At 43.5% G+C, this 72089-nt stretch overlaps 3 protein-coding genes and 1 long non-coding RNA gene across 4 annotated transcripts; 2 read left to right on the forward strand and 2 right to left on the reverse strand.

Annotated features, from left to right (window-relative positions):
- Window positions 1-22726: 22726 nt before the first annotated feature.
- Window positions 22727-24735, forward strand: LOC127294469 (uncharacterized). Its single transcript, XR_007846660.1, has 2 exons — window positions 22727-22783; window positions 23938-24735. It is a non-coding gene; the product is annotated as an uncharacterized lncRNA (long non-coding RNA).
- Window positions 24736-26375: 1640 nt separating this feature from the next.
- Window positions 26376-30824, forward strand: LOC127294470 (ATP-dependent DNA helicase Q-like 1). The gene is made up of 10 exons (XM_051324288.1): window positions 26376-26581; window positions 27888-28273; window positions 28512-28772; window positions 28862-29025; window positions 29165-29261; window positions 29357-29400; window positions 29485-29599; window positions 29682-30035; window positions 30120-30344; window positions 30434-30824. The coding sequence occupies exons 1-10, from the start codon at window positions 26473-26475 to the stop codon at window positions 30542-30544; spliced, it is 1866 nt and encodes a 621-aa protein (XP_051180248.1). The 5' UTR covers window positions 26376-26472; the 3' UTR covers window positions 30545-30824.
- A 1705-nt stretch (window positions 30825-32529) lies between these two features.
- Window positions 32530-33867, reverse strand: LOC127347363 (F-box protein CPR1-like). The gene has a single exon (XM_051373555.1). It carries the CDS (start codon window positions 33865-33867, stop codon window positions 32530-32532), a length of 1338 nt encoding a protein of 445 aa, XP_051229515.1.
- Window positions 33868-35129: 1262 nt separating this feature from the next.
- LOC127294471 (uncharacterized) lies at window positions 35130-43551 on the reverse strand. Its single transcript, XM_051324289.1, has 11 exons — window positions 43325-43551; window positions 43053-43232; window positions 42704-42838; window positions 42055-42194; window positions 40725-40814; window positions 40451-40573; window positions 38713-38862; window positions 37497-37583; window positions 35843-36013; window positions 35640-35719; window positions 35130-35487 (listed from the first exon to the last, which is right to left on the reverse strand). Exons 1-11 carry the CDS (start codon window positions 43473-43475, stop codon window positions 35406-35408), a joined length of 1389 nt encoding a protein of 462 aa, XP_051180249.1. The 5' UTR covers window positions 43476-43551; the 3' UTR covers window positions 35130-35405.
- Between the last annotated feature and the right edge of the window lie 28538 nt (window positions 43552-72089).

Consider the following 72089-nt stretch of genomic DNA (forward strand, 5'->3'; position numbering starts at 1 on the left):
TTCCACTATATCTAGTGTGATCACCATGGAGTTGAAGGATGGTGATCTGTTCAAGACATTTCAACAAATCCGAAACATGAGAGCGTTCGAACTTCGGGACGAAGTTCAGTTTAAGGGGGAGAGGCTGTAATATCCCAGGTTTAGAGGCTATAAAATAAGAGAACACCAAAGTGTGCATTGCATTCATGCATAGAAAATCCAGGGAATTTTCGCGCTTCAAATAAAACTTACCACAGTAACTGAAGTTTCACTTGACTTGCTGGAATTGAAGTAGATCATCAAGTCAAGCGCTATAAACTTCACTGTGATCTTTGCTAAAACCTTATTTTGGGTAGAGATGATTTGATCTATGGATTAGATCAAATGGAATTAGAATTACAACAACACATTCTTTAAGAATCAAACTCTAACTTATTAACACTTAAAAGTTAGCAACTACCTTTGTGTGTAAATTAATTCACTTATAAATAAGGTAAACCACATGGTCTAAAGTGCATAAAAGCCACACATTCTTATTTAAATCATAACTTATTAAATACATGGAATATCATAAAACTAAATCCATTTACATTACAAATTATAGCTCAAACTATTGGAATAAAACTAACTATGAGTATTTTTGAAACTCATATGATCATGCCTTGGTGAAATCAAACACCAACTATCCAAATTTAAGGAATAACCTTAAACCTTGATCTTTTTATCAATATTATAATGTAAATACAATCAAAGATGGTATGATGACTCATCCACAATAATAAAACCATCCACAAGATATTAGTAGCAAATGCCACTTGGCTATCCAAAAATAAATCATGTGAGAGGATAATGATCATGCCACATGGGATGAAAATATCTACATGACTTGCTTTCCAAGCTATGCCACCTCATGCTCAAAGGATTGCTATGGATGAGGGCATGACAACCAAGCACCTTACTCATCAAACCAACCCAAGAGTCACCACTTATGTGTCATGATACTAGAGCTTGCCCAAGCCTATAAATAGAGCCACACCCTTCATCCATTTGATCACCTTGTAGTATGATACAAGGAAGAAAACACATAGAGCCACTCCATGTGAATTAGCTAGGATCAAGATGAAGAAGCTAGGAGGTGGAGGCATACCACAAGATGCAGGTTTATCAGATTTCCTGAAGAACAAGCTACAGAAGATACCAAGGTAGAATTCCTAGGAAAACCATATATTTAGAGGATCATATCATCACCTCTTAAGTAGGATCTTAGGATATTCCATGGTATTGAGAAGTGAGAGAAGTTATAATATTAACCATAGCCATGCATGTCCATACAAGAATACTAGAGTAGTACTAATCTTAGTTGTTCAAGACAACATTTGATCTTGGAGGTGAGAACCCTATTCCAATAGCAATACCTTAGGAAACCAATTCCATAAGCATCACAACTTGGTATTCATTATAAACCCTAAGAATCTAGGATGAGTGTGATGAGAGGAATATTAAAGAGGGATTAGTGAGGAATAAGTGGATCCTGTCTAATGCATGATTATACCTTGTAGATATAGATGATAAGTTAAACCCATATGATTAATAGATCTCATCCAACACATGAAATAATAAGTAAATCACTAGTAGTTAACCAAACCAATCCTCATGCCTTGTGTAGAGTAGTAATGCTATTGTATTTAAACCCTGCTTATCCAAACACTTGAAACAACTCTAGCATTGCCTTGATACAAGACTTATACCTAACTGAGGAGAAGTAATCCTAGTCAATTGAACATAACCTAACTATTGCTCGCATCCTAAACCTAGTGGTGTATTATATTGGTGATCACTACTAAAACCCTAGACACATTGAAATTCCAATCCATGGATTACTTTGGATCATAAGTAGACCCTGCCATGCCTCATGCCTACTTATATTGCAATTTAATGAAGAGTATGCAAAACCCTAAACACTTTCACATAGGATCCACTTCACATAAAATGATATGCTCTAATTTGTGTATCATGGATCACAAGTATAATTCAAGCTAGAAGTTGCTAAGAAAGATTATTAAACAAATAGAGTTTAGCCAACCATATGATAAGTCTTAGAAATAATCCTTCACATAAAATGATGAATTCATCTCATCCTCATTACCATCCATTTTAAACTTTAGCCATAATGAAAATATGTTTGAACAATCCAAATGATAAGTACTATCAAAATATAATCATGTGTTCATTATGCACTTGTTATATAATTAAAAATATTAAAACAGATTTGGTTATTAACTTATAAAGGTAATTGAGATAAACCCTAAATTCATATCTATTTTGAATTTTGAATTGTGCCTCACAAGAACAAAAATTTAATCAATTATTAAATGTTGTTGAAACAACAAAACTATGCAGTGAGCATTATTGTCAAATTATACTGATATTCAAATAATTTAGAACCTGGAAAATAAGATAGAAATCAGTTTGAAATTCAAATAACAAATTCAAACCAGGAAATAAAAATAGAAAAGAAAATAATAAATAGAGGAAGAGAGGGAGATTACCTGGTGGACCTCAGCAATCCATGAAGCAGCCCAAGTAGCAGCCCGCGTCGAAGCCCAAAACCAGCCCAGTCCAACATTGAAACGATCCACGCCACCATACCGCTTCGTTGAGGAAGAAAAGAAGCCTCGTCTTCTTCCTCAACGACGACAGCGCAGAGGAGCTCCCCGGCCACCTCACCGTTGGCGATAAGAAGGAGTCCGGACGTTGCAGAAGTATTCAGAGCCGCGCCAAATCTTCTCCGCGTCCGAGCCTATCCAAAATCGTTAAGATTCACGCCCAGAACAGCGACGACATCGTCGTCCTATCCCGACCATTGCCGCCGGTGAACTTACCAAACAGACCTCGCCTTGAGCTATAAATAGGAGATAAAGAACCATCGTGATCTCCTTGTTCTTCGCCGCCCTTCCATTCTCTCTCTATCCCTCTCAATCTTCCACAATCATCCGCAACACTTCGCCGGAGTTCATCATGTTGCCGTCAATGGAGGCCACCCCAAGGTCTAGGAGGTAGCCGAGCAAAGACCGCCGTGTCTCTGTGAGCTTCCTGGCAGAAGTAATCGAAGGGGGACGACTCCAGACGCGGACAATCGTCCGTTCCCTTTCACCCGGGTTCGCCGGAAAACATCCGATTGCCGTCATCTCCGACCATCTCCGGCATCGGCGTGTGGATCCTCAACCTCACGGTGAGCTTGCGCATCTCAAGGACCATCTAGTTCGTTTTATCCTCAACCGTAGCCCGATTTGGTAGTTGGCCGCCGTGCGCCGCCGCAGATGATGCTCGCCGGAGCAACTCCGGTGACCATTTGGTGGAGGCATCACCACCATTCGATTCAGCATTTAGTGCTGCGTCGATTGGGCATAGTCGCGCGTCCACGGGAACCCCCTAGCGCCGCCGTCGTCGAGAGTCAACTCGCCGGAGTTGAGCCCCTGGCCAGTCCAACATTTTGACTCGGTCGTGCCCTCGTGGCATCTGACCTGGCCATAGGACCCACTAGTCAGTGGCTAGGGTTAGCTCTGTACCGGGTAGGTTTAGTAATTATTAGTTATTTCAAATTCCAGAATATTATTGAAACTTTGCAAAATTATATAAATTTCATTTCAACTCAGAAAAATATGAATAATATATCAAAATGCTCACAAAAATAAACTCTATTCAAATAAAATATAAAATAAAAATGTTTGTCAAAATGAAAATTCAATTATTTTAAACCTAATTAATTATGCTTTGCCATTTATTCAAAACACAATATGAATCCAATAATTGGTTAAGTTTAAAAATTTACTTTGCTATACTGTAACTAAGTAAAATGTTATAATTAATATTATTTATCATGTTTTCATTCACTTAAATATTAGTGGTAATTCATAAACCCTAATTTGAAAATTGTTATTTTCTATTTTCTTAAATAATTACAAATCCTGGTGAGAACTAATAAAACATCAAACCATTATTGATTTTGTTCCAAAGTAATTAGTAACCACACCTATATTGCCAATTATCATTTTAAGAGTTGTATCATAATTTAGAAACCCTAGTTCTAATATAAGTAAGACCTTGAACCTATTATTTTATGAGTTCATCATAAATTGTTTCAATTCTAAAAACCCTAGGGGTTTAACCCCTGTAATTATATCCACTTCAACTTTACATGTAAAACCTTAATAAATAACCAATGAGTGCATACTCATGATCCACTAAACTAAAACTAGGTACAATTCACATGAGACCATCATTTCATGTCCTTATTTTTGGTTAACACCTATATGATCCACTAGTGCCACCTAGATGTAAACCCTAGCTTGTTAATTAGAGTAGAGCCATTGATCACCAATCCATGATACCACACCATTAGGATTAACCTTAACCATCAAACCCTAGTAGAACTATTATGATAAACCCTAGCACCAACCTTGTGTAGCAATTCACATCACATGCTCCTATTCAACTAAACCCTACTTAGGAAATGATAAGTCACATAGCTTAGAAACTATTAGTGATTATTTAGTGAAGCAAATGAGAAACCATAATAAACCCTAGTAGCTAATTTATAGAACCATCTGGAGAACCATCCTTTGATATGATATCATAATCAACCATAGTAATAAACCTGCCCATACTTGTTGTATATAGAACCAATTCAACTTAAGCACCCAACTAGTTCCTATTAGTGGAACTAAATGAATTCAATAGTAAACCCTAGAAAGCCATAGCTCCTATGCATAGTAGTTCATATTCTTATTTAACCTGTTCTTCAAAAGTTATTCTTTTGAAGTACAAATGTCAATCAAACCTTAGAAGCCCTAACCTTCTTTGAAATACTAAATGTTTCTTAAACAACATGTTCTTCAAAAGTTATTCTTTTGAAGTATAATATAAATAATCATCAACCATGTTCTGTAGAACTTAAAATTGACAACTGTGCTTTACATATTATTCCATCACTATTCTTATGTGTATGATTGTTATGATGCATTACACCACTTGGTTATGATGCTAATATAACCAAACCCTAATAAGAACCTTGTTTGAGAACCATTCTAAAAATGCAACCAACCCTAAAGAAATCTTTACAACTCATACATCCTAAATCATTGAGGTTAGGATACGCTCGGGACGATTGCATCTCATACTATGCATTATAGCATCTTTGCTAGTTCTTTAAACATTGTCCTTACCGGACGATGATGATATTTCAGCATTTGGAGTTCTCACGTATTGAAGCTTTTGCCTGCATAATCTTGCAGTCAAGAAAGGCAAGTTCATCGCTTGCTCATGTCATTTGATTATTTTTATCAAACTATATGCAAAGTACTATACTTATCACTCATGCATTGAAAAGCAAAGTATTATTTTACAATTATGAATATGACTATGTGGTGGGCAATGGAACCATGGTATGTGTTGATATGGTGGAGGTTCCATTGCATGGGTTTATATCACCCTAGGATTAATTACCAATGCCGTCCAGTGATTCTAGCGCCGTACAAATCGCGTTGACCATAAGATCTATAATGGCTCTGGGGAAGCCAGCCGTATCTTTTCCCTTCTGCACGCCAACGGATTGGTAGAGCCGGCGGGGTGTTGGAGGCACTGCCGTAGGTTGGGATAGCCTTTTAAATCCCCATCCATTAGTGATGATGGCTCTACGATCTATGAAGGATTGTCCAAAGTACACCATGAGTAAAGCCGTATTATCGGGGGAAAGTCTACTGGAGGTGTACGGGTGGACAAAAGGGTGGGTTTGCAGTCGCGGAGAAGGCGGTGTGGGCTTGGATCTTACACCTGGCCTCACACCAAAGGAAGTGTGGACGGGAAAGATATCGCCTGGTTGGCAACAAGGATAAGGTCTCTTATGGGAAAAGTAACGCACCTCTGCAGAGTGTATCAAATTGTGGCTGTCACTCCCTGTTCCGGGAAGGGAACTGCGAACGCGGCAGGAAAGGAACTCCATGAAGTTCTGGTCAACTTTGTGAAGACTGACGGGCATAGTTTTCAGAATAAAATAAACCTTTTGAAGAAATGTTTATGAAAACTTGCATTGGCCTATGACTTTCTGGTCTATGGCTGTAGCTAGTGCATGATACACCTATTTCCTAATATGAACTTGCTGAGTACGCTCGTACTCATTCTATCTCGTTTGAACCCCCTTCTTAGATCAAGGCACCGAAGGAGAAACTACCGTGGAACTCGAAGACAAAGAAGTCAACTGCAACAAGATGAAGAATCCAATCAAAGAAGTCAATAGAGTCAACTTCTGCATCAGCTATACTGGAAACCTAGACTAGTGATAGAAGGGAACATTTCCCTAATCCTAGTACCTAAGTAGCTAGAGTTCTATAGCAAGCCAAGTAGCTCTTAAACTTGAGTTAGCAATAGGATAGACTACGAGTTGTTCTTCTGGAGCTTTATTTGAAGTTTTACCTCACTGTAAAGTAGGAGGCTGTGTGGATCTTCTGTAAACAGTTCATGTGTACTTCTATAGACATACCTTGGACTCGCATATGTTTCTGTTGTACCACTCTGAGAGATGTAATATGAGTGGAACAGTGTTTCACTTGTGTTATGTCAACGACTTGTGTACTACACCATGCAGTGGTACGCTGGGTCATCGCAGCTGGTATCAGAGCAAATGCTTTGACCCTAGGGATAAAAACCTTTAAAGGAGACCTATAGGTTTGGTAGTGTCTATAGGAAGTTGTCTCATCCAAACCAACTATTCTTTTGACTTGAGATGGGTATTCACTTGAGAATAATCCTGACACACTTGAGTCAATCTTTCTTATCTATCTTTCTTAAGTAAAGTTAGTTAGTTATATGGCTTCATTCCAAATAATTAGAACAACATTGGAGCTTAAGATAATTGGTGGTAGTAGACCACAGATGGTATACAATACATGGTAGTCCAAAGAGAGGATACAATCATAAGGAAGATATCCTATTGGAAGAAGTATACCAATGTAAGTTATAGTTTAGTAAGAGTCATTAAAAATGTCAACTGACTGATGTTAAGTAAGGGAGATAAGTTATATAAGGTAGTATATGTCTATGATGAGTCAATCATAGGAGGTAAGGAAGAGTGATAGGAGTTATACAACTCTACTTTTCATGGTAAAGTTGGTAATAATATATGATTCACTTGAGAATCATAATGTGGGGGAGTAGAACATCATAAGTACGATAACAAAAGGATGATAAAGAGTAGGATTTAGGGAATAGTTCGAAAGCTTAGGCCTTAAAATCCTAATAACTGTACCAAGTATGTTAGAACCATAGTCCTTAATTTAAAGAAGACTTATTTAGAGCTTATCACATCGAGAAATCCTAGAGTTATAGGTGGTATATTCTAAACAATCATGTGTTTAGAGTAGACATGTTAGAACTAATTGTATTATAGGAAGTAGTCCTCCATAGCACATATATATGGTATACTATTTTGTTAGTACTTCCAAAGAAAACTAGGTTAACTCCAATTATCCCAAGCCATTTTGTTTCAAGTTTGTCTCATTGCAAATGTGCAATTAAGATAAATGTTGAGACCACTAGTAGAAATTCACGTATTGTGCTAAGTATCACAACCTAAACCTATCTTATGTGGTGTTATATACTACACATCTGATCCTGATGTTTAGGGATGTCTTACCCAACTACTATATTCAGGCATATAAAGATGTGTATTGTATGCACAAAGCTGGATTTCCTTGGATTCTCTTGAATCTTCATTGATTGACTAGATCCATACATGAAGTTTGAATTTGATATGCAAATGCATGTTGCAATATCAAGCTCTTACTTGATGTTATAGGTCTAGAGGGTAAAGGTATTCGTGTGAGGAAGTGACGAATTATGAAGATTTGAAGACAAGATGAAGGTTCACTTGAAGAAGGAAGTAAAATTGTGGGAAGCAACCACAACAATCTGAAGGAAGGACCAATCAAAACTTACTTTTATCCTTAATTAAGGAGTACTTCAACATGGAAGTATCATGAAAGTGAGAAAAATAGTGAATATGGAGCAATAGAAGTAGAGCTGTATTCATTATGGAAGAAGGGAATGCAAGTGAAGTCACTTAAAATACTATTTTCATAGTATCCACAAGTGGCTATCTTGCAAAACAAACCCTGGAAGAAGGAAAATAGACAAGTGAAGTCGTAGCTGGTATAATGAGACCGCAGCTGATATAGGATAATCATGAAGAGAAAGAATGTAAAGTGAGGAATATCTTAACTAAAACTATGTAAGTAGCCACAATCGGCAGGTAGATGTTGACTAAAACCATAACATAGCCACAGCTGGTATCCAATAAGCCACATCCGGTACTAAGTAGTCTGCAGTACTGGTACAGATAGCCCACACTGAACATTTCTTTACCCTAAAAGAAAGGGGGATTCATGACTAGTATTTCATAGCTGGTATCTCGTGGTTGGTAAATATTTAGTCGGAGGATTCATAATGGATACCCACAACTGTGTGGATACACCACAAAGAATTCTTCATGAGACTTTAGAAAGGTACAAAATATAAACCAGACTTAAACCAACTAACTAACCTTGGAGTTTAATGATTAGAAGAAAGGAAGTTTGAAGATCATTAGTAAACTCCAAGGGGGAGAGGAAGGCTGAAGGAGAAGTATTAAACTATGATATTCGGAGTATGATGGACCAAGAAGAAGGTCTGAACTGAGAGGAAGTCCGATCTTATTTTTATAAGGTTGTTGGGAACTACCCATATAATAGTACTCTCAGGAGGATGTCAGACCAGAAGCCGAGGTTCATATCTCGAGGAAGTAAGGGTTAGACCTTAACTTGAGTGGGTAATTGTAATCACTCAAAATCAAGAGACTTAAGTAAGTTAAAGATAATTAAGTTGGATGAAGAAGCTGTCGGAGGACAATCCAAGCTTAAGAAGATACTATACGAAGAAGTTTGACCATACTAAAACATAAGCCTATTAGAAAGATTCCTTTCATGGAACCTAAAGGAACCAAAAGGAAGATAACTAGTACAAACTAGAAGCCATGATGGGATGGACTAAATGAGTCTAATCCATTCATAGGACTAAACGACCAGGACCATGCCTATTGTAAATACCATACCAAGAACCATTACTTTCGTTATGGTAGTAAGGGAAAACAATACCCTACCTTAAATGAATCTTTTAGAATTAAGGTTTGGACACCGCAGCTGGTACACCATAGTGCCATATTACATCGCAGCTGGATTACCGCAGCTGGTAGAACCAAGCTTTGAGTACCCAAATAGGAAGATGTCACCACAACCATTAGTAAAGGCCATTAACACAATAAGATGTCCTAATCCAAGAATCTTTGGAGAGTAAGCCTATAAGCTTAGAGTGTTGGAAGAAATCATAGAATAGAAGAAAGTATCAGTGCCAGACATCAGAAGACTCCAGGAAGGATCTGGACAAGGGATATATTCCACTATATCTAGTGTGATCACCATGGAGTTGAAGGATGGTGATCTGTTCAAGACATTTCAACAAATCCGAAACATGAGAGCGTTCGAACTTCGGGACGAAGTTCAGTTTAAGGGGGAGAGGCTGTAATATCCCAGGTTTAGAGGCTATAAAATAAGAGAACACCAAAGTGTGCATTGCATTCATGCATAGAAAATCCAGGGAATTTTCGCGCTTCAAATAAAACTTACCACGATGGCGAAGTTTCACTTGACTTGCTGGAATTGAAGTAGATCATCAAGTCAAGCGCTATAAACTTCACTGTGATCTTTGCTAAAACCTTATTTTGGGTAGAGATGATTTGATCTATGGATTAGATCAAATGGAATTAGAATTACAACAACACATTCTTTAAGAATCAAACTCTAACTTATTAACACTTAAAAGTTAGCAACTACCTTTGTGTGTAAATTAATTCACTTATAAATAAGGTAAACCACATGGTCTAAAGTGCATAAAAGCCACACATTCTTATTTAAATCATAACTTATTAAATACATGGAATATCATAAAACTAAATCCATTTACATTACAAATTATAGCTCAAACTATTGGAATAAAACTAACTATGAGTATTTTTGAAACTCATATGATCATGCCTTGGTGAAATCAAACACCAACTATCCAAATTTAAGGAATAACCTTAAACCTTGATCTTTTTATCAATATTATAATGTAAATACAATCAAAGATGGTATGATGACTCATCCACAATAATAAAACCATCCACAAGATATTAGTAGCAAATGCCACTTGGCTATCCAAAAATAAATCATGTGAGAGGATAATGATCATGCCACATGGGATGAAAATATCTACATGACTTGCTTTCCAAGCTATGCCACCTCATGCTCAAAGGATTGCTATGGATGAGGGCATGACAACCAAGCACCTTACTCATCAAACCAACCCAAGAGTCACCACTTATGTGTCATGATACTAGAGCTTGCCCAAGCCTATAAATAGAGCCACACCCTTCATCCATTTGATCACCTTGTAGTATGATACAAGGAAGAAAACACATAGAGCCACTCCATGTGAATTAGCTAGGATCAAGATGAAGAAGCTAGGAGGTGGAGGCATACCACAAGATGCAGGTTTATCAGATTTCCTGAAGAACAAGCTACAGAAGATACCAAGGTAGAATTCCTAGGAAAACCATATATTTAGAGGATCATATCATCACCTCTTAAGTAGGATCTTAGGATATTCCATGGTATTGAGAAGTGAGAGAAGTTATAATATTAACCATAGCCATGCATGTCCATACAAGAATACTAGAGTAGTACTAATCTTAGTTGTTCAAGACAACATTTGATCTTGGAGGTGAGAACCCTATTCCAATAGCAATACCTTAGGAAACCAATTCCATAAGCATCACAACTTGGTATTCATTATAAACCCTAAGAATCTAGGATGAGTGTGATGAGAGGAATATTAAAGAGGGATTAGTGAGGAATAAGTGGATCCTGTCTAATGCATGATTATACCTTGTAGATATAGATGATAAGTTAAACCCATATGATTAATAGATCTCATCCAACACATGAAATAATAAGTAAATCACTAGTAGTTAACCAAACCAATCCTCATGCCTTGTGTAGAGTAGTAATGCTATTGTATTTAAACCCTGCTTATCCAAACACTTGAAACAACTCTAGCATTGCCTTGATACAAGACTTATACCTAACTGAGGAGAAGTAATCCTAGTCAATTGAACATAACCTAACTATTGCTCACATCCTAAACCTAGTGGTGTATTATATTGGTGATCACTACTAAAACCCTAGACACATTGAAATTCCAATCCATGGATTACTTTGGATCATAAGTAGACCCTGCCATGCCTCATGCCTACTTATATTGCAATTTAATGAAGAGTATGCAAAACCCTAAACACTTTCACATAGGATCCACTTCACATAAAATGATATGCTCTAATTTGTGTATCATGGATCACAAGTATAATTCAAGCTAGAAGTTGCTAAGAAAGATTATTAAACAAATAGAGTTTAGCCAACCATATGATAAGTCTTAGAAATAATCCTTCACATAAAATGATGAATTCATCTCATCCTCATTACCATCCATTTTAAACTTTAGCCATAATGAAAATATGTTTGAACAATCCAAATGATAAGTACTATCAAAATATAATCATGTGTTCATTATGCACTTGTTATATAATTAAAAATATTAAAACAGATTTGGTTATTAACTTATAAAGGTAATTGAGATAAACCCTAAATTCATATCTATTTTGAATTTTGAATTGTGCCTCACAAGAACAAAAATTTAATCAATTATTAAATGTTGTTGAAACAACAAAACTATGCAGTGAGCATTATTGTCAAATTATACTGATATTCAAATAATTTAGAACCTGGAAAATAAGATAGAAATCAGTTTGAAATTCAAATAACAAATTCAAACCAGGAAATAAAAATAGAAAAGAAAATAATAAATAGAGGAAGAGAGGGAGATTACCTGGTGGACCTCAGCAATCCATGAAGCAGCCCAAGTAGCAGCCCGCGTCGAAGCCCAAAACCAGCCCAGTCCAACATTGAAACGATCCACGCCACCATACCGCTTCGTTGAGGAAGAAAAGAAGCCTCGTCTTCTTCCTCAACGACGACAGCGCAGAGGAGCTCCCCGGCCACCTCACCGTTGGCGATAAGAAGGAGTCCGGACGTTGCAGAAGTATTCAGAGCCGCGCCAAATCTTCTCCGCGTCCGAGCCTATCCAAAATCGTTAAGATTCACGCCCAGAACAGCGACGACATCGTCGTCCTATCCCGACCATTGCCGCCGGTGAACTTACCAAACAGACCTCGCCTTGAGCTATAAATAGGAGATAAAGAACCATCGTGATCTCCTTGTTCTTCGCCGCCCTTCCATTCTCTCTCTATCCCTCTCAATCTTCCACAATCATCCGCAACACTTCGCCGGAGTTCATCATGTTGCCGTCAATGGAGGCCACCCCAAGGTCTAGGAGGTAGCTGAGCAGCACCGCCGTGTCTCTGTGAGCTTCCTGGCAGAAGTAATCGAAGGGGGACGACTCCAGACGCGGACAATCGTCCGTTCCCTTTCACCCGGGTTCGCCGGAAAACATCCGATTGCCGTCATCTCCGACCATCTCCGGCATCGGCGTGTGGATCCTCAACCTCACGGTGAGCTTGCGCATCTCAAGGACCATCTAGTTCGTTTTATCCTCAACCGTAGCCCGATTTGGTAGTTGGCCGCCGTGCGCCGCCGCAGATGATGCTCGCCGGAGCAACTCCGGTGACCATTTGGTGGAGGCATCACCACCATTCGATTCAGCATTTAGTGCTGCGTCGATTGGGCATAGTCGCGCGTCCACGGGAACCCCCTAGCGCCGCCGTCGTCGAGAGTCAACTCGCCGGAGTTGAGCCCCTGGCCAGTCCAACATTTTGACTCGGTCGTGCCCTCGTGGCATCTGACCTGGCCATAGGACCCACTAGTCAGTGGCTAGGGTTAGCTCTGTACCGGGTAGGTTTAGTAATTATTAGTTATTTCAAATTCCAGAATATTATTGAAACTTTGCAAAATTATATAAATTTCATTTCAACTCAGAAAAATATGAATAATATATCAAAATGCTCACAAAAATAAACTCTATTCAAATAAAATATAAAATAAAAATGTTTGTCAAAATGAAAATTCAATTATTTTAAACCTAATTAATTATGCTTTGCCATTTATTCAAAACACAATATGAATCCAATAATTGGTTAAGTTTAAAAATTTACTTTGCTATACTGTAACTAAGTAAAATGTTATAATTAATATTATTTATCATGTTTTCATTCACTTAAATATTAGTGGTAATTCATAAACCCTAATTTGAAAATTGTTATTTTCTATTTTCTTAAATAATTACAAATCCTGGTGAGAACTAATAAAACATCAAACCATTATTGATTTTGTTCCAAAGTAATTAGTAACCACACCTATATTGCCAATTATCATTTTAAGAGTTGTATCATAATTTAGAAACCCTAGTTCTAATATAAGTAAGACCTTGAACCTATTATTTTATGAGTTCATCATAAATTGTTTCAATTCTAAAAACCCTAGGGGTTTAACCCCTGTAATTATATCCACTTCAACTTTACATGTAAAACCTTAATAAATAACCAATGAGTGCATACTCATGATCCACTAAACTAAAACTAGGTACAATTCACATGAGACCATCATTTCATGTCCTTATTTTTGGTTAACACCTATATGATCCACTAGTGCCACCTAGATGTAAACCCTAGCTTGTTAATTAGAGTAGAGCCATTGATCACCAATCCATGATACCACACCATTAGGATTAACCTTAACCATCAAACCCTAGTAGAACTATTATGATAAACCCTAGCACCAACCTTGTGTAGCAATTCACATCACATGCTCCTATTCAACTAAACCCTACTTAGGAAATGATAAGTCACATAGCTTAGAAACTATTAGTGATTATTTAGTGAAGCAAATGAGAAACCATAATAAACCCTAGTAGCTAATTTATAGAACCATCTGGAGAACCATCCTTTGATATGATATCATAATCAACCATAGTAATAAACCTGCCCATACTTGTTGTATATAGAACCAATTCAACTTAAGCACCCAACTAGTTCCTATTAGTGGAACTAAATGAATTCAATAGTAAACCCTAGAAAGCCATAGCTCCTATGCATAGTAGTTCATATTCTTATTTAACCTGTTCTTCAAAAGTTATTCTTTTGAAGTACAAATGTCAATCAAACCTTAGAAGCCCTATCCTTCTTTGAAATACTAAATGTTTCTTAAACAACATGTTCTTCAAAAGTTATTCTTTTGAAGTATAATATAAATAATCATCAACCATGTTCTGTAGAACTTAAAATTGACAACTGTGCTTTACATATTATTCCATCACTATTCTTATGTGTATGATTGTTATGATGCATTACACCACTTGGTTATGATGCTAATATAACCAAACCCTAATAAGAACCTTGTTTGAGAACCATTCTAAAAATGCAACCAACCCTAAAGAAATCTTTACAACTCATACATCCTAAATCATTGAGGTTAGGATACGCTCGGGACGATTGCATCTCATACTATGCATTATAGCATCTTTGCTAGTTCTTTAAACATTGTCCTTACCGGACGATGATGATATTTCAGCATTTGGAGTTCTCACGTATTGAAGCTTTTGCCTGCATAATCTTGCAGTCAAGAAAGGCAAGTTCATCGCTTGCTCATGTCATTTGATTATTTTTATCAAACTATATGCAAAGTACTATACTTATCACTCATGCATTGAAAAGCAAAGTATTATTTTACAATTATGAATATGACTATGTGGTGGGCAATGGAACCATGGTATGTGTTGATATGGTGGAGGTTCCATTGCATGGGTTTATATCACCCTAGGATTAATTACCAATGCCGTCCAGTGATTCTAGCGCCGTACAAATCGCGTTGACCATAAGATCTATAATGGCTCTGGGGAAGCCAGCCGTATCTTTTCCCTTCTGCACGCCAACGGATTGGTAGAGCCGGCGGGGTGTTGGAGGCACTGCCGTAGGTTGGGATAGCCTTTTAAATCCCCATCCATTAGTGATGATGGCTCTACGATCTATGAAGGATTGTCCAAAGTACACCATGAGTAAAGCCGTATTATCGGGGGAAAGTCTACTGGAGGTGTACGGGTGGACAAAAGGGTGGGTTTGCAGTCGCGGAGAAGGCGGTGTGGGCTTGGATCTTACACCTGGCCTCACACCAAAGGAAGTGTGGACGGGAAAGATATCGCCTGGTTGGCAACAAGGATAAGGTCTCTTATGGGAAAAGTAACGCACCTCTGCAGAGTGTATCAAATTGTGGCTGTCACTCCCTGTTCCGGGAAGGGAACTGCGAACGCGGCAGGAAAGGAACTCCATGAAGTTCTGGTCAACCTGTGAAGACTGACGGGCATAGTTTTCAGAATAAAATAAACCTTTTGAAGAAATGTTTATGAAAACTTGCATTGGCCTATGACTTTCTGGTCTATGGCTGTAGCTAGTGCATGATACACCTATTTCCTAATATGAACTTGCTGAGTACGCTCGTACTCATTCTATCTTGTTTGAACCCCCTTCTTAGATCAAGGCACCGAAGGAGAAACTACCGTGGAACTCGAAGACAAAGAAGTCAACTGCAACAAGATGAAGAATCCAATCAAAGAAGTCAATAGAGTCAACTTCTGCATCAGCTATACTGGAAACCTAGACTAGTGATAGAAGGGAACATTTCCCTAATCCTAGTACCTAAGTAGCTAGAGTTCTATAGCAAGCCAAGTAGCTCTTAAACTTGAGTTAGCAATAGGATAGACTACGAGTTGTTCTTCTGGAGCTTTATTTGAAGTTTTACCTCACTGTAAAGTAGGAGGCTGTGTGGATCTTCTGTAAACAGTTCATGTGTACTTCTATAGACATACCTTGGACTCGCATATGTTTCTGTTGTACCACTCTGAGAGATGTAATATGAGTGGAACAGTGTTTCACTTGTGTTATGTCAACGACTTGTGTACTACACCATGCAGTGGTACGCTGGGTCATCGCACCATCCAATCCTGGATTATGATTGATATCTCTAACTATTTTGGTTTTTTTTTAGGTTCCATGAAAGGAATCATTCTATTAGTCTATGGTTCCGGTATGGTCAAACTTCTTCGGTCTTTGGCCTTTTTAAAGCTTTGTTTGGTCTTTGGTATTTCCTTCATCCAACTTCATTATCTTTGTCTTACTTGAGCTTCCATACTTCTGAGTAAATATTACTCACTTTCTCAAGTTATAGTCCACTTCTTACTTCCTCGAGGTATAAACCTCGGCATCTGGTCTCACATCTTTCTGAAAGTAGTGTTCAACAATCTTATGAAAATAAGATTGAACTTCCTCTCAGTTCAGACCTTCATCATCTTTCATGCTCAAAATATTGAGTTATTGTACATTCAACTCAATCTTTACTCTACCCCTAAGAGTTTTCTTATGTCCTTCAACTCCTTTTCTTCCAACCATTGGACTTATGATTAGCATATTGGTCTAGGTCTAACTTATGGTTTGTACTTCTTCTAAGGTCTCACGAAGAATGTTTGTGGTATATCCACTCAATTGTGGACATCCAATGTGAATCCTTCGACTAAATGATTATAGGTCATTGTTATTTGGCTGACAAGATTTTATTTGTTCACAACTTCTTGGTACAAATAATCAAATGATGGACTACTTGATTCCAATTGTGGCTATTTGTTATCTACAATGGATTCTATTCTAGGTTCTGATCAACTGAACGAGACATCTTCTGCTCTATCTCGCAGTATTGATCCTATACCACAACTGTGGTCTTTTGATATCAACTATGGTCTGCTTATATTTGCTATGGTTTCATATATCATCTTCCTTCATTCAGGGTTTATTTTGCAAGAAAACCACTAGCTGACGCTATGAATATAATATCCTAAGTGATTTCCCATACATTCCCTCTTCTGGGTTGACTATGGATCTGCTTGAGCTTCACCATAATCATCATATTTCTCACCTTCATGCTTCTAATGTACTAAAGTACTCCTCTGTTGAGGTAAGTATGAGTTCCTGATTGTACTTCTTTCAGAGTATTGTGGTTATTTCCCACACTTTACTTCATTTCTCTGATGAACCTTCACCTTGTCTTCGAAATCTTCCAGAATTCATCACTTCCTCACACGATTACTATTACCCTCAAGATCTATAGCATCAAGTAAGAACTTGATATTGCAATATGCACTTGAAGTCAAACTTCATGTATGGATCTAGTCAAACAATGAAAATCCAATAAAATCCAAGAAGATTCAGCTTTGTGCATATAATACACACCATCATAAGCCTGAATATACTAGTTGAGTAAGACATCTCTAAACATCAGGCTCTGATGTGTAGTATATAACACCACATAAGATAGGTTTATATCGTGATACTTAGCACGAATATATGGAAGTCTACTATTTGTCTCAACCTTTACCTTAATTGCACATTTGCAATGAGATAAACTTGAAACAAAGTGGCCTAGGATAGTTAAAGTTAACCTAGTTTTGTTTGGAAGTACTAACAAAGTATTATACCATATATAAGTGCTATTGAGGACTATTTTGTATGATACCACTAGTTCTAATATGGTTACTCTGAATACATATTTATTAGGATATAGCTCCTATACTTTCATATGTTCTTACCATATAACTAGGGTTCTGATGTACTTGACACAGTTCCCATGGTCTCTATTGTTTCGCGTCTAACTTCTTATCAAACTGCTCCTAAGTATCTATGATATTCTAGTCCATCACATAACGATTCTCAGGTGAATCATATATGATTAACAACGCCACCCTGTAAGTAGACATATTTTATTCCTATCACTCTTTCTTAACTTCCATGATTGACTCATCATGGTCTATACTACTTTATATAACTTATAGGTATTACTTACTATCAATTGTTTCACATGTCTAGATAATTTTACTTACTCATTACTTATCTTGGTCTACATCTTCTATTAAGATATCTTAATTATCTTCATCACTTGATATCACTTCTAGTGCAGGTCTGAGTAATTCTTATTTAACTATAACATGTGTTGGTACACATCTTCCAATAGGATATCTTCCTTATGGTTGTATCCTCTCTTTGGACTACCATGTGTTGTATACCAACTGTGATCTACTCATCTATTGTTTTAAGGACTTAATGGTATACTACCTACTTGGGATTAACTAACTAACTTTTCTTAGTAAAGATAGATAAGAAAGGTTGACTTAAGTGTGTCAGGATTATTCTCAAGTGAATATCCATCTCAAGTCATAAGAAGTATTTGGTTTAACTAAGACAACTTCCTATAGACACTACCAATCCTATAGGTCTCCTTTAAAGGGTTTTAATCCTAGGGTCAAAGCATTGGCTCTGATACCAACTGTGGTGACCCGGCATACCACTGCATGGTGTAGTATGCAAGTCTGATATAACACCAATGAAACACCGTTCCACTCGTATTATATCGCTCAGAGTGGTACAACAGAAACATATGCGGGTCCAAGGCATGTCTATAGAATTACAACACAAACTCTTTACAAAAGATCCACTCAGCCTCCTACTTTACAATGAGGTAAAACTGCAAATAAACTCCAGAAGAACGACTCGTGATCTAATCTTATCACGGACTCTATTTATAGAGTATTTGGCTAACTAAAGAGGCTATGACTAGATTCTAGCTAAATAGGAGCTAGGTTTAGGAAGCTAGTTCTCTTCTATGGCTAATCTAGGTTTTCTCCTTGTTGGATGTGGTATTTGACTCTTCTGACAGGGTCCTGTCCCTTGAAGTAGTTGTTGACTCCTCGGCCTTCGAGTTGTATTGTAGATCCTCCTTCGATGCCTCCGTATCTAAGCAGGGGATTTAAGAGTGGGATGAGTACGAGCGTACTCAACAAGTTCATTATAGGAAAGAGGTGTTTAATGCACTAGCTACGGCATTAGACCAGAAAGTCTAATACCAATGCAGGTTTTCATAATCATTTCTTCAAAAGGTTGCTTTTATTCAGAAGAACTATGTCCGTCAGCCTTCACCGGTTTACTAGAACTTCATGGAGCTCCTTTCCGGCCGCGTTCGCAGTTCCATATCCCGGAACAGGGAGTGACAGGTCACGATTCGTTACACTCTGCAGAGGTGTGTTGCTTTACCCATAAGAGATCTTAACCTTGGTGCCAACCAAGCTGCAGGCTTGTCCACACTTCCTATGGTGTGAGGCCCGGTATAAGGTCATAGCCAATCATATTCCTCCGCTACCTCATACACCCACCCTTTGCTGCAAACTCCGACCCTAGGTCCTCGCCGGTCCCATTATTCCCACTTACGGGTGGACCCCGGCCACGACAACAGTTCAGATCTCTACCATGAACTCCTTCGCCGGCAGCTGCAACCCATCATAGACCGCAATTACCGTGGGGACTTCATCGGGACCCCCACCCTACCACTTGTCCTCTCTTGGATCAAGGGTACCACTTGTCCTCTCTTGGATCAAGGGTCTACGGTAAAGCGCATCCGTTGATGTACAAGAGGTGGAAATACAATTGACTATTCCGTCCCACTCCAGATCTTATGGTTAACACGGGTATTACGGCACAAGAATCACCGGCGACATTTGTTGTTTAATCCTAGATGGATATAAACCCTTGCAATGGAACCTCCACCATATCAACACAATCCATGGTTCCATTGCCCACCACATAGTCATATTCATAGTTATGAAAATAGTGGTTTTGGTTTTTATGCAATAGTGATAATCATAGTACTTTGCAAGTAATCTGATAAAGATACTCAAATGACATGAGCAAGTGATGAACTTGCCTTTCTTGACTGCAAGATTATGCAGACAAGGTCTTCGATACGCAATAACTCCAAATTCTGAAATAGCATCATCGTCCGGTAAGGACGATGTTTAAAAGATTGACAAGGATGCAACAATGCATAAGTATGAGATGCAATCGCTCTAAGCGTGATCTAACCTCGATGATTTAGGATTAGTGAGTTGAAATGATTTGTTTAGAGTGTGTTGCACTTTTAGAGTGATTCACAAACAAGGTTCTTTATTAAGGTTTGGTTACTTAGTATTAGAAACAAGTTATATAATAAAGCATAGTAATCAATGTAGCACACAAGGAATGATAATTGGCATAATGTTAACATGTAAAGAAGAGTTGTCAGTTTTAGTACTATATGGCATGGTTAATTATTACTTATGATATTCTTCAAAAGAATAACTTTTGAAGAACATGTTCTTTGATAAAGAACAAGTATGACAATTGGGTTTGTGGGTTTCTATGGTTTATTATGATTCCAATTGGTTTCTGGAGTAAGGATTAGATGGATCACAACAAAGTTGGATATATCAGCAACTAGGGCTTGTATCCTTTTAATTAAGCAAGATATATTAAGTAGTTGGTTATAAATGGTTGCTACACTGTTTATTTATAGCTTTCTGGTGTTAGGTAGCTAGGGTTTATAGGTACTATTAGGCAATGTTGATGATCTTTATTTTCTTCAAAAGAATAACTTTTGAAGAACATACTTCTTAAGTAATAAGAAGTATCTCAATTAGGGTTGAGGTTTTTTAGGTTTTGCTATTGGATTCATTAAGTAATGAATAGTTGGCTCCTAGATATGATGGTTCATAAACATCTAACACTAGTAGGGTTTAGTGGGGTATGATATGCAAGGTTATCATCAATCATGGTTATTATTAAGGTTGATCAACTTGGGTTAATACTAAAGGTGATCAATTAAGGATGATGACCTTGGGAATAGGAACAAGGGTTTAGACTTGGTTGACTCTACTTGATTATCTAGGTCTGATGAAGATGAATACATGGGATACCCATCTGTTAGTGATAGGTCTTCTACATTTTATGTGGACATGAACAAGCATTGAGTTGCTAATTAGGAATCTATGGATCATAGTGAAGTAACATGATCACATGCTTGATCTAGGGTTTAGGTTATAATCAAGTTAGGGTTCATATGAATTGATGGAGCTAGGGTTCCTAATGGCATTAGGGTTTTAGGATCCCACATAAAATTATGAACTACTATTTTATGTATAATGGAACTAGGGTCTCCTAATCTACCCTATAGTTCTTAAGGTAATAACTTCATTATAAAGTTGAAGTTATTAATAACTTTGAAACGAAAATAATATTGGATTATATCTTATCAGTTGAAGAGTAAAGACTTGAAACAAGAGATACTTGTTTTAGAGTGTATCATGATTATTTTACTATTATTAAGGAATATTGTGAAGACATGAAATAAACAATTTTAGTTGTATCTTAGACTTGTAGATATTTAGTATAACATGAGGCGCAATGTGTAAGAGTAAAGAATAACAACATTTTAGTAGTTCATGGTGGTTTAATGGTTGATAATAATTTTATTACACTAAAAGAAATTAATTTCTTTAGGACCTAGTTTAAATGGTTTAATGATGATTTTATAGGTAATTAAAATAATAACTTTGGAAGAACATATGTCTTAATGAATAATAAATATTGAAAGCAAGAGTTGTTTTAGAGTTTCCTATACTTCTTTATTGATCAATCTTTGTTATTAAGAGTGAAGACATAGAAGGAGTAATTCAGTTTGCATTAAAGATTTGTAGTAAAAACATAAGAGTACCTATTCTTTAATTGTTAACCCACAAAGGTATTTTAATAAGAATGTTAATAACTTCTTTAATATTTTTCTAGGGTTCAAGTCATATTTTCAAGTGATTTTCTTTAAAATAAAACAATAGTGAGTTAAATTGGCTAAATGGGCAGAGCCAAATTGATCCAATCGGACCAGATCGACCTAGCCCATAAGGCCCAACCCGGCTGGGTCGCCCTAGCCAGGCTTGGGTCAAAGACACCCGGCCCTCTCTCTAACGCCCTCACTCTTCACGAACAGGCACGCTCACGCTCATCCTCCCTCTCGATTCCCCTCTCTGCTCCGGTGATGTCGCCGGCGTTACTGTTGCTCTGGCCGTCGCCGACCCTGTTTGGTGCCGCCTAAGGCCGCTGCTGCTCCGCCCTTCTCTCTTCTATCCTCGTTCCCCCGCAACACTGCCCCTAATTATACCCCTGGAAACCCTAACCCACCTCCAGGAGGTACACCGACCATCGCCGGCCGATTCCGGCGTCGCCGTCCGCCGGCGTGGCTCCTCCATGAACTCCTCCACTGGATCTTCTTCACGGCGCCGCCTCCCTGCACCAGCTTGCGCCCTCGCGACTAACCCTAGCATGGCCTGGCTCGGTCGCCGGCGTGCTTGGCATGGCTCCGTTTGACCCCGGCTGTTGTCGACAGATCCCCGCGCTGCTTCACCCCGGAGACCGGGGTGATGCCTTCACGGACTCCTTCGTCATCACCCGCCGCCCCGACTTGGCCCTGCACCTGCGCGCTCATCAAGCGACGCCCTCAGCCTCGTCCTGGCTGTATCGCTGGCGCGATGCCGAGCGCCGCTGCTGTCTGTGTGTTGGTGATGTGCTGCTCATGGTGGTGGTGATGGAGCTGCTAGTGAGGTGATGTTGATGTACTGGTGGGGAATGGTGTTGTGCTGTTGGTGACTACTTCATCCTCGGCACCGGCGGGACGGCGTCTGCGGCTGCAACCCGGTGTCACCTACGCTGATGTGATGGTGCTGGTGCCTGCTTTTTCTGCTTCGACCATGGCTGGAACACGCTTCAAGGGTAAACTCTCGTCCTCCCTTGCCCTCTCATGTACCATGATTTGTAGGTGGTCTGGTATTAGACAAATGTGTCCTGGTTGATCTACTACTAATTGTATGGTAATAGGATCATAGGTTTAAGTTGTGGTGTTTTGACCTGTGAGCCATGGTTCATCTTGTTGTGATACCTGGCATGATTTGCTTGTACAACTAGGTTGAAAATGGTCTGAACTAATCCCCTGGCTATTGTGGAATTTAAACGGTAGTGGTTGTGGACAGAAGATGATATCGTGTTAATACATGGCTCGATATAGACAAAATACACATGTAGGGTTTATCTTAAGTAGTGTAGTTGTTTTTCCTTGATTTAGAAATCTGGTATAACAATTCCCCGATGCTCTTTACAAGATATGCTTTATTATTAATTTTCCATAGGAATATATATCAAGCAATGATTATGTTTCTTTGAATTTCTAGTGGTCATATGATCACATATGTGTATGAAATATGCCTTACGATCCCGGTACTGTGGTGCAAGCTGCTCTTTTAAAACTATATGCCCCTGACGTAGTTGTAGGGGAGCTAAATGTTGTGATCTAGTTTATTATGTCCTGGTGGTTAAAGTAGCTTGGGCAGTCACATGATTCCTATTGGTTGTGTGGTAATTACATGATGGTTTAAACACTGTTGCTACTAAGGTTACTTGGTTGGCCTGATAATAATACCCGAACCCTAAGTAAATTCCTATAGTATGCTTAGTAATAACTGGCTGCTCTACAGGTTGCTATATATTGATGGTGCCCCTGTTTGGATGATTCCTTCATCCAGGCATATATTTACTATAAGATGTATATTTGATAAGAACAAATACTTGTGCTTGCTTTGTTGCCTAGCCAGTGATGCATAAGTTGAGGCACAGATTGAAATAAGAACAGATACTATGGTGCCTAAAGTTCTCTATGATGAATCTTGCATAGCACTTATGTGCAGATCTGAGAGAATCACTTCCCATGACTTAAACTGATGATTTATAGTTTGATCTTTGTCTAGTTCATTACTTGCAATTACTACCCATATGCTATCTACTAGGATTTAATACTTTCTGTGGTGCCTCCTAAGAGTGTGCACAGGGATGTTTATTACTTAGTAAGATTGGTGTTGTTGGTAGTTATGCAGGGTGATTTATTAGGCTTGGATCATAACTATGATCAGATGATGTTAAAATCATCACAACAATTTATGTTGATAAACTATTTGATTTGGATGAGATGATGCTATTTGGGAATGGATCCAAATAATAAGCTCCATGATTTTGGTATACCTCTCTCCTTCTCCAATAAGTAGCTTTTCCTGATGTTGGTTTGGTTTTGCTGTTGGTCCTGGTGATCTTCTCCTCCTTGGGGTTGAATCGACCCCCTCTAGGATATTATCTCACCATGGCTCTTGTTGCAGCTTCGGCTGTGATCTTTAATGTAGACTAATGAGTTTCCTAAGTGACTGCCTGGGAATGATTTATGGTTTTAGCTGTTGATCTGAGATGTGTTCTTGAGGTTCTTGAGCTGGTCAATGGATGTGTATGGGCGTGAGGCTTCAGCAGCTCTTTTGATCTGGTGACTTGCTTTTATATGGTGGCCTAGTGTTGCCTTTGGTCGACAGCACAACCCTGTGTTGTGTAAGCTGCATGTGTGGCTGCTGGTTGCTTTGCTTCTAAGCAAAGTTGGATAGGCTCGGCTGAAAATATCTACCTCTATTTTAACTCTTTTATTTTTTTATCCTCTGCCATTTGGCATTACCATTTGTTTGACTTTGTTGTGCAGGTTTCAATTTGAGAAGAAGAAGATGATCAAGACTTAGTTTAGGCTTTTACTTTTGTTTTTCAGAACTTGAAATTATATTTGTAATTTCATTTTTATTTATTCATTTGTAAAAACATTGTATTATTGTGTTAATATCAATAAAGAAATGCTTTCCTTATTGTATAATATCCTTATTCTTAAATTACTTGTCTATATGAAACTTGTAAATATTGGATGATGTAATTAAATGTTAAGCACTTTATCTATTTTGTTTGATTAAACATTATTTTATCTTATATGATGATTTAGAATTCAAATTCCATTTCAAATTATTATTTGGATTTCTAATATTCAATTTTGAATTGAATTCAAATTGTGTTCTCCCAAAACTAGATAGTTCAAGAAAGGTCATGTAGAAACTTATCACAGTTATGCCGATGACCTAATTCAATTACACCGGCGTAAGAGAAACCTCGATCTCTTTGACGTGTTTAAATAAATGCGCGAAAATTCCTCGGATTTTATATGCATGAATGCAATGCACACATCTGTTTCCTCTCTTTTTGTAACCCCAAATACTGGGATATTACAGTCATCAACCCCCCCCCCCCCCCCCCCCCAAGAAGACCTCGCTGTAATGGACCCGTATGTAGGCCCATGCCAAACAGATGACAGTTCGTGCACTTCGATTCCGAAGACAATGTCTGAAGAGGAAATGCGCAGGAACCACACACCACAAAACTTACCTACACATGCCATCGTCTCTGCGCGTGACACAAAGCTCACCAGCTTCGAGTTCGCAACATGGGAGTCCAACGGAACCCGAGTCGAACACGACAGAAACAAGAAGTCGACTAACAAGGTCTTGTACCAACAAAACCATCACGTGGAGCCCTGCACCCAAAACACAGTCCATCTGACTGTCCCTCCGACTGCTTAACATCTTCAAGGATGGAGTCACAAGGAGGGAACGATGTACGAGTCCCGCCCTCTCCGGTCGACGGATCTACCAGAAGGAAGTGGGAGCAGTAAGGAAAGTCACGCGTACACAACCACGAAAATATGTCGATTCGCTGGACCATGTCCCATGTCCGCAAACATATCGGATTCTGGATCGTGGCGTTGGAGATGCCCGTGCCCCACACTCCATGCAATGGGATAGCAAGAGCAAAAGATCTAAGTATTTCCACTTCTTACAACCAAAAAACATAATTTAGATTCTTTCTTTAGTCATGCAAAACAAACGCACATGATGGACGGAGTAAAATATTAGTACCACGATGGCACGACGCAGCAAGTGCAAGTGTGCAACCATGCAAAAGGTCAGCAGCCGCACGTGAAGAGCGGTGTCCCTCATCTGGGCTGTACTATAATTCACTGTGCAAGTGCAACAAGAGTACAAAACCAGCACTACATGCCTGTTTGCCAAGAAAAATAAAAACACAACATGTCATGCCGTGCAGTGGATCCCTTCGGTCCTTCCTTCCTCCTCCATGCTCGGAAATTGCTAATCTCTCTTTCATCGTCTCTGCTTTATTCATATTTTCTTCGTCAGTCGACCATTTCACACAACTCTGTTTGTCTACATTCATTCTACTCCGTATCATTATAATACAACTGTGTTTGGAGTACAACCTTTTAAACATAATTTTAGCTGGGCCTAATGGGTTTTCTTTCTGCTGGTATTGGTCTGGCTCCCAGTACTTCCCTTAAGCCCAGCATTTTCTAAACTCAGGGCCCAAATCACGGCCCAGCCCAACATAAACAGACCAAAATAAATAACTCCCGCGAAAGAATGAGCACACGGCGCGTACCGCAGTTCTTTCCCGCGATTTCCCCCTCTCACCGGCGCTAGGCTAGGGTTTCCATTCCTGCCGGCGCTCGCCTGTGGCGGAGGCGTGCTCGCCTGCCGGAGATGGCGGGGCATCAGAGGGAGAAGGAGCGGCTCCTGGACCTGGCCGTGGACTACGGCTTCGACCGTGTTATTGCCGCGGACTGCCTCGCCCGCATCGTCAACCTCTACGGTACCTCCGCCTTACCCCCTCCTACCTTCCTTCGAGCTCCGACGGCGGAGTGGCTGCGGCGGGTTTTGTTTTCGTCGGACCCGGTCGGGATTTGATCGAAATGAGGAGCTCAACTGTAACAATCGTAGGGGAGAGACGCCCGGCCCAAGTACGGACAACTTAATTTGGGGGTGGTTTGGTTGTGGTGCTAGGATTGTTGCGATTCTGCGTTATGAACACAATCAACTTCTCAGCTATGCATGAAAAAAATCAGTTTATGACAGAGGGATTTATCTCGAATATGTGGACATTTTATTAGCTGTTCTGTTGGTTTGACCTGTGTTGACAATACTGGAGGACTGCATTCTGATGACAGTGATCGGTCATTTTGATTTTTGAGTATCTCGATAGGTAGCTTTGTAATGTGGGAGGTGTCGAATCAAACCCATTCTTTGTAAGTAGGTTGCTGCGCTGACAATTTTAGTGGCCTGTGTTTGAGTGTTTTTCTCGTTGTACAAAACTCTGTTTAACTTCTCACTCTAACAGAATGAGCTGAGGTTCTGGTGCCTGAAAATTCGAGAATAAACATTTATATGTTACTCGTGCCCATTTCTGCAACATAAGCCAACAAAATCCGCTCAGTGTGCCAAGCCAAATGTTTAGTTCACAGCAGCATTTCATATCAAATTATCAAGTATCTACTACTGAGGTTTATCTTGAATATGTGGACATTTAATAGCTGTTCTGTTGATTTGACCTGTGTTGACAATACTGCAGGATTGTATTCTGATAGTAATGATCAGTCCTATTGCGTATTTGGATAGTTAGCTGTGTGATATGGAAGGTGTTGAATCAAATCCATTGGTTGTAACTGCACAGTACATACCTATGGTACTCACTACTGATTAGGGTGCTGCGCTGGCCATTTAAGCGGCCAGTGTTTGGGTGGTTTTTCTAGTTGTACAAAACTCTGTTACACTCTAACAGAATGAGCAGAGGTTCTAATGCATGCACATCCGAAAATAACATTTATATGGTACCTGTGCCCATTTCTGCAACATAAGCCAACAAAATGTGCTCCGTATGCCAAAATAAATGTTTAGTTTTCAGCAGAATTTCCTATCGAATTATAAAGTATCTACTACTGAGGTTTCTGATGCTTTTGGATGCATTCTACCATCCATATATCACACGTTATGATTTGCTTTTGCTTTGATGTAGTTTTGGGGTTTACTTACTGGTTGGTCCTATGAATGTCACAAGTTTAATTGCCATCACATTCGGATTTGATTTGTCACTTGGGTGATAATTTATCGTTGTGGCACAGGAGAGGGTGGTCAAGGTTTTATTACTGTGGAGAACTGTGGTGATGATTTCATTGCTGCATTGGCTGATGCAACACAAGTTACCGATGACTGGGATGACCTAAACGCAATAGAGACTGAAGCTTGTGGCAATTTGAATGAAATGATGATGAAGGATGCAACGAACGAAAAAGGAGGAGTTGTTGGGAATGCCCCTTTGTTCAAAAGGGCAGATTCCTCCAGTCAACAGACTCGAAACGCTTTAAAACCTTCGAGCTTTTCCTCGGATGATTCAGATTTTGACATACTTGATGAAAAAGACACCCACTGTGATAATTCTTTCGGTATCCAGAAGAAGGCACAATCCAGTAACTCGAAAGCGCAAACCAGAAGCTCGACAAAATCTACTGTAAGCCAATTATTCTGATTTTCTAGTACTGATCTCTTCCATCTCCATTTCTACTTTGCACATGACGACATTTTTAGTTGTGAAAATACTACTATAACATAAGGTGATCGTGTCTTCACACGTAGGGTACAGTACACATGCTATATGTGTCCACACAAGTAGAGAGGGTTTTGATTTTTTAATCCTGCTGCTGATCTTATAGGCATTGATCTTTGTGTTTTGAAATTGTATTTTGAAGGTGACCAAAGGAACCAAGAGACATGAATCAGCAACTCCAACTTCAAACAGAGAGAGGCAGCCGAATGCATATCATCAAAAGAGAGAAACTTTGAGCTATGAACAGTTATCTTCTCTAGATGACATCAATTTTGCAAATGCTGTCATCTTTGGCAATAAAAGTTTTAGGCCCCTGCAGTATGAAGCTTGCAGTGCTGCACTGGATAACAGAGACTGTTTTGTACTTATGCCAACAGGTGGTGGAAAAAGCTTGTGCTATCAGGTCATTACAGACTGTTTTGTTCAGCATTGTTCTTTTAACCTTGTTTGGTGGCAAGATTTGTAAACTTCATTCGATTTATACCTTTGCAGCTCCCTGCAACATTGCACCCAGGTGTTACTCTTGTTGTGTGTCCATTGTTGTCACTTATTCAGGATCAGGTTGTTGCTTTAACCTTCAGGTTTGGGATACAAGCAGCATTCCTGAATTCTCAGCAAACTTCATCACAGGCATCTGCAGTTATCCAACAGCTTAGGTAAACACTATTCCTAGCGCATTCAATCTTTTAGTTTACCTTATTACATGATTCTGTTTCCTATATACTCTCCAGTATAAGGCTTAAAGAAATGGTCTGCCATTTTTTTTTTGTAACCCTCGCTCTCATCTTGTTGCAGAAATGGCACACCTTCCTTCAAACTTTTATATGTCACACCTGAAAGATTGGCTGGAAACTATTCCTTTATGGAGATGCTCAGAAGCTTACACCAGAGGGTACCTGTCTTATATTTTTGAAATGCTACTTCCTCCATCAGTAGTATTATTTTGATTCCCCGAGAAAATGTATGCTAAACTGGTTTTTTTTATAGGGATTGCTAGCGAGGTTTGTGATTGATGAAGCACATTGTGTAAGGTGATTCTTAAATCAGCATTTGTCGTATTCTTCCAGACGCATATTTTCCTGTCATATTGCTTATTTCTACTATTTTTATATCAGTCAATGGGGACATGACTTCCGTCCAGACTACCGAGGCCTAGGATGCCTCAAACAGCACTTCCCTAGAGTCCCTATCATGGCTTTAACTGCGACAGCAACTGAAGCTGTCTGTAAGGTACTAAAGCACTCCTTCCTGTTCCCACACTACAACTTGGAACAGAAACTACTAACTGTAATTATTTCTATGGAATCTGCAGGATGTCCTCAGTTCCTTGAGGATCCCAAACGCTTTGGTACTTACAAGAAGCTTTGACAGACTCAACCTCAACTACACGGTCATTGGTAAGACAAGAACCCCCCAGGTGCAGCTGGGTGAGCTTCTGAAAGACCGTTTCATGAACATGTCTGGTATTGTATACTGTCTCTCGAAGAATGAATGTGCGGACACTGCCAAGTTTTTGAGGGAGAAGTACAAGATAAAATGTGCTCATTACCATGCCGGCTTGGCGGCTCGTCAACGAACCAGTGTCCAAGAAAAGTGGCACAAAGGGGAGGTCAAAGTCATATGTGCTACCATAGCCTTCGGCATGGGGATTGACAAGCCTGACGTGGTACGTATCTTCTGGCAATTCTGACATATGCTTCAGGACATTGTTTGATAGTTGTGACCTTCAACCTGATATTTCACCACGCAGCGCTTTGTTGTACACAACACCCTGTCGAAATCGATAGAGAGCTACTATCAGGAATCTGGGAGGGCTGGCAGAGACGATCTTCCAGCGCATTGTGTGGTGCTCTATCAGAAGAAAGACTTCAGCCGTATTGTGTGCATGCTGAGGAGTGGAGGTAACGCCAGGAGTGAAACCTTCAAGGCTGCCATGGTTCAAGCAAAGAAAATGCAGGCATATTGCGAGCTGAAGGTAATCTGGCTAACTATAAGTTCTAGAAGCATGGCAGAAACTTCATCAGCATTGATCAGTTAATGAACAATTCTCATTTCTTTTGCCAGACTGAATGTCGCAGGCAGACTCTTCTGGGTCATTTTGGTGAGCAGTACAACAGGCAAAGGTGCAAAGATGGCCCTAGCCCATGTGATAACTGCCTGAAGGAAGCTTCTTGAGGGTCTTCAACAATCTACAGTGCGCACTAACAAAATGTTGATCTTAAGTTCTTAACTCCATGATGGTTTGGGTACTTAGTTGTATTCCTGCAGATCCACTACAAACTTTCAGATACACACCATCTCTGTACTTATATTTAGGTCGTATTGTCGAAACAGATCAGGGGGTTATGTTGCACATATCATAGGATGCTCCACATTTTGCCTTGCAACTCTTCACTGCATACAAATACATAACCCTTTTGTGTTTATGCTTAAAGCCTTTGTTTGGTTACTTGAATTCTTGTAGCCTAATCATATCAAGATGTGAAGAGCTGATTAGGCCTACATCCTGGTAATTGCATCTATTTATCTTTTAGTTATTTGTTTTCTTAAGCGCCTTGGAAAGTTCTAATGGTACTAGGCAGCTACCAAGATCAGGTATTTTCCTGAGCTACAAGAATCTGCTTTTACTACCTGTGTATATCCATCCATTACACTAGGAGAGCTTCCTGAATCAGTATTGTTCACATGAAATGTTTAGCTTTCACCGAGACATCAGGTCATTAACATCTATTTCCAGGGTACTGGTCAGATCATTGATTGAGACAGATGCTCTGTTTTGTTTGGTCCTTCTTGCCCGGAGGTTGTACAAGAGGAAGTTAAACAATCCCTTCAGGTCAATCAAATTGTTTTTGAAATAAAGTACCTTCGGCTCCCTACCCTGGATGGACCTATGAACCAAGGCAAATTTCAAACCTTACAAGAAAACTTGCAAAGTGCCTTGTGAGTGTGGTTAAGTTTCTCAAGGGGGCAAATAAAATAAGTACTTATTAAAGCAGTGGCCTAGGTTGTGCCGGCCTATGCTATGAGTGTCTTTAAGCAGGGACAACGTATACATTGGGTGGCATGGGATACTATGTTAAGACCGAAGTCGCATGGTGTTATAGGGTTTCGATACATTTAGTTGTTCAATCAAGCTCTCTTGGCCATGCAAGCATGAAGATTGATTGAGAATCCGGAGAGTACTACCCAAACGGTGTACTCACCGACACAACTTCCATAGGTAATGCATCTTCTACTTGGCATGCGATCTAGTATGGGCTTGAGCTTCTGAAGCATGGCATAATTTGTAGAGTCGTTGATGGTTCAAAGGTGCGAATCTGGAAAGATCCTTGCATCCATCAGGCAACAGTTTTTAGGCCAATTACTCCTAAAGGAAGAAGTCGATTAAAGTGAGTCTATGTTCTTCTCACAGGCCGGACGGTAAATGGAATGAGCAGTTCATAAACCAAACTTTCCTACCTATTGAAGTTCGTGACATATTAAGGATCAAACCATCACAGCGATTAAAATCATATTTTGTGGCATGGCAACCTGACAAGAGGTGAGGCATCAAATGCACAATGGCCTACGGCTTTAGAGTAGAAAAAATTTCTAACATGACCTGAATTTTTTGATGCGTGCAAATATTTTTTATCATGTGAAGTGTACAGTGTCAATTCTTTTCTTTGTTCATGAGACATAATGTGATATCGATGGATCATATTTTAGGCAACTTGTGTGAAGAGACGTCAAATGATTGTTTTCATTTGTTTAGGTGTCATATGACCTAAGTGTTTATCCATGTGGCTATATGTATATACTTCCTCCGATCCAAATTAATTGACTTTATTTTATCTAGATACAGATGCGTTTATTGACTAGATAAAAATTAAGTCAATTAATTTGGATTGGAGGGATACATGTCGAAATGTTACCTAATACTCACATGCAATGTTCAGATTCTAGCGCCAAAACTAAGACAACAGTTATTAGTGAGTACAGTCCATGTGACCTGAAAATGTGAGTTACAGGTAAAATTCAAAATTATGAGGAACATGTCTTGGGTAGGAGAAAAGAACCAGCTTCCTCCATCTAATAAGTAATAACTACAGTGAAAACACTCATTGAAGATGAAATATACATAGATCAGTCAGAATAACCAGCTGTATGTTGGCCTACCCTTAAAGCATACGAAAAAGATCGGGTTGTCCAGCAAGCAGGGCATCGCCTCGCCTCGGGAAAAAGTCATGGTTGACGAGGCTTTCTTTGAACCAATGGCCACTTATTATGCTCGAACCAAGTGATCCAAAACGGAACTCCTTTACCGAATTGCCGGTGTTATCACATTGGAACATGTAAAGTTCAGTGTTACTGTAGACGAGCATATCTCCCTCCGCGGACAAAACCAAATGCTGTCGATCTTGAAGGTTACACAGATTCTCCACTGGGAATTTAACTTGGTACTTGAATGCCCAGATCTCCCTCTCATAGTCCTCTAGCACCCATATTTTGGCAGCAGTCTCGCAAACGTTGAAGCAGCTGAAGCAAATAAAACCTTCCATGTCGCACAAACGAGTGCAGAAACTGGTAGCGGCAGCTGGGCGGCGCATGAACCTGAATGATTCCGCCTCCGTGTCAAAAACGATTATGCCGGTGTCGTTGCGACGGAAGCCGGGGTCCCAGTGAAGGCAGCTGCGGAACACGACGGGTGAGACCATATTATCACGGTGCCATGCCTGGATGATATTTTTCTCCATGTCAGGGGAGTCTGAAGTGATTCCAATGCGCCTGGACGAGCCGCCCAGCCCCAGCCGCAACGCAAGGATGTAATGGGCAGCATCGGGGTGCGGTTGTTTGTATCTCCTCTTCATGTACAGGATGCGGTACTCACCGGACGGGCGGTGCAGGTACATGGCCTGGATGCCGATGTGGCCATCGCGGCGATCGTCACTGAGGCCTGGAAGTAGAGCGCACTGATGGGTGGCCGGGTTGCAGATGGCGAAGCGGTCGCCGGAGAGAGCCAGTACCATGAGGCCGTCGCAGGACGCATGGAGCTCGAAGCCTTGGAAGTCGTCGAAGGTGAGGACGGGGCGGCCCCCCTGGAACATTGGCAAGCGTCTGTTGGTACTGCCGCATAGCGTGAGGAGGGGCAGTGAAGGCTGGCGCCGGTGGTGGGCGAGGAGGAAATCAGCGGTGGAAGTGAGGCCGCGCCAGGAGCGGCAGACCGCGCGACAGCGTAGTACATCCTTGGCTGGAAGGCGGACAAATATCTCCCACGCTAGGATCTCCTCCGGGAGGTCCATCGTGACGGTGGAGACGGCGGTGGCGGCGGCGGCCATGCGGCGGCTGCGCGCCCGCGTCATTACTCCTTGAACGGCGGGTTCACTGTAGTGGGTGGCTTCCCCCTTCTCGGCGGTGGATGTAGGGTTTTTCATTAGGAGGGACGCGACAAGGAACCGCCGGCACCGCGGTCCTGTCCGCGGTGACGGCCGCCGAGGCCAGCAGTCCAACATCCGCATCGTGATTGGCAATTCCTTGGCAAACCGCAGTGCCCTAGATCAGCCCTCGCGCCCGGAAGGAGTTAGTGTATGGCCTTGGATTCGATGGCTCCCTCTTAGTTCCTGCGACCCGATCCGATCCGATCCGAGCTCGCCCATGCGGCGATGTGCATCATCATGTTTGAATTACTTTCATAGGGTTTGTGCGATCGATGTGAAACTAAGTGCAAAATTGGGTTTGAAGTCTAATTGTGAGTCGATGCTCGGTTAGAGTTTGTGCGATCCAAGTTTAGAAACGAGAAGCAGGGTGATCCGTGGGTCTGGCTTCTGAGTTGTGGCCCGATCATAAGGTGCACGTGGTATGATGTGCCGTACGTACTGCCGTGTACTGTATGAGATAAACCCTCCGTCGTCGTCTCTCCAGCTCCTCCCGCACCCTGGTCAATCCAGCGACGACTTTGGTCTCAGGGATAAATGTGACCCTCCTCCCCGGCGACAGGTTCACAGGGCCAGAGACGAAGTACTCCGTGCATAAATATGAGCTCCAACGCTTGATTTTTTGACACATTGGACCACCTGAAATGCCAAAAAGAACCACTTAATACTACCCCTTCCTAAGGTTTAAGGTTTATTTTTTAAAAAAAGTTAATCAAGTAAAATTTGATTAAACCTTTGGAAGAAACGATATAATTTATAGATACCATATGAAAATATATTTTATTATCTACCTAATGATATTGATTTTGTATTTTGCATGTTGAAGATCTTTAATAAAAAATTGGTCAAACTTAACATATACAACGTTATTAAAATGATTGGATGACATGATGTTTTTTTCTTTTGGAAAACACCTACAGACAGTCAGGAGTATAACGTTGTAAACCAGTATATACAACGTTATTCTAAAGTCTAAACATACTGGTTTGGCTTGACTTCGGCGATGAAATGCACTGCTCGCCAGCAGATGATGTCACACATAATTTTTTTAGAGAATACCTCCTTCCATCTTTAAATAAGTGTACTTTTAGGTTTAAAATTTGTCCCCAAAAAAGTGTACATCTACACTATCAATGCAGTTAACTAATGCAATTAGCTCCTCATAATCACTTCCTAACTCCATCTTCCAATTATCATTCCTCTCCTCCACCTCAACCACCAATTATCATTCTTCTCTTTCAATTAATAGAGTGGAGACACATAAAAGATGAGAGAGAACTAAGTTGTTTCCTATTTCCTAGAATTACACTTATTCGCGGACGGAGCGAGTATGTTGGCACACCGGCTGAAAAACAATGGTTCATTCTCGTTGAAGGCTATATGGACAATGATCATTAGCTTGACATAGATCCCAAAGGAGCCACCAAAAAAACATGTATACAGACCAACATTTGTTCCGGAAATTCAGGGCATCTAGTGAGTCAACGGACTTGGTAGTTTGATGACCAGCGAAAAGGCCATCTAAAATTACCTAACCAACTTGTCTCATCTCATTCATAGCCTTCAGTTATGGGGCAGAAAAACAGGGCACCTCCGTTTCTTCACTGAGCAGCGCAAATCAATCAGGCAAGTACACCTTTCCCATACCGATGCTGGTCGAGTTGGCTACTGCCTCGATCTACCTTCAAGGATTCCAAAGCCTCCCTGCAAATTCAAATTTTGAATGATAAGTAAAGATGCCAATCAGCTGTTCCAGGTGAAAGATCACCGTGACAAGAATTGAGAAAGATCACTGAGAGGTTGTCATTGTACGCCAGACTTGAATGTAGCCAAAAACAAAGGGACAAGGAGTATACCGTAACCCATCTTCGATCTCGACATTCTCTGGCTCCAGTTTAAGACCATCAAGAAGTGCACCACATGCCTTCTTATAGTCCTGAAGACAAGTGGTTATTAAATACATAAAAAGGGTTTACCACATTATATGCAGAACATGTAATACTTCAAAAAGATTTCCCACAGAAAATATAGAACCGAACTGAACATCTTATTGCACCACCTTCAGTAACATTAGAGCACTCCCTTCACGATAACAGGCCTTTGGGCAGCCAGGTCGCATCGTCCTGAGCGCTTGAGCATCCTTCAAGGCCTCCTTCGCATCACCATAGCGAAGCCAGCATAGGCTCCTATTACAAAGCATGGTTGCATTGCCTGGGTCAAGATCCAATGCCTACAGCCAACAGACGGAAGAAGTATTAGCACAATTCTGCACATTGTTACTAGATTTTCCGGAAGGTTTCTTGTGCTAATGTGAATCACTAAAGCTAATCGAATAGTAAACCTTCTCATGATTGGATACTGGTTTCCCAACAATTCTGCAAAACATTCTAGGAACACTACCTCATTACACCACACTACCATTTACAATTAGACAATCATCTGCCACCCCACTTCCCAATCATAGAGAAGTACGTATTTCTCTTTGGCTTGGGGAGGTGGCATCTTCTACATCTGCGTAACTTTCGCATGCAATGACAGGTCAGCAGTCAGCACATTCAATACACCGGGTGACATTCCTACCTTCACAGGTATGATTGTAGCCAGCGATAATGTTCAGCACTCTGGTTAATGGAATAAACGTGCTCCACCTCAAGGAAAGGAAAACCTTGAGAAGAGCTGACCAAGTTTCCATGCCATTGTTGTGAGCAAGATAACCTTATTAATTGGGTCCACCCTTGGGCATTACAAGATTGTCTAGTGCTCGTGTACATACTAAACGGTAAATGCAAGTTGTTCACAGTCGATGGAGCGAGCAGACCATAGTGGATAGGGGGTTTACAACATACTCCCACAAATGATGTGAAACTAACTAACTAACTAAGTAGGCATCAGGTAACTAGCAAGTAGTATCAAAAGATGGCTAGACAGCCTTGGTCGAGCATAGAAATAATCATATACTGGGATGGAAGCTTTAAACAAGAAATAGACTAATTTATCATCTTCCTTAGTTGGAACCACCTACAGGACACTACTTGACCTTCCTGACTGAATCCAATTTACAGATTGACAAGACTTACGTAGAAGGATTCAGCCAGGACCCAGGACCCAGATGCCTAATAGCTACCGACACATATGGAATCTACTTCCTAATTCCACTGGCTTTATCTCTAAACCAATTCCATGACCATTCTTCTACTATTTCTCCTGGAAGTTATCTAGGTGTCAGATTCTCCCTGGTAGCCTTGTAAGCTGGCTGCTGTATTGGTCTTATCCTGCCCCCTACACGTATATAGGCTGTTGCTACTACTGCTGCATGGCCTATGTCCACAGCAGAAATGTATAACACGATTTGTTCTGGAACTGATCCAACCGCATCATGGATCAAAGCATGCACTATAGGAGATTACATAAATATCAGCATAAAAGGATGGGGTCAGATACATTCACATATATGCAATCTCTATCGACTTCATGACATTAGCATTGTTAAGCTTCATGCACTAGCCAACGCAACCAAAAGCCCGAACTGATGGAAAGGGCTAGGCAATCTACTTATACACATCAATAAGCATATCAGCATAGCATGCAGAAAGCAACATAGCCATAATACATGCCACTGCAAGACAAAAACAGATAAACAAGATAACATGCCATAGCAAACTTTTCCGAGCGAATAAATTCATAAACTTACACAAGCAGGATAAGCAATATACCTCTGCATAAATTTTTGCTGCAACAAGATAGTCCCCCTTCTTGAACGCCTCATGCGCTCTAAATTTTGCACTAGCAAGCATCGCTTTCTGAAACATTGGGAACAATCAAAAATTCAGTATACCTAATCCCTTCCCTATAACTACTTCTCTGTGAATCAATGCAATACGTCAGCTCAATAGGTCTGTTCCCTTAGATCCATAAAAAGTGTCGGGGCTTTAGTTGAAATTTGGACTAAATTGAACTAAAGCCCCAACAGTTATTATGGGTCGAAGGGAGTAACATTTATGAATTGGTCATGAAAATTAATTAATATTAAACCTCATGTCTCCCGGTCTCTTCATGAAAATAATACTCCCTCCGATCCATATTACTTGCCACTAAAATGAATGTATCTATAATTCAATTGTATCTAGATACATCTATATTAGTGTTAAGTAATATGAATCGGAGGGAGTAATAAAATTAGTGTCCAGAGTTGATAGCGTTGTTTGATTTGTTTGAACTTCCACATGTTCCTACTGTCCTCCAATCTACATTGCTGATAAATGTTAGTCTGATTTGTTTCTGATACATTTTTTAACCTGTATTATCTAAATTTTTGATGACCCCATCTTGCATCCTCTACAGAATCCCCAAGAACAGCAACAAAGTCTTTAGTCACAAGCAAGTCGGGATAGGCTACTCTGCAGAATCCCCATTGGACATAATCTCATCACTAGAAACTATTATTTCCTCTTCGCCAATTTATTAGACATCATTTCACCTTCTCAAATGCTTCTCTATCTAAATTGATTTAAAATCAACACCGAGGTTAACCCTGGCTAGGTTACTCCTTACTACAATCGAAGGAGTTCACAACACACAATTATCGTCTTGCCGATACACACAGGGATGACAATAATTCACTATCCATGTTGCATACTACAAACTTAGCATGCAATGTGCCGTCGAAGGTCATGTCAGGAAGACTATTCAGTTGACAAGTTTAAAAGAATAGATAAAGGTAAGCATTAGCCAGTTCAATATTTCAAATGTTTAACATATGAAGAAGCGAGTTTGAAGTGTGATTTCAAGTACTATTCTCAAATTGCAACAGTGAATCCAAAAAAATCACATTAGGGAGATCTCCATCAGAAAAAAAAAGCTAACAGCTAACATGCACAGTTGCACAGTCAACCATTTAAATAAATGTAATAATGTTGTTCTAAATTGTACCTTCGCTGGGCGCACTGATTTTACATGGTTCATGATTCCATCAACACTCCAGTCACGTACACTAGGGATACGAGAAGTGACCGGAAATAGAACCTCAACATCTTCACGCCTACCAGAGCGGGCAGCAATTTCTATAGGAACACGTCCTAGCTGCCAAGATAACAAGCAGGATAAACATCGCTTAGTATTTGACAACAGAAAATGACAAACTTGCAGCATGCAAGGTATCTGGACAAGCATTGACATCATACATATTGTATACCCAGAATTTTATTGAACAAATATGCTGATTCCTAGATTTGTAAGATGAAGTAATATGGAGGTGCAGGCGCTGTTCAAGTGAGATGGCTAGGTAGCAGTGCTACAGCAGATGAGAGCTCCAAATAATCCATCAAGGGTAAATTAGTATTTCCTGAAGGTTATTTGACCCATGTTTAGATATTTTTATCAAAAACTACCACTTTTAGAAATACGATCAAAGTTCCATCAACTTAGTTAGAAATTATCAAATATTGGCAGGGGAGAAGAATCGATATTGCTCTATACGCCCTGAATGGCTGAATGTATATTGGTGTTGATTGATAAAGTAGATGCAGTATTTTTTTTCAAAAGAAAATACATGCAGTAGTAGATGCCATATCTTTTCTGTGACATTTTACGCATTAGCAATTGCCATGAATATCAGATTATTTTTTGTTATTTGTGTCCCGGATAGGAATATTGCCAAAGGGGACCAAGACAAATATAAATGGTAATTTCTGCCACTTATAGTACATTAATAGATGAATGGAACAGAGAGGCAAATGATACTTAGGGGTAGTCCTGGGTGGGGAATCCCCTATGTGGATATCTAGGGGGTGTTCTTTTGGGGCTCACTGACTTACTCCAAGGCAATACTGTCATTGTCACATGTCCTTATATTGCGTTAAAATTAAGGCAAGATACATATGGGTGGATGTACAACATTTAAGCTGGACGACAAAGTGCAGCTTCGAAGCAAAGTGACGCTATATGGAGTTATGGACCAAGGAGTCGGAGACGAATTTAAGTCTAGGACTAATATGAGAGGGAATGAGAGAAGAAAAAACACCCATATATTTTAGCGCTTATGTATGCCTTACTAATATTAGTCGCATCAATACGCAACGACATAACAACAATGTAAAGAAGACATAGCTGAAGACGAAACGAGGAGCCAAATTCGCAGCAACACGTGGGTACTTAGCTAGTTAGATGATAAATATCCCAACAACTTCCAGGATGAATCAGAAAGGAGTAACTCTTCCTGATCTTTGCAATTTCTTATTAATTTTCTCCTCCAAATTGTTAGGAACAACCGTTATATTTTCATCCAATAACCTAAAAAAGTTCTTTGCGAGTTCTGCTGTACAAAAATTTGTTCAAAGTTAAACGGAGTTCTTGTATACCACATAGTTTACAGACATCACATGTCTCTCCAAATAAAAATAAAAATAAACAGAACAGGGTACTGAATCTGAAAATGTAGCTTCACTGTTGCATGTAAGAAACAGCCTTTTTTTTTATTGTAACCTCCTTAGGGTAAATCTAAAGTTGCCAAAATTACACACTAAAAAACAGACCTGCCGAATAAGCAAATTCATCTAGATATACAATTTGAAGATGGAAAACCGATAATGCTAACAGTTTACTAGACTATCTCCTGTTAGTTAGTTACAGACAAAGGCATCCATGTAACAGCGAAGGTACAACAGCTTACACTGTCAGGAATATTAGCATCTGCACCAGCCAGAACTAAGCACTTAAGGATGGCAGTTGAACCATGAGTGGTAGCGATCATTAAGGGTGTCTCTTTACAAGTACCATCCACATCAGCACCAGCCTAACAATAAAAAACCTGGGTTATATGCTTCGCAGAACACACATCTAAACTGTGTCTCAATGATTTGAGGAGAAATACAGAAATTCACCTCCAACATCCTCTCTTTATGTTATTACAATAATGTGTAAGTTGATGTATGAAGATGACATACCTCAAGCAGGACCTTCACGCATTTCAGTGAGCCCATAATAGTAGCAAGAACAAGCACTGTATAACCAGTACCACCCAAAGCTATCGTATGCTGTTAAAAGAATAAGAAATTAGAAATCCCTTCTAACTACGACCGGCATACAACTTACTGGAGGAGAAGGGTCAAGACCTATATATATAATAATACATAGCAGATACAAGTATACAACCTACTGTGAGTAAAAGCTTATGCCAAAATAATGAAATAACAAAATTAGCATACACAAATACTGCAGAAGTAAATGGATTAGATTCTCATATTGTTTATGAAAGATGATGAATCATTAAGACATTACTAAGCACATTGTTCAAATAGTCAGAGTACATCATGAAAGGATGGAAGAAACTAAAATCATCAATTGCAGTTTAAAGTTTATACAGTGAGATTTTTTTTTTTTTTTTTTTTGCGAATAATTTATACAGTGAGATTATGCATAGATAATGCCAAATGGTGCTTGGGAGCATTTCCTACCTTTTCAAACTAACATTTTTCGTTCTTCAACCAAAATTCCGAAACATTCTCGCATGTAGATGAATCATCATTATGATTAGATTTCATGTTTCATGGAAATATTTACACTTTTTGTTTGTGGGAAAAGAACCCAATCACCTCAAATGCCCTTTTAGCTCCTCATTCTCAGAAATTAATAAACAAGAACTTGAGGGTACATGATCCACTCTAACATGTACCTGCCAAATTTCTATTAATTTTTCACTCATTCTTTCAGTTTGGGGGAAAAAGAGATGTGAGCTCAGGCGCTGAAACTTTCTGTCCAGTTATGCATATGCTCAAAAAAAGAGGCCAGGGTCTTATTCCCCTTTTGAAGAAAAAAAATGCTGGAAAAAAGAAGAATGTTGTGGTCTACGGTGAGCCTCTAGACTCCAGGTACCTTCAAAATGTCTCTAGGCTCCACTTGGTCACTGGTAGAATGTGTGCAGTGAAACAGGAAAATTCAGCTCTCAAAAGGAGATTATACGTTGATCAGAGAAAATGTATTCGTTTGAAAAAAGATAAAAGTTGTTGCTCGTGTTACCAAGACAATATTACCGAGACTATGGTTTGAAAACTGGAGCAGGTAAAGAACCGGGCTCCGTCTGATTACAGCTTAAAGCTAAGAAGGAATAGAGACACAAGTGCAATACAACAAAGCCAGACACATGAAAAAAAACTCAAATAGCCTGAAGTTGATGTACAGGGAAACAATGAAAAACGTAAACGACTATTATTGCGGATTTCGCCATTCTAAATAGCTCCAAAGTTGAGAAAAAGAATAAGCGAGAGTGATCCTTACGTCTGCATGGTGGTCCAGTAAAACCTTCATGATATCATCCCGCCCAAAACGGGCAGCAAGATGGAGTGCTGTCCCACCAAAATGTACTGCATCAACATCAGCTCCTTTGGATAGTAGGAGTTCTACTATTTCACAGCTTCCTGGATAAAAAATACAGGATATATCGATCTTTAGTCCACTATAGATTCTTTGTTGCAAGTCCTTGTATTCACAGTGATTTGCTATTGCTATCCTATCCAACATGTGTTAAGACACTACAAACAGGAAGAAAGCCTATAACTCTGAATAAGAAAATATACATAAATACAGGGTAAATAAATATGGCTTTTAAATTGGTCGAATATGCAGGATTTGGACATATATATAAACTAAATTAACAATATAGTTAGAAGATAATGGCCTGCTAGTTATTTTTCCGAGTGATATGATGTCGATGGGGAAAAAGGAAAGAATTTTTGCATGCATACAGCCAGCACCTTACTCGTTTCTTCAGATATTTGGCACTATATAAAAGGAATGTCAAATCAGAAATCTGTACTCGAATGTCTCACCGATATAAGGATCCTCATTCAGTAGAAATGCAGAAACAGAGCACTTGGGGAAGATGAGTATGTGCAATAGATACTTATGGCGTGGAGATGGATACTACCTTCTTCTCCGGCAGCAAGATGGAGAGGAGGACTGCCAGTGTCGGTGCCCTTGTGTACATCAGCACCTTGATCAAGGAAGTAACGCACCAAACCCACATCCTTATTGGCAATCGCAAAGGTGAAAGGTGTTTCGCCTGCCAGGGACACCAAATTAAGCAGAGAGGCTTCAGCCCACTGAAAGGGGAAAAAACAAACACATCGATCGAAGAATCTACCACTATAATCCCTAAATAAAGTTAGGACCATTCTGGGCGTGAATGAAAGCAGCCTTTTTTTTCGAGACTGGGAGTGAAAGCAACTTGACACTAAGCAAGGGGAAGGGAGAGGGATTGAAGGCAGCGCGCGCACCCCCCGGGCCGACGTCGTTGACATCCAGCTGAAGGTCCTCGACCAGGTAGCGGCACACGGGCAGGCTGCCGCCTAGGGCGGCGGTGTGCAACAAGCCAGTGCCGTAGCCGTCCCTGACGGCCCCCAGCTTCTCGGCGAGGCGGCGGCCTTCCGCGCCTCTGCCCACCGTCCTCACCGCCCCTGAAACGCAGAAGGATAAATAAAATCAGCACGGAAACAGAGGAGGGCAGGAAAATGAAGGGCATAATCGCCGGCGTAGGGGGGGCGCGTACTCTTGACGAGGCGGAGGTCGCCGTCATAGGCCGCCGCGAGGAAGCCCTGGTCGAAGGTAGGGTTGGAAGAGAATCGGGTGGGTTCGCAGGGAGGGAGGCCGCCACTGCGGTCGAAGGCGGCGGGAGGGAAGAGAGGCGTCTGCGGCGCCATGGCAGGTAGGGTTTTAGGCAGGGGTTGGAGACGGTGAGGAAGAGGGATGCGCAGGCGGGAAGGGAGGGGAGAAGAGTGGAGGACAGAAGAGTGGAGGACGACGCGTGCGGGAGCAGCGGGACTGCGGGGAGAGAAAATAGGGGCGCATTTGGTAGCCTCGCCACGTCCGCATCCGCATCCACCCTTGTCGATTTAGAGCATCTTCACTTGTCTGGCCTCTCCATGCTCGAAATTCGGGGTAAATTTTCTCTGGATTGGACGAAAAATTGGTGTGGGGAGGACTAGTTTTCCAGCCGCGATTTCAGGCGAAGACACCGATCTAAATTTGAAAAACGAAATCTTGACGAAATACGGCAAAAAACGAATGAATTTAGACTAAATTTAATGATATTTACTATATAGAGGGCGAAGTTCATACATAGAGGCTGAATTCGAATATATTTCAAATTCGGCTGGGGGAATACAAATTTTAATATTAAAACACGACGCTCTACATGCTGAAATGGCAGTAGAACACCGTGTAGTCCTTGTCGCCGTCACCGCCATCATCGTCGGAGCCGTCGTCGTCGAAACGCGGCGGCGCCGTCGCCACCCTGCTGGTTCCCTGGCCGGGGTCTCCGTGGTGCGGCGGGGACGGCGAGTGTTGTGGGTATACTTCATGGGTGTACCATCGACAGTGCCTAGATCCGGCAAGCCTGTGGTGATGTGGCATGTGGCCCATCGGGCGGCCCAGTTGCTGTTGATCTTGACGGATGAAGTCCGGCCCAGGAGAAGGGAGCCGAATCCAACCGATCTTAAGGAGGAACCCGGATCCATGAAGACCCATTAAGGAACTCGGATCCGGTACGACGTAGATAGGAAGGCGGATCCTTGACGTGCACGGCAAGGCGTTGTACCGTAGTTAGGCAACCTGTATCCGGCTAGGACTCTCAATGTAAACCCTAGATCCGTGCGCCTTTATAAGCCGGATCCCGGGAGCACTAGAGGCACAACCACAACTCATTGTAACATCGCGAAAGCGCCCAGTTAATTCCAGACAAGCAGCAGTAGGCCATGTCATCGTGTAGGTGTTCCGAAGCTGGGTAAATCGCGTACCACCGTCCCGTGTGCACTCCGCCCTATGGCCCCTACCTCTTCTCCCCCTCGTGAGGATCCCTCCTCGGAGGTACCGTCGATTAGGCAACGACAGTTGGCACCCACCGTGGGGCCTGCGACGTCTGGAGGCCGGAACCGGGAGGGTTCCGCCATGGGAAGCTACGACGACACCATCGCTGTGGGGCGATGCAGCGGTGCCTGAAGGACCAAATTGGCCGGAACGTGCACGCCTACGTCGACGACATCGCGGTCATGACTCGGAAAGGATCCGACTTGATCAGCGACCTTACAGAAACCTTTGAGAACCTCCGTCGGTACAAGATGATGTTGAACCCGCTGAAATGCGTCTTTGGCGTACCAGCTGGAAAACTCCTTGGCTTCATTGTCTCTATTAGGGGCATCGAAGTAAACCCAGAGAAAATCAAGGCAATCCTGTGCATCAAAAGGCAAACTTGTCTCAAAGATGTGCAATGACTAACTGGTTGCGTCGCAGCAATCAGCAGGTTCGTCAGCCGTCTTGGCGAGAAGGCTCTACCCCTGTACAAGCTATTGAAGAAAACAGACAAATTTGTCTGGGATGAGGCAGCAGATGCAGCACTTCAAGGGTTGAAGGAAATACTCACCTCCCCACCTATCCTAGCAGCTCCAGGAGAGTCAGAGCCTATGCTCCTTTACCTGGCAGCCACCAGCAGAGTCATCAGCCTCGTCATCGTCGTGGAGCGACAGAAAGAAGGTCATGAGTATGGAGTCCAAAGGCCAGTCTACTATATTAGCGAAGTGCTTACGGATTCCAAACAACGCTACCCTCACTTTCAGAAGCTAGCCTACAGAGTATTCCTAGGTAGCAGGAAGCTAAGACACTACTTCCAGGAGCATCCAGTAACAGTTGTGAGCAAAGCTCCGCTGGCAACGATTCTCAACAACGTTGACGCAACAGGACGCACAGCGAAATGGGGCATTGAATTATCCGCCTTCGACATCAACTACAAAGCCAGGACCGCGGTCAAATCCCAGGTCTTGGCAGATTTCGTCGCAGATTGGACAGAAGCTCCGGATGTAAATTTGGAGCCGGAACCAGAGACATGGGTTATGCACTTCGATGGATCCAAGCAGCATCAAGGCTCAGGAGCCGGAGTCACCCTGAAGTCCCCTACCGGAGAAGAATTGCAGTACGTTATCCAGATACACTTCGAAGCTACAAACAATATGGCGGAATACGAGGCTCTACTACACGGACTGCGCATTGCCAAGGAGATAGGGATCAAGCACATCATATGTTGCGGAGATTCAGACCTGGTGGCACAGCAAGTAGCCGGGACCTGGAACGCCAGAAACTCCGTCATGGCGGCTTACAGAGACGAAGTTGACGAGATCGCCAAATATTTCCTCGGATACGAAGTTAAGTACGTCAGGCGAGACGATAACGCAGCGGCAGATATGCTATCCAAGCTCGGATCCAGCAGGAAGCCAATTCCGCCTGGTATTTTCCTGGAGCATCTACGGATACCCTCGGTGAAGGGCGCTAACCCGGAAAACCCAGAGGTGGCAGTATCTCCAGCCAGAGAAGTGATGGCTATCATTCCGGCTTGGACACAGCCTTTCCTGGACTACCTCATTGATCAGAAGTTGCCAGAGGACGAGGTCCTCGCACGACAGATCATCAGACGAGCAAGATCCTACACAATTGTTGATGGACAGCTCTACAAACGAAGTGCAACAGGGGTATTTCTCAAATGCGTATCCACTCAAGATGGCATTGAAATCCTCAGAGAGATCCATGCAGGGGATTGCGGGCATCATGCCGCCTCCAGGTCGCTCGTTGCAAAAGCTTTTTGGTTAGGTTTTTACTGGCTTACAGCTAAAGAAGATGCTGACAAGATAGTCAAGACCTGCCGAGGTTGTCAGTACTGCGCTACTCAACCAAACACTCCAGCCCAAGAGCTGAAGACCATACCTATCACCTAGCCGTTTGCGGTCTGGGGGCTCGATATGGTTGATAAGTTAAAAAGATCATCTCCTGGCGGTTTTGAATACCTCGTGGTCGCTGTTGACAAGTTCAGTAAGTGGATCGAGGCAAAGCCAGTGAGAAAAGCCGACGGTGCTACGGCACTAAAATTTGTCTGCAGCCTCGTGATGAGATTCGGCATCCCACACAGCATAATCACAGATAATGGCACAAATTTCGCACATGGAGAATTAAAGGATTATTGCGAGACAGTAGGGATTCGACTGGACCTTGCATCTGTGGCTCACCCACAATCCAATGGTCAGGTTGAAAGGGCTAACGGCCTCATATTATCAGGAATTAAGCCACGCCTTGAAGAACCGCTGCGACGAGCAGCTGGAGCTTGGGCTGACGAGTTGGAAGCTGTCTTGTGGAGTTTACGAACTACCCCTAACAGGTCAACATGATTTACCCCCTTCTTCCTGGTATACGGATCCGAAGCCATGCTCCCCTCCGACATCATCCACGATTCACCCCGAGTTTCCGCCTATGATGAAGAAACAGCTGACGAGGCCAGACAGCTATCTGTGGACCTGATCGAAGAAGCTCGGAATTTAGCTGACCAACGTTCCGCCATTTATCAGCAGAAACTCCGACGTTATCACAGTCGTCGAGTTCGGAACCGCTCGTTTATGGCTGGAGACTTGGTCCTCCGCCTCCGACAGGTGAAAGACCATAAGTTGCAGTCTCCATGGGAAGGACCCTTCGTCGTCAGCAAGGTGCTTCACAACGGATCGTACTACCTTGTCGATTTCTGGGAGCTAAAGGACAGACCGGCTAATTGGTACCGGAAATGCAAGCGTGAGGATCCGGATGACATCTACGACGAAACAGATCGCCCTTGGAACATTGCACAGCTACGTCCTTTCTACACTTAGCATAATTTTCCGAGTTACAAACTCTGTAATAGTTATACATGATCAACGAAATAAAGCTTTTGGTTCACTCTCTGAGTCTTTTACCTCCTTTACTTGTTCATTTTTAGATCGTGTATGTTTTCCGACTAAAACCGCAGAGCTGGATTTTTCCGCCTAGGCGTGTATACAAGTTGTGATTTTCAAAAATCGTCCTTTAGGACGTAAGCTTAAGTTTTCTGATGGAGGTGTTTTTCTGTTGCGAACTCGTGGATTCCTAGTAGCGATTTCCGGCACCTAAGCTGGGGGCTTGTTTCCGCGGTTATTGACGGATTGCCATTGGGCTTCGTCGCCGCTGGCGAGTATTTCCGGTTAAGGTCTTCCGGCTCGCGGAAGGTCAAGCGAGCAAGCCGGAAAACAATGAAATCAGCACTTGCTTTCCGATAAGAACGAAACATGCAAATAATCTTAAAGGGTAGCAGGATAAGTGTTTCCGCCCATGCATAGTTGTTTTGTTCCTAGCTACATAAGAATTTAAGTTATATTACAAACCCACTCTGGGGCCAAAATGATGCAACATTGTTTCATTGTTTCACAGGAATTCTACTCGGAGTCCTCCTCTTCAGATTCCTCATAGGCGGAGCCATCGCCATCGCTATCGCCGGAGCCAGCTTCGGAGTCTTCGTCGGAGCCTTCTCCGGAAAGCTCAACGCTTGACCCGGAACCTTCCGCATAGTACTCCGGCTCGCCCTCCACCTCTTCCGCGTCGGAAAAGCCCTTGGGCAGATCATACTTGTGATACCAGAACGAGTGGTTAACTCGCCTGACAAACAGCTGGTCAAACCCTTTGGTTTCCGAGAGGATGGCGCGCATGTTGGCACCCTCAGGAGTGTCACGCGCAACATCCACGAAGTTGAGTGAAGGGAAGTGAGCCTTGCAGGTGGCTAAGACCAGGGAAGCGACTCCGCGAGCGGAAGACTCTTCCCAGTCCTTGATGAACTCCGGCACTTGCTGCATCAGCTTGGTCATTGTATCAATCACTGAGGTTTTGGCCCTCTTCAAGGACAGGGTCTTGGCGATTCCGCGACAGGCAATGAATAGCACGTCGATGGAACTCCGCGCTTCATCGTATGCTTCCGTCCTCTTGAGGGCTGATTCTTTGTTCCACTCAAAGCCAAGGCTTGCTGCGAATTTTTTTGGATCAGTTCCTCCGCGGACAGAGCAACGGGTGGTGTAGTCGGAACAACAACAAGGAAAAAATGCTTACGAAAGATGAGCTTGTCAATGGCTTCCGCCTCTGCTTCTTGAACCTTGTTCTTGGCCACTAAGGAAGTTACCCTTTGTTGGCTCTTCTTCAGTTTATCAGTCAGTTCCGCCACGTCGCGGGCGTGCTTCTCGGAGAGCTCCTTCCTCACCTCATTCTCCTTCTCGGAGGATTCTTTGATAAAGGTTTTGAGGGATTCGTTCTCCGCCTCGAGCACCTTGACTTTGGCGGACAGATCATCAAAGGCGGAGTGCTTGGCAGTTTCTTCTGCAGGCGGTCGCTCAAGTTATGCATCATTCAAGGATCAAACTAAGATACAAAATCAAATTCGAAGTTCGTACCCCGAAGGCGGGTCTCCAATTGCTGGATAGCTTTCTGGCTATTTTCCGCGTTCTGGCGCAGCCCCTCTATCTCTGTAATTTGCTCAAGCACGTAAACACGCAGATCTTCATGCAGCTTCCGCGTGTTCTGAGGCGCAGACAGGAGTTAGTCGGATATTTAAAATTCTGGGGGCTGGCGAGGAATTCAAAGTCTTGGAGGTATAAAATTTTAAATTTCCGCCTAAGGTACATATTGAAGAAAGCATCGGCTAACACATGTTACACGGAAAAAATGTCTGACCCAATGCTTGGGGGCTAGTGTTACCTGGCGCACGTCCTTGTGCTTAGCAAAAAAGACTTTGAGGTCGCTCTCAAGGTCGGTGAGCTCCTGCATCTCCGTGTTCGCCGTCCCCCACACCTTGTCCATCATGGCGGAAACTTCCGCGTGGCGTTGTGCGAGGGAAAGATTTTGCAGAGATGGGGTAGGTTGAGGGTTAGCTTGGAGCGTGCTGGAGGCATGAATAAGCTGCACCTTCTGCTCATACTGCTCCGTCGTAGGCTCGGCAAAGGTGGCACTTGGTTGTTCAGGCGGAGGTGCAGACGAGGAGGCGCCCTTGCCAGAATCGCCATGGCCAGCGGGGTCTTCGGGAAGGTCATCGATGTTGATGACGTCCTTGGGATCCGACTTGGTGGTAGATGAGGCCTTGGGCGGAACCTCCACTTCCGGCGTAACGGGGACAGAAGCCGGAGACGGCCTGACCTTCTTCTTGAGGGCTCTTGGAGCCTTGGGGGGCTAGCTTCCGAAACTTCTGTAAAAGAAAAAATCATAATAACTAAGTAAGGGTTTGCTCGTGAAAATAGAAGAATTTGGATTCCGGAAATCAAGCACTTACCCAGAAGGCTTGAAGAACTGCTGGATGTCGGGCTGGCCTCTGTTGCTGGTGTCGATAAGTTTGAGGCGCTTCTTCTCCGCCTCTGCTTTCCGAGTAGCCGCAGTGCTGAGCACTTCGCGGGCGCGTTTTGCTGCAGGGCTGGAGGGAGCAGCCCTCTTCCTCTTGGAAGGGCGCGGAGCGTCATGAGCTTCCGCCTCCGATGCGGCCTCCGGATCCGTGTTGCCCGTAGAAGGGACCCGGACAAGGGTTCCGAGTTCGCCTTCCTCAAGGGCTTCGAGCTAAGACACAGAGCCAACACTTAGACAAAAATTTGAATACAAAGGAAACAATGGACAAGTCAAGATAACATACCGCGGTTTCGGAACCGTTGATGTTGATGTCTTTGTTACACACGTGAACATGAAGTTCACGCGGAATCTTGATGAGGAGCCGGATCCTCTTGTCGATGGCATCGGCGGAGAGATTGTCCTTCGTGGCGTGATACGTCTCCAATGTATCGATAATTTCTTATGTTCCATGCCACATTATTGATGTTATCTACATGTTTTATGCACACTTTATGTCATATTCGTGCATTTTCTGGAACTAACCTATTAACAAGATGCCGAAGTGCCGCTTCTTTGTTTTACTGCTGTTTTTGGTTTCAGAAATCCTAGTAACGAAATATTCTCGGAATTGGACGAAATCAACGCCCAGGGTCCTATTTTGCCACGAAGCTTCCAGAAGTCCGAAGACGAGACGAAGAGGGGCCACGAGGGGGCCACACCCTAGGGCGGCGCGGCCCCCCCTTGGCCGCGCGGCCCTATGGTCTGGGCCCCTCGTGCCGCCTCTTGACCTACCCTTCCGCCTACTTAAAGCCTCCGTGACGAAAACCCCAGTACCGAGAGCCACGATACGGAAAACCTTCCAGAGACGCCGCCGCCGCCGATCCCATCTCGGGGGATCCAGGAGATCGCCTCCGGCACCCTGCCGGAGAGGGGATTCATCTCCCGGAGGACTCTACGCCGCCATGGTCGCCTCCGGTGTGATGTGTGAGTAGTCTACCCCTGGACTATGGGTCCATAGCAGTAGCTAGATGGTTGTCTTCTCCCCATTGTGCTTCATTGTCGGATCTTGTGAGCTGCCTAACATGATCAAGATCATCTATCTGTAATCCTATATGTTGCGTTTGTTGGGATCCGATGAATAGAGAATACTTGTTATGTTGATTATCAAAGTTATATCTATGTGTTGTTTATGATCTTGCATGCTCTCCGTTACTAGTAGATGCTCTGGCCAAGTAGATGCTTGTAACTCCAAGAGGGAGTATTTATGCTCGATAGTGGGTTCATGCCTGCATTGACACAGGGACGATGACAGAAAGTTCTAAGGTTGTGTTGTGCTGTTGCCACTAGGGATAAAACATTGATGCTATGTCTAAGGATGTAGTTGTTGATTACATTACGCACCATACTTAATGCAATTGTCTGTTGCTTTGCAACTTAATACTGGAGGGGGTTCGGATGATAACCTGAAGGTGGACTTTTTAGGCATAGATGCAGTTGGATGGCGGTCTATGTACTTTGTCGTAATGCCCAATTAAATCTCACTATACTCATCATGATATGTATGTGCATGGTCATGCCCTCTTTATTTGTCAATTGCCCAACTGTAATTTGTTCACCCAACATGCTGTTTATCTTATGGGAGAGACACCTCTAGTGAACTGTGGACCCCGGTCCAATTCTCTTTACTGAAATACAATCTACTGCAATACTTGTTCTACTGTTTTCTGCAAACAATCATCTTCCACACAATACGGTTAATCCTTTGTTACAGCAAGCCGGTGAGATTGACAACCTCACTGTTTCGTTGGGGCAAAGTACTTTGGTTGTGTTGTGCAGGTTCCACGTTGGCGCCGGAATCCCTGGTGTTGCGCCGCACTACATCCCGCCGCCATCAACCTTCAACGTGCTTCTTGGCTCCTACTGGTTCGATAACCTTGGTTTCATACTGAGGGAAACTTGCCGCTGTACGCATCACACCTTCCTCTTGGGGTTCCCAACGGGCGCGTGTTGAACGCGTATCATGGCGCGCATTGGGTCATCGCGCCCCGTGTAATGGAACATCAAGCGGTCCCTGTGTTGGAGCGGCTGGATCCGCTTGGTGAACCAAGACAAGGTGAGATCCTTCCCAGTCAGCCCCTCCTCCGTGAGCTTGCAGATCCGCCTAACAGCGCGGGTCAGCTGGGGCGACTCGGAGAGGTGGGGGCATTGCGTCCATGCCGGAGTCTCGCTGGCGGGGCAGTTCTTGAATGGCGGCAGCTTCCTTTCACCCGCCGGGTCAGAGACGTCCTTCAAATAGAAGAAACCCCCTGACCAGTACCGCGCGGATTCGTGGCGGTCGGTAGGTGGGTAGACGCGGCCAGGGCGGAGCATGAAGGTGATGGACCCGCATGTCGCCAGCTCGGAGGTCTGGCGGATCTTCTCCTTCTTGACGGAGAAATAGTACTGGAAAAGGGAGAGTTCGGGAGGTACCCGGAGATGTCCCTCGCAGAGGGTGACGTGGTTGCTGATCGCTAACACGCTGTTCGGAGAGATGTTGTGGGGCTGGAGCCCATATACCTTCAGGATTTCCGAGAAGAAGTCCGAAGGCGGAAACGAGAAGCCTCGCTCCACTAGCGCTTTAGTCAGCACCATCTCGTTATCTTGGGGGGCTGGAGCCAAAGAGTTCGGAACTGTCCGCCAGCTTCCGGGTTGCAAGAAACCTTCCCCCTCCAGGTTTTTCAGTTCCATCTCCTTGGTGGTGCAGGGCCACCATTTCCCTTTGGCCTCTGAGTCTCGCTGACGAGCTTTGGATTTCTTGGCGGCGATTTCTTCCGCCTTCTGTTCTACCTGCTCCGCTCCGGAGGTTTTCTCCGGGATAGCTGAAGTGCCTTCGGCGTCCTTGCCGGAATCCTTAGTGGGATCCAGTTGGACTGGGACGAAGGGAGGAGGGGCGGAGGAGAGTGGCGTTGCCATGATTGGGTCGGAGCTCGGAGGCGGAGTCGCGGAAGACATCTGAAGACAAAGTAGTGGCGGAGAACAAGACTTAGTTGGATCCACATCGTCGTCCTGAGGATCGTCCCTACCAGCTACGGCAAAAAGTTGAAGCTCGGAGAACTCACCATGATGGATTCCGCGGTGGTCGGAGTCGCCGGCGACGAGGATTTCGCGCGGTGGCTCGCCGAAGTTAAGAACTCGATGAACTGCGCGGTGGTGAAATTGTAGGGATTCGTTGCATAGAAAACAAAAAAATTCCTACCGCGAACACGCAATCCAAGCCAAGATGCAATCTAGAAGATGGTAGCAACGAGGGGATAATCGAGACTCACCCTTGAAGATTTCCAAAGCCTACAAGATGAGGCTCTTGTTGCTGCGGTAGACGTTCACTTGCCGCTTGCAAAAGTGCGTAGAAGATCTTGATCACGGCGCCACGAACGGGCAGCACCTCCGTACTCGGTCACACGTTCGGTTGTTGATGAAGACGATGTCCACCTCCCCGTTCCAGCGGGCAGCGGAAGTAGTAGCTCCTCTTGAATCCGGAAGCACGACGGCGTGGTGTCGGTGGTGGTGGAGAAACTCGGCGGAGCTTCGCTTAGCGTGCGGGATGTGGTGGAGGAGAGAGGGCCGCTAGGGTTTGGGAGAGGGGGGCGCCGGCCACTAGGGGGTGCGGCCACCTTGTGGTCTTGGGGTGGCCGGCCCCCTCCCCTTGGCCCTCATTATATAGGTGGAACACCCAAGAGTTGGTCTACAAGTCTTCGAATAAGACCCCAAACCAAAACCTTCCATATCACATGAAACCTACCCAAGCTAGGACTCCCACTAGAGGTGGGATTCCCACCCTTCCTTGGGAGGGGGTGGCCGGCCCCCTTAGGGGAGTCCACTTGGGACTCCTCCCCCTTAGGGTTGGCCGGCCATGGTGGTGGAGTCCCTTTGGGACTCCGCCTTCCGTAGAACCTTCCGGATCATTTTAAATCTTATAAAATGACTTCCTATATATGAATCTTATTCTCCGGACCATTCCGGAACTCCTCGTGATGTCCAGGATCTCATCTGGGACTTCGAACAAATATTCGAACTCCATTCCATATTCAAGTTCTACCATTTCAACATCAAACCTTAAGTGTGTCACCCTACGGTTCGTAAACTATGCGGACATGGTTGAGTACTCTCTCCGACCAATAACCAATAGCGGGATCTGGAGATCCATAATGGCTCCCACATATTCAACGGTGACTTTAGTGATCGAATGAACCATTCACATACGATACCAATTCCCTTTGTCACGCGATATTTTACTTGTCCGAGGTTTGATCATCGGTATCACTCTATACCTTGTTCAACCTCGTCTCCTGACAAGTACTCTTTACTCGTACTGCGGTATGTGGTCTCTTATGAACTTATTCATATGCTTGCAAGACATTAGACGACATTCCACCGAGAGGGCCCAGAGTATATCTATCCGTCATCGGGATGGACAAATCCCACTGTTGATCCATATGCCTCAACTCATACTTTCCGGATACTTAATCCCACCTTTATAACCACCCATTTACGCAGTGGCGTTTGATGTAATCAAAGTACCTTTCCGGTATAAGTGATTTACATGATCTCATGGTCATAAGGACTAGGTAACTATGTATCGAAAGCTTATAGCAAATAACTTAATGACGTGATCTTATGCTACGCTTAATTGGGTGTGTCCATTACATCATTCACACAATGATATAACCTTGTTATTAATAACATCCAATGTTCATGATTATGAAACTAATCATCCATTAATCAACAAGCTAGTTAAGAGGCATACTAGGGACTCTTATTGTTTACATATCACACATGTATCAATGTTTCGGTTAATACAATTATAGCATGGTATATAAACATTTATCATAAACATAAAGATATATAATAACCACTTTTATTATTGCCTCTTGGGAATATCTCCAACAGTCTCCCACTTGCACTAGAGTCAATAATCTAGATTACATTGCAAGGTACCTAACACCCATGGCATTCTGGTGTTGGTCATGCTTTGCCCTAGGGAGAGCTTTAGTCAACGGATCTTCTACATTCAGATCAGTGTGTACTTTGCAAATCTTTACTTCTCCATCTTCGATGTACTCGCGAATCGAGTGGTAACGCAGCTTGATATGCTTCAGTCTCTTGTGTGACCTTGGTTCTTGTGCATTGGCGATGGCACCCATGTTGTCACAGTAGATGACTAGTGGGTCCAATGCACTAGGAACCACACCGAGCTCTACAATGAACCTCTTCATCCATACCGCTTCTGATGAAGCCTCTGAAGCCGCTATGTACTCTGATTCTGTTGAAGACTTCGCCACCGTGCACTGCTTCGAGCTTGCCCAGCTTACTGCAACACCATTCAATATAAACACGTACCCAGACTGTGACTTAGAGTCATCAGGATCAGTGTTCCAACTTGCATCGGTGTAACCGCTTACAACGAGCTCTTGGTCACCTCCATAACAAAGAAACATATCCTTAGTTCTTTTCAAGTACTTCAGGATATTCTTGACCGCTGTCCAGTGTTCCATTCCTGGATCACTTTGATATCTGCTAGTCAAACTAACAGCATGTGCTATATCCGGTCTAGTACATAGCATGGCATACATGATAGATCCTACTGCCGAGGCATAGGGGATATTACTCATCCTTTCTCTTTCTTCTGCCGTAGCCGGTCCTTGAGTCTTACTCAAGACTTTGCCTGGTAACATAGGTAAGAACCCTTTCTTACTTTCGTCCATTCTAAACTTCTTTAGAATCTTGTCCAGGTATGTACTCTGTGATAGCCCTATTAGGCGTCTTGATCTATCTCTATAAATCTTGATGCCTAATATATACGATGCTTCACCAAGGTCTTTCATTGAAAAACTATTATTCAAATAACCTTTTACACTGCTTAATAGTTCTATATCATTCCCAATCAATAATATGTCATCTACATATAATATCAGGAATGCTACAGAGCTCCCACTCACTTTCTTGTAAATACAGGCCTCTCCATGACACTGTATAAACCTGAAGTCTTTGATCACTTTATCAAAGCGTCGGTTCCAACTTCTTGATGCTTGCTTCAGTCCATAAATTGAACGCTGAAGTTTACATACTTTGTCAGCATTTTTAGGATCGACAAAACCTTTGGGTTGTACCATATACAACTCTTCCTCAATGTCTCCATTAAGGAACGCCGTTTTGACATCCATCTGCCAAATCTCATAATCGAAAAATGCAGCTATTGCTAACAAAATCCTCACAGATTTTAGCTTTGCTGCAGGTGAGAAAGTCTCATCGTAGTCAACTCCTTGAATTTGTCGGAAACCCTTTGCGACAAGTCGAGCTTTATAGACAGTAATATTACCATCAGCATCTGTTTTCCTCTTGAAGATCCATTTATTCTCGACAGCCTTGCGGCTATCAGGTAAGTCTACCAAAGTCCATACTTTGTTATCATACATGGATCCCATTTCGGATTTCATGGCTTCTTTCCATTTGTTGGAATCTGGGCTCATCATCGCTTCTTCATACGTCGCAGGGTCCTCATCATTGTTGTCCACAATCATGACATTTAGACAAGGATCATACCAATCAGGAGTGGTACGTTCCCTTGTCGATCTGCGAGGTTCAGTAGTTTCCTCGTTCGAAGTTTCATGATCATTATCATTAGCTTCCTCTGTTGCCGGTGTAGGTGGCACAGGAACAGTTTCTGGTACTGCGCTACTCTGATCAACGAGTAAAGATTCATCAATCTCATCGAGTTCTACTTTTCTTCCAGTCACTTCTTTAGTGAGAAATTCTTTCTCAAGAAAGGTTCCGTTCTTAGCAACAAAGATTTTGCCTTCGGATCTATGATAGAAAGTGTACCCTATAGTTTCCTTAGGGTATCCTATGAAGACGCATTTCTCCGCTTTGGGTTCTAGCTTGTCCGGTTGTAACTTCTTTACATAGGCTTCGCAACCCCAAACTTTAAGGAACGACAGCTTAGGTTTCTTATTAAACCATAATTCATACGGTGTCGTTTCTACGGATTTTGATGGTGCTCTATTTAAAGTGAATGCGGCTGTCTCTAATGCATAACTCCAAAAAGATAACGACAAATCAGTAAGAGACATCATAGAACGAACCATATCTAAGAGAGTTCGATTACGACGTTCGGACACACCGTTTCGTTGTGGTGTTCCCGGTGGTGTCAATTGTGAAGTATTCCGCATTTCTTTAAATGCATGCCAAACTCATAACTCAGATATTCACCTCCGCGATCAGATCGTAGAAATTTAATCTTCTTGTTACGTTGATTTTCTACTTCACTTTGGAATTCCTTAAACTTCTCGAAGTTTCGGATTTATGTTTCATGAAATAGACATACCCATATCTACTCAGATCATATGTGAAGGTTAGAACATAACGATAACCACCGCACGATGCTACACTCATTGGTCCGCACACATCGGTATGTATGATTTCCAATAAGTCAGTAGCTCGCTCCATCATACCAGAAAATGGAGTCTTAGTCATTTTTCCCATTAGACATGCTTCGCATCTATCTAGTGACTCAAAGTCAAGTGATTCAAGTAATCCATCGGTATGGAGTTTCTTCATGCGTTTCACTCCAATATGACCAAGATGACAGTGCCACATATAAGTAGAATTATCATTCAATTTAATTCGCTTAGCATCAATGTTATGTATATGCGTATCACTACTATCGAGATCTAACAGAAATAAGCCATTCTTTTCAGGTGCTCGACCATAAAACATATTATTCATAAAAATAGAACAACCATTATTCTCAGACTTGAATGAATAACCGTCTTGCATTAAACAAGATCCAGATATAATGTTCATGCTCAACGCGGGTACAAAATAACAATTATTTAGGCTTAAAACTAATCCCGAAGGTAGATGTAGAGGAAGTGTGCCGACAGCGATCACATCGACTTTGGATCCGTTTCCAACGTGCATCGTCACTTCATCTTTCATTAGTCTTCGTTTATTCTTTAGTTCCTGTTTTGAGTTACAAATATGAGCAACCGAACCAGTATCAAATACCCAGGTACTAGAACGAGAACCAGTGAGATAAACATCTATAACATGTATATCAGATATACCTTCTTTCTTCTTCTTGACAAGGCCGCTCTTCAGATCAGCCAGATACTTGGAGCAATTACGCTTCCAGTGTCCCTTCTCCTTGCAGTAATAGCACTCAGCATCAGGCTTAGGGCCGTTCTTAGGTTTCATAGGAGGCGTGGCAGCTTTCTTGCCACCCTTCTTGAATTTTCCCTTAGACTTGCCCTGTTTCTTGAAACTGGTGGTCTTGTTGACCATCAACACTTGGTGCTCTTTCTTGATCTCAATCTCAGCAGCTTTTAGCATGCCAAAGAGTTCAGGTAACTCCTTGTTCATGTTCTGCATATTGTAGTTCATCAAAAAGTTCTTGTAACTTGGTGGCAGTGATTGAAGGACACGATTAATCCCCAGTCTATTAGGAATCACTATTCCCAAGTCACTAAGTTTCTTCGCATGCCCGGTCATAACGAGCATGTGCTCACTAACGGAGCTGCCTTCTTCCATCATACAGCTGAAGAAGTGTTTCGATGCTTCATAGCATTCCACGGCCGCATGAGTTTCAAATATAGCTTTCAGCTCATTGACCAACTCATGAGGATCGTGGTGCTCAAAACGTTTTTGAAGATCGGCTTCCAGGCTGCACAGGAGGGCACACTGAACTTGAGAGTACCGAGTTTTCCGAGTCGCGCAAACATTCTTTACTTCATCGGTTTCAGTTTCTGCAGGAGGGTCACCTAGCGGTGCATCAAGCACAAATTGTAGATTTCCGCCAACGAGGAAGATCCTCACATGACGGAACCAGTCGGTGAAGTTGCTACCGTTGCTCTTAAGCTTTTCTTTCTCTAGGAACTGGTTAAATTTGATTGGGGACGCCATCTCTACAACATATATTTGCAAAAGTTTAGACTAAGTTTATGACAAGTTGAGTTCAAATTTTAATTCAACATAATTTAAAATCTAGGTGAACTCCCACTCAAAACAATATCCCTCGCATTGTCTTAGTGATCACACGAACCAAATCCACCGCACCTAAGTCCGATCATCACGAGACAAGGTGTGATTTCAATGGCGAACACTCAAAGTGTTCATCATATCAACCATATGATTCATGCTCTACCTTTCGGTATCACGTGTTCTGAGACCATGTCTGTACATGCTAGGCTCGTCAAGGCCACCTTAGTATCCGCATGTGCAAAATTGTCTTGCACCCGTTGTATGCACTTGTTGATTCTATCACACCCGATCATCACGAGATGCTTCGAAACGACAAGTCTTGGCAACGGTGCTACTAAGGATGAACACTTTATTATCTTGAGATTTTAGTGAGGGATCATCTTATAATGCTACCGTCGCGATCTAAGCAAAATAAGATGCATAAAAGGATTAACATCACATGCAGTTCATATGTGATATGATATGGCCCTTTTGTCTTTGCGCCTTTGATCTTCTTCTCCAAAGCACGGACATGATCTCCATCATCTTCGGGCATGATCTCATCATCGTCGGCGTAGCGTCAAGGTCAATGGCGCCGTCTTCATGATTGTCCTCCATGTAGCAACTATTACAACTACTTTGAAATACTACTCAACATGAAATTTAAAGACAACCATAAGGCTCCTGCCGGTTGCCACAATACAATAATGATCATCTCATACATATTCATCATCACATTATGGCCATATCACATCACCAAACCCTGCAAAAACAAGTTAGACGTTTCTAATTTGGTTTGCATATTTTACGTGGTTTAGGGTTTTCGAGAGAGATCTAATCTACCTACGAACATGAACCACAACGTTGATACTAATGTTGTCAATAGAAGAGTAAATTGAATCTTCACTATAGTAGGAGAGACAGACACCCGCAAAGCCTCTTATGCAATACAAGTTGCAGGTCGAACGAGGAACAAGTCTCATGAACGCGGTCATGTAAAGTTAGTCCGAGCCGCTTCATCCCACTATGCCACAAAGATGCAAAGTACTCAAACTAAAGATAACAAGAGCATCAACGCCCACAAAACCATTGTGTTCTACTCGTGCAACCATCTATGCATAGACACGACTCTGATACCACTGTAGGGATTCGTTGCATAGAAAACAAAAAATTTTCTACCGCGAACACGCAATCCAAGCCAAGATGCAATCTAGAAGACGGTAGCAATGAGGGGATAATCGAGACTCACCCTTGAAGATTTCCAAAGCCTACAAGATGAGGCTCTTGTTGCTGCGGTAGACGTTCACTTACCGCTTGCAAAAGCGCGTAGAAGATCTTGATCACGGCGCCACGAACGGGCAGCACCTCCGTACTCGGTCACACGTTCGGTTGTTGATGAAGACGACGTACACCTCCCCGTTCCAGCGGGCAGCGGAAGTAGTAGCTCTTCTTGAATCCGGCAGCACGACGGCGTGGTGTCGGTGGTGGTGGAGAAACCCGGCGGAGCTTCGCTAAGCGTGCGGGATGTGGTGGAGGAGAGAGGGCCGCTAGGGTTTGGGAGAGGGGGGCGCCGGCCACTAGGGGGTGCGGCCACCTTGTGGTCTTGGGGTGGCCGGCCCCCTCCCCTTGGCCCTCATTATATAGGTGGAACACCCAAGAGTTGGTCTACAAGTCTTCGAATAAGACCCCAAACCAAAACCTTCCATATCACATGAAACCTACCCAAGCTAGGACTCCCACTAGAGGTGGGATTCCCACCCTTCCTTGGGAGGGGGTGGCCGGCCCCCTTAGGGGAGTCCACTTGGGACTCCTCCCCCTTAGGGTTGGCCGGCCATGGTGGTGGAGTCCCTTTGGGACTCCGCCTTACAAAGTGGTTTCTTCCGGACTTTTCTAGAACCTTCTAGAACCTTCCGTAGAACCTTCCGGATCATTTTAAATCTTATAAAATGACTTCCTATATATGAATCTTATTCTCCGGACCATTCCGGAACTCCTCGTGATGTTCGGGATCTCATCCGGGACTTCGAACAAATATTCGAACTCCATTCCATATTCAAGTTCTACCATTTCAACATCAAACCTTAAGTGTGTCACCCTACGGTTCGTAAACTATGCGAACATGGTTGAGTACTCTCTCCGACCAATAACCAATAGCGGGATCTGGAGATCCATAATGGCTCCCACATATTCAACGATGACTTTAGTGATCGAATGAACCATTCACATACGATACCAATTCCCTTTGTCACGCGATATTTTACTTGTCCGAGGTTTGATCATCGGTATCACTCTATACCTTGTTCAACCTCGTCTCCTGACAAGTACTCTTTACTCGTACCGTGGTATGTGGTCTCTTATGAACTTATTCATATGCTTGCAAGACATTAGACGACATTCCACCGAGAGGGCCCAGAGTATATCTATCCGTCATCGGGATGGACAAATACCACTGTTGATCCATATGCCTCAACTCATAATTTCCGGATACTTAATCCCACCTTTATAACCACCCATTTACGCAGTGGCGTTTGATGTAATCAAAGTACCTTTCCGGTATAAGTGATTTACATGATCTCATGGTCATAAGGACTAGGTAACTATGTATCGAAAGCTTATAGCAAATAACTTAATGACGTGATCTTATGCTACGCTTAATTGGGTGTGTCCATTACATCATTCACACAATGATATAACCTTGTTATTAATAACATCCAATGTTCATGATTATGAAACTAATCATCCATTAATCAACAAGATAGTTAAGAGGCATACTAGGGACTCTTTGTTGTTTACATATCACACATGTATCAATGTTTCGGTTAATACAATTATAGCATGGTATATAAACATTTATCATAAACATAAAGATATATAATAACCACTTTTATTATTGCCTCTTGGGCATATCTCCAACAGAAATCGCTCCGGCGAAACTCCGGCGAGTTTTCCGGCAGACTCCGGCATGGCGGAGGAGGAGCTCGCGGGCGGCGCTTCGCAGAGAGGTGAAAGAGGGGGTGAATGGGAAGATTAGGGTTGACGGTGGATATTTATAAGCCGTGGGGAGGAGATTCGTGCTCCGCATCCTGTGGTCGGAACGCAAGCGTCGCGCCGTTGGATGTGTGACACGTGTCCAAACCCTAAACGGTAAAAATGGCTAAGGATAAGTTACCGCTCAAATCGCGCGAAAATGGCGCCAGAATTGGCGGAACCGTTTGAGTCTCTTGAAGATTCCGGGTAAACGCGCGGAGATAAGCAGTCCTCATTCGCGAGCAGGGAGTAACCCGGAGACACGTTTTGATTTGTCGATGGATGAAGTCCCGCAGGATGAGAGTATTTTCCGACTAAAGGTTGGGTAAGAAGAAAATAAGAAGTTGGAGTTCTTCAAGTTTCTCCGCGTTGCCAACATTGCCGGAGACCATGAGGGGCTAGCAAGGCGGAAACAGGAGGCGAAACTCGGAGAACTCTGGGGGCTACTGTTGTGGGTATACTTCATGGGTGTACCATCGACAGTGCCTAGATCCGGCAAGCCCGGGTGGCCCACAGATGGTGATGTGGCATGTGGCCCATCGGGCGGCCCAGTTGCTGTTGATCTTGACGGATGAAGTCCGGCCCAGGAGAAGGGAGCCGGATCCGACCGATCTTAAGGAGGAACCCGGATCCATGAAGACCCATTAAGGAACTGATACGTCTCCGACGTATCGATAATTTCTTATGTTCCATGCCACATTATTGATGATATCTACATGTTTTATGCACACTTTATGTCATATTCGTGCATTTTCTAGAACTAACCTATTAACAAGATGCCGAAGTGCCAGTTGCTGTTTTCTGCTGTTTTTGGTTTCAGAAATCCTAGTAAGGAAATATTCTCGGAATTGGACGAAATCAAAGCCCAGGGTCCTATTTTGCCACGAAGCTTCCAGAAGACCGAAGAGTCAACGGAGTGGGGCCACGAGGTGGCCAAACCCTAGGGCGGCGCGGCCCCACCCCTGGCCGCGCCGGCCTATGGTGTGGGCCCCCCGTGCCGCCTCTTGACTTGCCCTTCCGCCTACTTAAAGCCTCCGTGACGAAACCCCCAGTACCGAGAACCACGATACGGAAAACCTTCCAGAGACGCCGCCAACGCCGATCCCATCTCGGGGGATCCAGGAGATCGCCTCCGGCACCCTGCCGGAGAGGGGAATCATCTCCCGGAGGACTCTACGCCGCCATGGTCGCCTCCGGTGTGATGTGTGAGTAGTCTACCCCTGGACTATGGGTCCAGAGCAGTAGCTAGATGGTTGTCTTCTCCCCATTGTGCTATCATTGTCGGATCTTGTGAGCTGCCTAACATGATCAAGATCATCTATCTGTAATTCTATATGTTGCGTTTGTTGGGATCCGATGAATAGAGAATACTTGTTATGTTGATTATCAAAGTTATATCTACGTGTTATTTATGATCTTGCATGCTTTCCGTTACTAGTAGATGCTGTGGCCAAGTAGATGCTTGTAACTCCAAGAGGGAGTACTTATGCTCGATAGTGGGTTCATGCCTGCATTGACACCTGGGACAGTGACAGAAAGTTCTAAGGTTGTGTTGTGCTGTTGCCACTAGGGATAAAACATTGATGCTATGTCTAAGGATGTAGTTGTTGATTACATTACGCACCATACTTAATGCAATTGTCTGTTGCTTTGCAACTTAATACTGGAGGGGGTTCGGATGATAACCTGAAGGTGGACTTTTAGGCATAGATGCAGTTGGATGGCGGTCTATGTACTTTGTCGTAATGCCCAATTAAATCTCACTATACTCATCATGATATGTATGTGCATGGTCATGCTCTCTTTATTTGTCAATTGCCCAACTGTAATTTGTTCACCCAACATGCTGTTTGTCTTATGGGAGAGACACCTCTAGTGAACTGTGGACCCCGGTCCAAATTCTCTTTACTGAAATACAATCTACTGCAATACTGTTCTACTGTTTTCTGCAAACAATCATCTTCCACACAATACGGTTAATCCTTTGTTACAGCAAGCCGGTGAGATTGACAACCTCACTGTTTCGTTGGGGCAAAGTACTTTGGTTGTGTTGTGCAGGTTCCACGTTGGCGCCGGAATCCCTGGTGTTGCGCCGCACTACATCTCGCCGCCATCAACCTTCAACGTGCTTCTTGACTCCTACTGGTTCGATAAACCTTGGTTTCTTACTGAGGGAAACTTGCTGCTGTACGCATCACACCTTCCACTTGGGGTTCCCAACGAGCGTGTGCTTTACGCGTCATCAGTCCTCGCACGACAGATCATCAGACGAGCAAGATCCTACACAATTGTTGATGGACAGCTCTACAAACGAAGTGCAATAGGGGTATTTCTCAAATGCGTCTCCACTCAAGATGGCATTGAAATCCTCGGAGAGATCCATGCAGGGGATTGCGGGCATCATGCCGCCTCCAGGTCGCTCGTTGCAAAAGCTTTTCGGTTAGGTTTTTACTGGCTTACAGCTAAAGAAGATGCTGACAAGATAGTCAAGACCTGCCGAGGTTGTCAGTACTACGCTACTCAACCAAACACTCCAGCCCAAGAGCTGAAGACCATACCTATCACCTAGCTGTTTGCGGTCTGGGGGCTCGATATGGTTGATAAGTTAAAAAGATCATCTCCTGGCGGTTTTGAATACCTCGTGGTCGCTGTTGACAAGTTCAGTAAGTGGATCGAGGCAAAGCCAGTGAGAAAAGTCGACGGTGCTATGGCACTAAAATTTGTCTGCAGCCTCGTGATGAGATTCGGCATCCCACACAGCATAATCACAGATAATGGCACAAACTTCGCACAGGGAGAATTAAAGGATTATTGCGAGACAGTAGGGATTCGACTGGACCTTGCATCTGTGGCTCACCCAAAATCCAATGGTCAGGTTGAAAGGGCTAACGGCCTCATATTATCAGGAATTAAGCCACGCCTTGAAGAACCGCTGCGACGAGCAGCTGGAGCTTGGGCTGACGAGTTGGAAGTTGTCTTGTGGAGTTTACGAACTACCCCTAACAGGTCAACAGGATTTACCCCCTTCTTCCTGGTATACGGATCCGAAGCCATGCTCCCCTCCGACATCATCCACGATTCACCGCGAGTTTCCTCCTATGATGAAGAAACAGCTGACGAGGCCAGACAGCTATCTGTGGACCTGATCGAAGAAGCTCGGAATTTAGCTGACCAACGTTGCGCCATTTATCAGTAGAAACTCCGACGTTATCACAGTCGTCGAGTTCGGAACCGCTCTTTTATGGCTGGAGACTTGGTCCTCCGCCTCCGACAGGTGAAAGACCATAAGTTGCAGTCTCCATGGGAAGGACCCTTCGTCGTCAGCAAGGTGCTTCACAACGGATCGTACTACCTTGTCGATTTCCGGGAGCTAAAGGACAGACCGGCTAATTGGTACCGGAAACGCAAGCGTGAGGATCCGGATGACATCTACGACGAAACAGATCGCCCTTGGAACATTGCACAGCTACGTCCTTTCTACACTTAGCATAATTTTCCGAGTTAAAAACTCTGTAATAGTTATACATGATCAACGAAATAAAGCTTTTGGTTCACTCTCTAAGTCTTTTACCTCCTTTACTTGTTCATTTTTAGATCGTGTATGTTTTCCGACTAAAACCGCAGAGCTGGATTTTTCCGCCTAGGCGTGTATACAAGTTCTGATTTTCAAAAATCATCCTTTAGGACGTAAGCTTAAGTTTTCTGATGGAGGTGTTTTTCTGTTGCGAACTCGTGGATTCCTAGTAGCGATTTCCGGCACCTAAGCTGGGGGCTTGTTTCCGTGGTTATTGACGGATTGCCATTGGGCTTCGTCGCCGCTGGCGAGTATTTCCGGTTAAGGTCTTCCGGCTCGCGGAAGGTCAAGCGAGCAAGCCGGAAAACAATGAAATCAGCACCTGCTTTCCGATAAGAACGAAACATGCAAATAATCTTAAAGGGTAGCAGGATAAGTGTTTCCGCCCATGCATAGTTGTTTCGTTCCTAGCTACTTAAGAATTTAAGTTATATTACAAACCCACTCCGGGGCCAAAATGATGCAACATTGTTTCATTGTTTCACAGGAACTCTACTCGGAGTCCCCCTCTTCAGATTCCTCATAGGCGGAGCCATCGCCATCGCTATCGCCGGAGCCAGCTTCGGAGTCTTCATCGGAGCCTTCTCCGGAAAGCTCAACGCTTGACCCGGAACCTTCCGCATAGTACTCCGGCTCGCCCTCCACCTCTTCCGCGTCGGAAAAGCCCTTGGGCAGATCATACTTGTGATACCAGAACGAGTGGTTAACTCGCCTGACAAACAGCTGGTCAAACCCTTTGGTTTCCGAGAGGATGGCGCGCATGTTGGCACCCTCAGGAGTGTCACGCGCAACATCCGCGAAGTTGAGTGAAGGGAAGTGAGCTTTGCAGGTGGCTAAGACCAGGGAAGCGACTCCGCGAGCAGAAGACTCTTGCCAGTCCTTGATGAACTCCGGCACTTGCGGCATCAGCTTGGTCATTGTATCAATCACTGAGGTTTTTGCCCTCTTCAAGGACAGGGTCTTGGCGATTCCGCGACAGGCCGTGAATAGCGCGTCGATGGAACTCCGCGCTTCATCGTATGCTTCCGTCCTCTTGAGGGCTGATTCTTTGTTCCACTCAAAGCCAAGGCTTGCTGCGATTTTTTTTGGATCAGTTCCTCCGCGGACACAGCAACGTGTGGTGTAGTCGGAACAACAACAAGGAAAAATGCTTACGGAAGATGAGCTTGTCAATGGCTTCCGCCTCTGCTTCTTGAACCTTGTTCTTGGCCACTAAGGAAGTTACCCTTTGTTGGCTCTTCTTCAGTTTATCAGTCAGTTCCGCCACGTCACGGGCGTGCTTCTCAGAGAGCTCCTTCCTCACCTCATTCTCCTTCTCGGAGGATTCTTTGATAAAGGTTTTGAGGGATTCGTTCTCCGCCTCGAGCACCTTGACTTTGGCGGACAGATCATCAAAGGCGGAGTGCTTGGCAGTTTCTTCTGCAGGCGGTCGCTCAAGTTATGCATCATTCAAGGATCAAACTAAGATACAAAATCAAATTCGAAGTTCGTACCCCGAAGGCGGGTCTCCAATTGTTGGATAGCTTTCTGGCTGTTTTCCGCATTCTGGCGCAGCCCCTCTATCTCTGTAATTTGCTCAAGCACGTGAACGCGCAGATCTTCATGCAGCTTCCGCGTGTTCTGAGGCGTAGACAGGAGTTAGTCGGATATTTAAAATTCTGGGGGCTGGCGAGGAATTCAAAGTCTTGGAGGTATAAAATTTTAAATTTCCGCCTAAGGTACATATTGAAGAAAGCATCGGCTAACACATGTTACACGGAAAAAATGTCTGACCCAATGCTTGGGGGCTAGTGTTACCTGGCGCACGTCCTTGTGCTTAGCAAAAAAGACTTTGAGGTCGCTCTCAAGGTCGGTGAGCTCCTGCATCTCCGTGTTCACCGTCCCCCACACCTTGTCCATCATGGCGGAAACTTCCGCGTGGCGTTGTGCGAGGGAAAGCTTTTGCAGAGATGGGGTAGGTTGAGGGTTAGCTTGGAGCGTGCTGGAGGCATGAATAAGCTGCACCTTCTGCTCATACTGCTCCGCCGTAGGCTCGGCAAAGGTGGCACTTGGTTGTTTAGGCGGAGGTGCAGACGAGGAGGCACCCTTGCCGGAATCGCCATGGCCAGCGGGGTCTTCGGGAAGGTCATCGATGTTGATGACGTCCTTGGGATCCGGCTTGGTGGCAGATGAGGCCTTGGGCGGAACCTCCACTTCCGGCGTAACGGGGACAGAAGCCGGAGACGGCTTGACCTTCTTCTTGAGGGCTCTTGGAGCCTTGGGGGGCTAGCTTCCGGAAAATATGTAAAAGAAAAAAGCATAATAACTAAGTAAGGGTTTGCTCGTGAAAACAGAAGAATTTGGATTCCGGGAATCAAGCACTTACCCAGAAGGCTTGAAGAACTGCTGGATGTCGGGCTGGCCTCTGTTGCTGGTGTCGATAAGTTTGAGGCGCTTCTTCTCCGCCTCTACTTTCCGAGTAGCCACAGTGTTGAGCACTTCGCGGGCGCGTTTTGCTGCAGGGCTGGAGGGAGCAGCCCTCTTCCTCTTGGAAGGGCGCGGAGCGTCATGAGCTTCCGCCTCCGATGCGGCCTCCGGATCCGTGTTGCCCGTAGAAGGGACCCGGACAAGGGTTCCGAGTTCGCCTTCCTAGAGGGCTTCGAGCTAAGACACAGAGCCAACACTTAGACAAAAATTTGAATACAAAGGAAACAATGGACAAGTCAAGATAACATACCGCGGTTCCGGAACCGTTGATGTTGATGTCTTTGTTACACACGTGAACATGAAGTTCACGCGGAATCTTGATGAGGAGCCGGATCCTCTTGTCGATGGCATCGGCGGAGAGATTGTCCTTCGTGGCGCGCATTGGGTCATCGCGCCTCGTGTAATGGAACATCAAGCGGTCCCTGTGTTGGAGCGGCTGGATCCGCTTGGTGAACCAAGACAAGGTGAGATCCTTCCCAGTCAGCCCCTCCTCCGTGAGCTTGCAGATCCGCCTAACAGCGCAGGTCAGCTGGGGCGACTCGGAGAGGTGGGGGCATTGCGTCCATGCCGGAGTCTCGCTGGCGGGGCAGTTCTTGAATGGCGGCAACTTCCTTTCACCCGCCGGGTCGGAGACGTCCTTCAAATAGAAGAAACCCCCTGACCAGTACCGCGCGGATTCGTGGCGGTCGGTAGGTGGGTAGACGCGGCCAGGGCAGAGCATGAAGGTGATGGACCCGCATGTCGCCAGCTCGGAGGTCTGGCGGATCTTCTCCTTCTTGACGGAGAAATAGTACTGGAAAAGGGAGAGTTCGGGAGGTACCCGGAGATGTCCCTCGCAGAGGGTGACGTGGTTGCTGATCGCTAACACGCTGTTCGGAGAGATGTTGTGGGGCTGGAGCCCATATACCTTCAGGATTTCCAAGAAGAAGTCCGAAGGCGGAAACGAGAAGCCTCGCTCCACTAGCGCTTTAGTCAGCACCATCTCGTTATCTTGGGGGGCTGGAGCCAAAGAGTTCGGAACTGTCCGCCAGCTTCCGGGTTGCAAGAAACCTCCGCCTCCAGGTTTTTCAGTTCCATCTCCGTGGTGGTGCAGGGCCACCATTTCCCTTTGGCCTCTGAGTCTCGCTGACGAGCTTTGGATTTCTTGGCGGCGATTTCTTCCGCCTTCTGTTCTGCCTGCTCCGCCCCGGAGGTTTTCTCCGGGATAGCTGAAGTGCCTTCGGCGTCCTTGCCGGAATCCTTAGTGGGATCCAGTTGGACTGGGACGAAGGGAGGAGGGGCGGAGGAGAGTGGCGTTGCCATGATTGGGTCGGAGCTCGGAGGCGGAGTCGCAGAAGACATCTGAAGACAAAGTAGTGGCGGAGAACAAGACTTAGTCGGATCCACATCGTCGTCCTGAGGATCGTCCCTACCAGCTACGGCGAAAAGTTGAAGCTCGGAGAACTCACCGTGATGGATTCCGCGGTGGTCGGAGTCGCCGACGATGAGGATTTCACGCGGTGGCTCGCCGAAGTTAAGAACTCGATGAACTGCACGGTGGTGAAATTGTAGGGATTCGTTGCATAGAAAACAAAAATTTTCCTACCGCGAACACGCAATCCAAGCCAAGATGCAATCTAGAAGACGGTAGCAACGAGGGGATAATCGAGACTCACCCTTGAAGATTTCCAAAGCCTACAAGATGAGGCTCTTGTTGCTGCGGTAGACGTTCACTTGCCGCTTGCAAAAGCGCGTAGAAGATCTTGATCACGGCGCCACGAACGGGCAGCACCTCCGTACTCGGTCACACGTTCGGTTGTTGATGAAGACGATGTCCACCTCCCCGTTCCACGGGGCAGCGGAAGTAGTAGCTCCTCTTGAATCCGGCAGCACGACGGCATGGTGTCGGTGGTGGTGGAGAAACCCGGCGGAGCTTCGCTAAGCGTGCGGGATGTGGTGGAGGAGAGAGGGCCGCTAGGGTTTGGGAGAGGGGGGCGCCGGCCACTAGGGGGTGCGGCCACGTTGTGGTCTTGGGGTGGCCGGCCCCCTCCCCTTGGCCCTCATTATATAGGTGGAACACCCAAGAGTTGGTCTACAAGTCTTCGAATAAGACCCCAAACCAAAACCTTCCATATCACATGAAACCTACCCAAGCTAGGACTCCCACTAGAGGTGGGATTCCCACCCTTCCTTGGGAGGGGGTGGCCGGCCCCCTTAGGGGAGTCCACTTGGGACTCCTCCCCCTTAGGGTTGGCCGGCCATGGTGGTGGAGTCCCTTTGGGACTCCGCCTTCCAAAGTGGTTTCTTCCGGACTTTTCTAGAACCTTCTAGAACCTTCCGGATCATTTTAAATCTTATAAAATGACTTCCTATATATGAATCTTATTCTCCGGACCATTCCGGAACTCCTCGTGATGTCCGGGATCTCATCCGGGACTTCGAACAAATATTCGAACTCCATTCCATAATTAAGTTCTACCATTTCAACATCAAACCTTAAGTGTGTCACCCTACGGTTCGTAAACTATGGGGACATGGTTGAGTACTCTCTCCGACCAATAACCAATAGCGGGATCTGGAGATCCATAATGGCTCCCACATATTCAACGATGACTTTAGTGATCGAATGAACCATTCACAGATGATACCAATTCCCTTTGTCACGCGATATTTTACTTATCCGAGGTTTGATCATCGGTATCACTCTATACCTTGTTCAACCTCGTCTCCTGACAAGTACTCTTTACTCGTACCGTGGTATGTGGTCTCTTATGAACTTATTCATATGCTTGCAAGACATTAGACGACATTCCACCGAGAGGGCCCAGAGTATATCTATCCGTCATCGGGATGGACAAATCCCACTGTTGATCCATATGCCTCAACTCAAGCTTTACACAACAGTGACTCTACGACTCAAAAAGGTAATACAAGCTCATAATTGAGCGAAGAACCAAAGTATTACAAACAGAGGTCACTGACCTGACATTACATCAATCAACGGAAGCGAAGTTATGCTATTAGACATAGCAAGATAGCAAAAGGCCTAAGAGGCCAGGAGTATAACGGCGACGTCCCAGCCCATAGATTCCAGGCTGCCACCTGGGAACCCCAAGCTACTCGTCGATGTCGACTAGAAACCACCATCTGTTAGATGTTCATGCCGGAGTCTAAGATAGGCGTTTGGCTGAACAGGTTAAGCCGGTATCCTCAGAGGAGGGATACCGGAACCGGATAGAAAAGATACCGGGCCACCGGAAGGATGAGCTTGTCGGCAGGGCCGGTCAAAGATCCTTTCCAGAGCTAGAAGACAAAGATGAGCTAAGCAAAGTAGCTTTAAACGAAGGGCTGACGATAAAGAAGAAGATGACGGAGAAAGAAGCCGGAGGACGTCAGCCTCCCTGATTAAAGAAGACCCCGGTGTTATCTATGATTAAAGTAGCTTTGTAAAGTAGCTTTGTAAAGTAGTTTGTCCAGTCAAAGATGCCATTAGGGTTTCTTGCACTGTAAGCCACCCTCTCCCCTATATAAGGAGAGGGGGCAGCCCTCCTTACGAGCAGACGCGCGTGTGTAGGCAGAACCTGTAACTTGTGTGAATCAATGAACATGGTGATCTAGAGGGAGTTCTTCCTTGTGTCTTTCTTCTTCAACCTCTGGCCTTGGCCAAGTTCTTGAGGAAACCATCCGGAATCTCTTCCCACCTGATCACAAACCCTCCCCCGAATCCTCTTGCGTCCATTCGGCCCCAATCTAAGCCATCCTATGGCATCTGCTCGTTCACCACGACGACACAAAAGCATGCAAAGCTGAGTACAGGGACTCAGCAAGACTTAGTACAACCTTTTAGCAAAGCGGGTATGCGGGCTTTCTGGTAGATCTTCTTTTGCGTAAAGCCAGTTTTCCTTTGTAAGATAAGAGAAAATAGAAGCTCGACTACTCAGAACCTTTAAAAGGGGATAAGAGAGCGACATCTCTATCTCTATTGATCATCATATTGTATCCACCAAACTTCATCATCTCGAACCACTATCCTCAGATTACCCCCTCAACACCCGAAGAAGGTATCCGTAAACACACATTGTTTGCCAAGTTTTAC

The sequence above is a fragment of the Lolium perenne genome, chromosome 4 (assembly GCF_019359855.2).
Source record: "Lolium perenne isolate Kyuss_39 chromosome 4, Kyuss_2.0, whole genome shotgun sequence".
NCBI lineage: Eukaryota > Viridiplantae > Streptophyta > Magnoliopsida > Poales > Poaceae > Lolium > Lolium perenne.

Coding starts and splice junctions, on each gene's coding strand:
- LOC127294470 (XM_051324288.1), top strand. CDS start 26,473: ATGGCGGGGCATCAGAGGGAGAAGGAGCGGCTCCTGGACCTGGCCGTG. Junction 28,274..28,511: donor GAAGCTCGACAAAATCTACT/GTAAGCCAATTA, acceptor TGTATTTTGAAG/GTGACCAAAGGAACCAAGAG. Junction 29,262..29,356: donor TCAGAAGCTTACACCAGAGG/GTACCTGTCTTA, acceptor TTTTTTTTATAG/GGATTGCTAGCGAGGTTTGT.
- LOC127347363 (XM_051373555.1), bottom strand. CDS start 33,867: ATGCGGATGTTGGACTGCTGGCCTCGGCGGCCGTCACCGCGGACAGGA.
- LOC127294471 (XM_051324289.1), bottom strand. CDS start 43,475: ATGGCGCCGCAGACGCCTCTCTTCCCTCCCGCCGCCTTCGACCGCAGT. Junction 42,839..43,052: donor CAACGACGTCGGCCCGGGGG/GTGCGCGCGCTG, acceptor TGTCCCTGGCAG/GCGAAACACCTTTCACCTTT. Junction 35,488..35,639: donor GAGATCGAAGATGGGTTACG/GTATACTCCTTG, acceptor TTGAATTTGCAG/GGAGGCTTTGGAATCCTTGA.